Raw genomic sequence first — 70,497 nt, forward strand, 5'->3', positions numbered from 1 at the left:
AATATCAACTGGATTTGCAAAGATTCAAGAATTGAAGAATTATCACTGCAAAAGCTGTCTATTGGATTCGAAAACGCTACAAAGGATTAGTGGAATTTTGCAACGGTCATTTCAAAGGTGTTTGAAGGCATGTGCTTGCAATTTGGACGAAAGCGTTGACATTTGTACGAATTGTACAACCACGTTCTCCACTACTTTGTTTTGTGTCCACGCTACAAGACAAGAAAACAGCTCCAGAATACGGCTTCGCCTGCATAGATGTTCCTTTGGATAAGGAATGGATTTCAAATTAGTTCTTCATAGGACAACAACCAAATCAAGCAAAAGATCAAAGGTGAAAGATCAAGCTTCAGCAACGACTCTTTGGGTGCTGGCAATTTCACAACGTCTCTTTCACACCTCTATATAAAGGAGTGAAGACCTAGAGATTTTGCAATGCTGAACAACAGACTCTCAATACTTTTACAAGTGCAAAATCTCTGCTGAAATTGTTCTGCATTCACTTAGAATTTCTGTGTCTCAAAGTCATATCTTAGAAATTCTTAAGTCCATTGAGTCTGTATCTGATTTGTATTGTGAGCACCTCTGATTGTATATCAAGTGTTCAACCTTAAACAATTTTCTGTGTAATTTTGTTTAGTTAGGAAGTCTCTTGCAGTTGTGCTTGAGCAGGAAGTCTCTTGATTGTGTTCTTGAGCAAAGGAAGTCTCTAACTTGTGTGCTTGAGCAAAGGAAGTCTCTTGCTTGTGTGCTTGAGCAATTGTAATCAGATATTACTCTTAGTGAAATCTCCTTGGAAGTGCAAGGGGGACTGGACTACTTCCGGATTGTGGAAGGAACCAGTATAATTGCTTTGTGTCGTTCTTCTTCTCTCTCTCTGTTTTATTCCGCTGCATTTAGATTCTGATTATCACTTCAGAAGCTGTCTCACTTAGCTTCTGATCAGTGTGTTCAGTTTTTAGGAGAAACGAAGAATTTTTCAAAACACAATTCAACCCCCCTTCTTGTGTTTTTCTCACCTTCAGACTTTGCAGGACTTTTGTAACATGTTAGGTTATCAAGTCAACCATGCAAAATCGTCAACATTTTTTTTCCTATAATGCGGATATGGGTTGTAGAAGGAGATTGGTTGAGAGGTCTAGTTTTAACGAAGCCACGTTTTTTTGTAAATATTGTGGGGTGGCTATCTTGGAAAGAACACTAAGACATGATTTTCAATATTGAACTGATTAGACAAAAATAGTCTTACTATTTATAAAACTCAACAATTTTCCATTGTCGGAATAATAACACTGGCAATGATTGTATGATTGGTTATAGTACATTTACTTAATGTACTATTTTTGTCTAAGGCATGATTTATAAAATTCATGAGCTTGTATGATTGGTTATAGTACATTTACTATGCCTAAGGAACTCGAAGGTTTAAGTTTGAAAATGTTGAATGATGCATGCTTAATGAAGATGGGTTGGTCTCTAAAGGCAAGGGAGCAAAGCATTTGTAGTGAAGTTTTGTTGGGAAAGTATGGATGAGATTGAGGTGTTTATGGAGATATCACTGCATGTTTGAGTGATTCGCCCCTTTGTAAGGATTTAGTTTGTTTGTGGCCACAAAGACTAAAAAGTTCAAAGTTTGATACATTGGTGATAAAATCAAAATTAATTTATGGGAAGACAAATGGATTCAAAACAACTCGATACTTCGTGACATAATAGTTAACATTCCCAATGATGTTAATAGTTGAGAATTGCAGGATGGTTAATGAAACAGGTGAATGAAATACGAGTCTCGTGTAGAATGTAGCGCCAAGAAGGATTATTAATAAATTGTATGCTATAGTCCCTCGTAATCATGAGGATGTGTTGATACTCAATTGTGAACCAATAATAGGTAATCTTTCAGCTAGCAGTGCTTACTTTCTTCTAATAGGGTTTGATTTGATTGGATAAGAGTCGATGTGGCATCAAATCCGGAGCATTAAAGCTATGAAACAAGTTTGCGTCTTCATGTGGCAAGTTACTCATGGAAGATTACTAACAAATTTCATAATGTCCAAATGGAACTTGAGCCAACTGAATTGCGTGCATCATGGTCAATTTGAAGAGACAATTTTGAATGTCCTTAAAGATTGTCCATTAGTTAGCATCCGGCATCTAGAATCATACGCTAGAAGTTAAATACAAAGGCATAATTTTTTTTAATATTTATGATTGATTGGATTAATCTCAATCTTCATGAGCATATTGGTCAAAGTAAAGCACTCCAATGAGATGTCATGTGGAAAATATTCCGCTATTAAAATTACTTATCACAACTGTGAGGTGAATAAATGTGCAAACGTTCTTGCTAATATGTCATTCAAATTTTTCAATAAAGATATTTTTCAATGAAATTCAAGTCAAACTATTTCTATAAAAGATTTTTTTCTACGTATAAATATAAAGCAATAAAGTATAATTATTTAATATATTCATAATTGTTTTCTGTAATAATTTCAAATGGATTTTATTTAGAAATATAAAAGCTTCACAATTTTTTTCGCTTCTAAGTTTTTTTTTTTTGCATTATTTTATTTGGTTAACTGTTAATTTTTTTCCCAACATTTCGTTTATTCAAATTTTAAGCTCCAAATCCTGCTTAAAATGATACTCCCTCTAAAAAATATACTATTGTATGCATTTGTTTTTTTCTAAAATCAGGTTCAATTGCAAACTTATTACTCCCTCCGTTCCTTTTTAAGTGTCACTTTTAGAAGAAAAAAAATTTGTTCCTATTTAAGTGTCACTTTACATAGTTCAATGCAACATTAAATGTTATTTTACTAATATTACCCTTATTTATTATTGTGGAGAGAGAAATTTATGTAATGAGATATTAAATAAATAAGGTTATTATAGTAAATATAGAAATTATTGTATCAAAAGTAGCAACATTTATTGATTATCTTGGTTTGTGTAAAATGTCAAAATGTGACAATTAAAAATGAACGGAGGTAGTAGTATTTTATAATTTAACATTTTTATATCATTATTAATTGAATACAACATATACATGTTTCCTCTCTCCGCCTCTCTCATTTGTGAGCCGTCGGCTGAAACCCTAATTTCTCCTCCTTCATCCACCAAAGAGGGCTGATTTATGGTTAATTTTTGACCCCAAATCACCTCTCTAAATCGTTTTTCTCCTTCCCTTCTATTTAAATAAGTGATTTTCACATCGAATTAGGTTTTCCTTTTGTGATTTCGTCATCTTAGTGCGACGCTGTTTTGTTTGTCGTCTTTGTGCGATGTTGTTTGTCTTTTCCCTTGTTCAGGTGTTTGTTCGATTCAGATTGTCAGATCAGTTTCGATCCAGTGCAGATCCAACCAATGACTTTGGCATCATCAACGTTGCAGATCCGAAGGCATGGCTATTCCGGAGATTTTAATATAGTCATATTTGTAGGCTTATGTACTTGGCCGTTTTATGCTATTATGCTATTAACATGGATGTCGTGAGTTTGTTCACATATTCATCCTTTTTGTTTTTAGCGAATTTGTATTGCATCGATATACTTTGTCAATTTGAATGAATGAATGTCATTTGTTTTGTGTCAAAAAAACATATACATGTTTAAACAATTGACATAATTCAAGTAAAAAAAAATGGACATATTCATTGATACTTTACAAATATGGTTACCAAGAAATAAAATGAATATGCATTTAATTATATAGAACTCGTATAATGATTTGATTTTAAAAAATATGCATGAAATTATAGAATATTTTTTTTGAAGAGGATGAAATTATAGAATATTAAAAAACTGAGTAATACTTATATTTTAATACCAAGTTTGCTCCTTCATAAGAATTTTGATTTGATCCAGTGCATTATAAAATATATTTTCAATAACATAGTTTGTCCAAATAATTGATTTGTCAATTACATTTATTACTTTTACATATAAAAAAATTAGATTTAATAATTAGTAGATGTAAAACTAATTTCTTTTGACAAAGAATACAATTGTACTCAGAAGCCAAACCATATGAATGCTACAACATATTTAGTTTTTGAAAGAGAATCTTAATTTTATTTTTTTGAAAGGGAGAATCTTAAAATAAAATATTTAAAAGGCTTAAATGCTCTTTTGGTCCCTTAACTATTTATTTGGTATCGCTTTGGTCCCTTAACCAAAAAAAAGATTGTTTTGGTATTTTATCTTTATCTTCGTTATCTGTTTTGGTCCCTTCCGTTAAATAAATTCAAAAAAACGTTAGGGTTCTTGATCTTCATCATCAACAACACACCAACCCAGATTTTGGGACCAAAACAATATCAAATAAATACTCAAGGGACCAAAAGAACATTTAAGTTTTTTTTTATCATCTTCTTCATCTTCATCAAAACTTAAATGTTCTTTTGGTCCCTTAAGTATTTATTTGGTATCGTTTTGGTCCCAAAATCTGGGTTTGTGTGTTGTTGATGATGAAGATCATGAACCCTTAACGTTTTTTTTAACGGAAGGGACCAAAACAGGTAACAGAGATAAAGATAAAATACCAAAACAATCTTTTTTTAGTTAATGGACCAAAACGATACCAAATAAATAGTTAAGGGACCAAAAGAGCATTTAAGCCTATTTAAAAAATAAAGAACCGAAAACATTGAAGAGAAAAACATAAGATAAAAAATTTAGGATGCAGACATTGGTCGAAAATCGGAAATTGATGTCATCATAGCATAAATAAATAAATAAAACGTAAACAAACGAATGAATGAATATTTACCACTACTCTTACTCTATTCTAAAACCCCTTATTCTCAATCTCACATAAATTTCCGATCTAACATCTTTTTCTTCTCTCAATCAACCAATTTCACTGCCATCCATCGATCCATCGATCTATCTCGTTTCAGGTTTTTCCAATTTCCTTTCTCTTTTTCGCAATTCTCTCTTTGATCATCATCTTATTATTATTTTCATCGATCCTTTTTCAATTTACTCATTGATCTTTGATTTCGTTTTTCTTTTTGTAGATTTGGATCGTGTTTTTCATTAAGCATTACTTTGATTTCGTATTCTCTTGAATTGAAGCAGAACCAGGTTAATTAGAGGTTAATTTGATTAATTATGGCTGCTCCTGTGCCTCCAGGGGCACCTAGACCCGGTAGTCAACCACCTCCACCTAACTATGTACCTAATTACAGACCTAATTCTGATGGATTAGCTGATAATTTCAACAATTTGAACCTTAATCGTCCTCCAATGACCTCTAATCCTGTTGCTAGACCTCCCCCTTTTGCCCAACAACCACCTTTTCCGTCATCCGGTCCAGGGATCCATGCTTCCCAGCCGCCCTTTTCACGTCCCGGTCCACCTCCAGGTGCATTGGTGAGGCCAGGTGGGGGTCCTCCTTCTGGAGGACCACCAAATGCTGGTCCTCCTGGAAGGCCTACTGGACCACCTCCTGGTCAACCTTCACCATTTGGGTCAAGACCTACTGGACCTCCTGGTTCTTTTGCAGCGCCGGTTTCTGGCGGTGTTGGTGTTCCTCCACCTGGCGGTTCTCCACCTCTTCGTCCATCTGGGCCTCCTCCGCAGAATTTTGGTGCTCGTCCGAGTCCAAGTCCTTTTAATGCGCCACCGAGTCAAAGTCCTTTTAATGCGCCACCGAGTCAAAGTCCTTTTAATGCCCCGCCAACGAGTGCTCCACCTGGCATGCCACCTACCAGTGTGCCACCCAGTAGCTTGTTGAGTAACGGGCCACCAGCATTTTCTGGTGGGGCTATGCCAGGTCCTCCACGCTTTCCGGGTGGTGGTGTGCAACAACCACCACTTGGACCTCCAACAATGAGAACTCCTCCAGCTCCGTCTGCTCAGTCTCCGTTTAACATGGCACCACCTGCTCAGTCTCCGTTTAACATGGCACCACCTCAGGGAATAATGCAGCCTCCTAGTTCACCTTTTGGAGCACCTTCTTGGCAGACTCAACAACAACAACAGGTACCTACTCTGTTACATACTAGTATGCATGATTAGACTTTTGTCAGCATGTTTAAAAGAAAAAATATTTGGTGGCTGTAATATCTTAGCATAACTGGAGGTACGTTTGGTTAGACGAATGAAAGGTTGAGCTGTATTTGTTACTCTTATACGAAAAGCAGAAGATTAGTTTATGCATTTATATACAAGGGTGCCATGTGTACGTGTCAGCATTACTCAGTAAGGCTGTAGCCTTGTAGGTACTAAAGCAATGATGGTGCCTATTAATTTGACTGCAAGTGGCTACAGGCATAATACGGTATGTTGCCCTTGCGGCTGTGTGATGTGATGATGTAGCTTTTTAATTTATGCTTCAGGCTGAGGTTTGGTATAAAAAACAGTCTGTAAAATGTAAGCCTTAGCCTGAAAAATACGAGAAACTATGGTTAAGCTGTTATCTAAATTTTCAAAACTCATCTGTTCCCCGTCTACTGTGTATCACAGGTGCACCAATTAGCATATCATTACGTAATTAACAGACTATCATAGTGTGAGAGTTTGTGTGTTCTTAGCATGTAATACAAATAAATGGGTATTTGGCAACAGTAAAAATTCACATGCATAGTTGTGGGCATTAGTATTTATTTGTGTGTTGTACCCACATGCATTTATTCATCTTCTGAAAACCAGTCAATGAACATTTGTAATTCTGCAGTTAGTTCCACCTCCTACAGTTCCTGGTTCTGCACAGCCTCCCAGGATGTTTGGAATGCCACCACCACTGCCAAATCAATCTATGACTACAACTATATCACCTGCTGTTGGTCAAACTGGAGCCCCCATGGCAGGGCCTTCCAAAATTGATCCCAATCAAATTCCAAGGCCCACTCCAGGGACCTCAGTGATCTTGCACGAGACTCGTCAAGGCAATCAAGCAACCATCCCTCCGGTATTCATCTGAAACTTCTGGATAAATGATTTTCTCTTTTTAAATATAAAACAGATAGAGAATTGGCTTTATGTTGAAACTGAGGCTTGCTAAGCGTGTTTGCATATTCTTGGTTTTTGTATTATTTATCAGTTATTCATTTCCTTCTCTATTATTACATTTTTCCTTTTACATTATTTTATTTCAAATTTTTTTTTCAATATGTAGTTTCATAGCCGCTGCAATGTCTATGTTTTGGGGAAAGTCCTATATACCACTACTGCTGTTTGATCCTATGATTTTTATTTTTTGTCCAGCCTGCTACAAGTGATTACATTGTTAGAGATACTGGCAATTGCAGTCCACGTTACATGAAGTGCACAGTCAATCAGGTAATGTTTAATATCTTCAAAATATTTTTAGCTATGAATAAGGTCATGAGAAATGCCAAGGTTTCTTGCCTGTGTCACTTATGTAGAGTTCTATTTGTGGCTTCTATGTTGTGGTTACTTAAAGGTTGCTTTTGTGGGTTGGTGATCACATATACAGAGGGGTTGAAGGGTTTTATTCTTTGATATATTTTTTATGCTTTGGATTCCGAAGAGGTTTTTTATTTTTATCATTTTTGCATAAGAAGACGCGTTATTCTCTTTCCCCGTATTTTTTTTCTTTCTAAAGATTAAATTCTGTTGTTCTAAGTGAATTTTGGTGTTAATTTTCTGAGATTAGTTATTTCAATATTGAAAATTTTGATATTTCTGTCATTTCATATTAATTTTTTTTTTCATTGCTTTGTTCCTTTTGTTGATCGAAACAGATTCCTTTCACTGCTGAACTTTTGACAACATCAGGAATGCAGTTGGCTATGTTAGTCCAACCTTTGGCACTTCCACACCCATCTGAGGAGCCCATTCAAGTAACAATGATTATTCCTTTGTAGTTTTTGCATCTGTTTTTTATCCTTACAAAAATTAATTGATGTGTTAGCTGTAGAAGTTTCTATACAACAACCAAGCCTTACCCTACTAAGTGGGGTCGGCTACATGGATACTGTTCTATCACAAATCATAGCTGTAGAAGTTTTTATAGCCGTGTTTAATTTTTGTTGAAGTGCTATTGTTCGCTATTTTTTTGAAGTTATGGAGGATTCATTTAGTAGGGTGACTTACGTACATTTCACTTTCACGTGCTATGAACTTAATTATGCAAATAAAAAATTCAGATTTTTCTTTATCTGTCAAATGTTTGATGGCATGCTAGCTATTTGCAGCATTACTGCTTTTGGAAATCAAACATACATGCCATTTTAAGGATTCATGAAATGACATCTTTTGGGATTCTTTGTTTATGTTATAACTTGCTGTGGCTTTCTTATATTTGCTTGTATTTCCTCAGAGAATGCTAAAAATATACATCTTTCAAGTTTTGTTGTCTGTTTATGTTTGAACCAATAAGATTGGTGGTTGGTGTTGAGCCCATAAATACTGTATTCAAATAATTTATTGTATAGCTGTAGTAGTAGATATAAATTATTGTATGAAGTTTGTGAATTTCCCGCTCTGCTATTTCTAACATGTTTGTATAGGTTGTTGTAATAACTTCTAAATATATCTTTTGTCCAAATATCCAATGTTTATGTAGGTTGTTGATTTTGGAGAGAGTGGTCCTGTCCGTTGCTCACGCTGCAAGGCTTACGTAAATCCTTTTATGAAATTTATTGATCAGGGAAGACGCTTTATCTGCAATTTGTGTGGTAAGTATTATTACAATTGCACATCCTACTATTGTTTGTTGGTACTTGGTATATGCTATGGTAGGCTGTTTGGAGATGAATTTTACGTCAACATTTCCCTAGAATGAAGAGGGAAGAAATAGAAAGCTTTATTTTGTCATTTACTGGCAAAGTCAATCAATAGTTGTTGGTTGAGGACAATCAATCATATTACAAGTTTATGCGTATCTTGCAACTTATTCATTGCTCACTTTTAAATGTGATTATTGCTGCTAATTTTACTTTTTTTCTTTCTATTTTGATAAAAGAAATTCATTAAGACAGAAGTATGCACAAGAGATTGGAGGATAAGGGGTTTTCTTTTTGGTGTAAACGAAAAATAAAGCAACAAAGATAAATAGAAAATATTCATCAGATGGGTAGGTGTGACAGGATGACAGACATATTTCATTGCAGGGAGTCTTAACCAGTATCAATGTGATAATCAGAGGGCAAGGATAATTCCATAGAATTCTCTCTCCTCCTATCTCTGAGGCTATTTTTGTTGTGTGAAAAAAATTACTAGAGTGTGTGGAAGAGACAAAGGAGTGAGAGATTGAGTGGATTTGATTTATTGTTTGGTATATAAGAGAAAAAGGAGAGAAATATAAGAGGATGGGTCTATTCAATATTTTGCCTTTTGCGACATCGGTAACTATTTAACGGTGGATGTACATCTGTTTTACAGGATTTAGTGACGAAACTCCACGGGACTACCACTGCAATTTGGGTCCAGATGGTCGACGTAGAGATGCTGATGAGAAGCCTGAGCTATGTAGAGGAACGGTTGAGTTTGTTGCTACTAAAGAATTCATGGTTAGTTTATTTATAAAAAATACTTGTAGACTAAAATTATGAATTTATTAGTTAGCTCTTTACCAAGCCTAATAATTCTTGGGTAAATTTGTTTTCGTAATATACACTAAATCAAGTGTTGAGGCAATTTACCTTCAAGCCTATCCATCTTGATGTAATTGACGGCTGTTATAAATGGCTGTTTGTTCATAGAGTCATGTTTATTTGGTCTTTTTGTATACTGGATTGATAAAGTATAGTTAATTATACGATGGCCTAAATTTACGTTACGGTTCTAAGATGATATGCAAAGTAAGCAGTTTAGGCTTTTGTATGGAATACATAGTTTCCTTCTCTTTTCTTTGTTTTTTTTTTAATTTTATTTCTGTCATCCTTAAGTGTCCAATGATGAATGGTGTCCAATTCACTGTTTTGTGTAGGTCCGTGAGCCAATGCCTGCTGTGTACTTCTTTCTAATTGATGTATCAATGAATGCTGTTCAAACTGGTGCAACAGCCGCAGCTTGCAGTGCCATAAGTCAAGTTATTACAGACCTTCCTGTGAGTTCTAACTGTCGACAACTTACCATTCATTTATTCATGATAATCTTTGTGAAGCTTAATGTTTTTCAATTTTTCTTTTGTTTGATTGTTTGAAACTTATTCCATTTATATTGGTGCTTTACTATCACAAGACAAAACCTTTAAGATTCTTCCTCCTCTCTGCTCCTGCATCCAAAACAAAAACAAAATAAACTGAACAAATTGTTTAAATTGAACAGGGTGATATGAAAAATCAGATTCCCACCAAGTTGGTCCCTTACACTATATAATAGCTTGACTATCATTTTTGTAATTTATTGACTATGCATTGTCTTGTGCGAGATTTTCGGTCTTTTGGTCCTATATTACGTTAATTTGTGAGGCACATCTTTGATTAAGATGTCACAAAACACCATCAATGCTAAGCTTGTGTGACCATTTACAAATCTGTTTAAAATTCTAGTCAGTTAAACTCCAAAGAGCACAATTGGCCATATTTTCCACAATGAATTATAACAACTTTCTTGCCTGCATTCAATGGATTGAGGATTCCAATGTTTGATATGAGTAGGACATGAGAACGGCGTGATTCAATATTTATAGGTACGATCACATTCATCATATGCTAAACATTTTCCACAATGTAGACTATAGATATTAAAATTAAATTCTTATTGTTAGGGCCAAACTCAGTGAAATAGTGGGGAGACTAGAAAAGGGAGAAGTGTATGCACATACATGAAATTACTCATTGGATGAAAACAGTAATGGCTTATAAGCCTGACCAATTACCCCAAAGGAAAACCAAGTTAACTGCTATCATATAATTTGGAGAGCCAAAACATTGAAACTTAAGTAATTTTTTTATATTCGACGGAATATTTATAGTCTGTTATTGTTATTTTTTCACTCCATTTGCCAGTCCTCTCTTTATTTTTTGTGGTTACTTATCTAACTCAATTTCTACCAGAACTCTTTTATTTATTTGAAATTTGAGTGGTGCGACCACAGATTCTGACAAATATCTTATTTTGTTTGACATTGAGTTCATGACTTGGTTTTTTCTTCTTATTACTACAGGAAGGCCCTAATACAAAGGTGGGAGTTGCAACGTTTGACTCGACAATTCATTTCTACAACTTGAAACGTGCATTGCAGCAGGTAGCACATAAGTACCCAACTAAACATACTGAGTTTACCAATTTTTTTTTTTTTTTTTTGTTATGGCATATTTACTGTTAAACCCATATTTTAATTCAGTTTAAATTAGTTGCAAAATTAAGGATATATAATATTTAGGTGAATTTGAAGGTGGAAAAATATTAGCTACAAGGGCCGAATATTGCCGCAGGCATTAGTTTCAATGTTTCTTCTTGTAGAGGGTGAATGAAATTTAGGATTTGTATACTATATATTTAATTGGTGTCCAGCAAACTGACCGGTCATATTGCCATTGTTTGAGTCTGTTTTTCCTGTCTCTCAGCAGTGAAAACAGCGGTTTTCTGTTATTATTTGTTTTCTTTGCTGTTTTTAACTTGAGACTGTATTGTGAAATTTAGAACACAATATTCCTTTGCGACTTGTCAAACACGGTGCCAATTAACTAATAGTTTAGAACTAGCCCTTTGCCCTTTGCAGTTTACAGTTTTAGGTAAACAAGCCTCATGCTGATCTTGAAATTTAAAATTTGTAGCCACTGATGCTCATTGTTCCTGATGTCCAAGATGTTTATACTCCTTTGCAAACTGATGTAATTGTTGGACTATCCGAGGTTAGTTTCAAATATTTTCGTGCTTGCAGAAGGTTACTAGATAAATTGATTACTTCGTTTTCTTTTCTTATTTTCGGTTTAGCCAATATGGTTAATTGGTTTGCTTCTTTTATGCTTAGTGCCGTCAACATTTAGAATTACTTCTCGAAAGCATTCCTACCATGTTCCAAAGTAATAGAACTTCTGAATCGGCCTTTGGTGCAGCAATCAAGGTATTGCGTTTTGCTTTAATGTTATAATAGTTGTCTGACTTTGCAATGTTTTTTATGCTGTTTGCTGAGATGGAATCAACTTTTTTTTTTTTTTTTTTTTTTTATGAACGTTCATATAGTTTCTCGCTATAACTCCACTCTATAATTTCTTCATTTTCTTCTTTGCTTCCTTTCTGCATTTCTGAGATTTATTTTTCACGCAAGATTTTACTTTTTGTATGTAGAGTGTCTCTGTGATGTGTACTACTTACGTTTCATAGGGTGTCTTTTTAGTGTGTGCAGTTTTTTTTTTTTTTTTTTTTAAATTTAAATGATTTATGTTTTGGGTCAATGTGGATGCCTCATTGCTAGGAACCTACATTAGAAACAGAGGGAAAAAATAAATAAAAAATGATTTTATTGTTGGACAGTAAATAAATATATTAGGAAACAGAAATTTCCCAAGATTTTCCCGTCCGGAAAGGTTTCCCATTTTACAATTGAACACTTGCTTGGTTCTCTCGAAAGACATTGCCAAATGATCTCCCTACATACTTCCCTCTATCTAATAGGTTAGAGAGAAAAATGTTGATACTTTCTCCTCCCACAACTCATTAACCAACTAACTGCCTCCCTCTACCTTATCTGCCACTATTTGTGGCAGTCTAACTGAGCCACTGTAACAGCTTACATAGAAACATGGGCTGGCCCGCTTAATTTCTTGGACCCGTCCTTGTTTCTCCTGTCATTGCTTTGTTCTTTATTCCTCTACTGGTATTTATAATTCTTTCTGTTTGGGATTTCTATCTCGCAATTTTTGGCATTTGTTGTTACTTACCGTCTTCTCACTGAGGTTGACAAAAAAAGTATACATTTTGCCATTTAATAGATATAGTTTTTGACACCCATTCCTCTAACCAGCAACAATATTGATGCTGATACCTTTGTTTTCTTCTTTTAGGCGGCTTTCCTTGCAATGAAAGACACTGGAGGGAAGCTGTTGGTTTTCCAGTCAGGTGTGGTTCTCAACTTCTATATTTTGTATTAATTGTTATTTATATTACACAAATGTAGCTATCAGCATCCCAACTGGGACATCATGAATGGAACATAAAAATCATGTTATGCATGCATCTGCACATTTGTTACTCAACCAATTCTTTTCTAGATTTATTTGTCTTGAGTAAAAATGAGCATCTAAATATAATGGAGGTTGCTAGTATTCAGGAAGCCACACATTCATACTATAGTGCAATACTGCAATTTAAATTTAAGATAAAATAAAATAAAATAATACATTTTCTTAATGATAAAAACGAGTAATATTCATTGTTGATACTAGACAAAATAAGTATACAGTAAACACTATTGACTTCATCCAAAAGCTTGTGTTGTCTTAAAAGCCCGTTCTCATCTTTCAAAAGTAATAACTCCTGACAATAATTGTTCATCCAACTAAATTTTTTAACAAACAGTAATATTATATAGTTTTGTTGGCATTATTTGTGTTTAGACTTGGTCGCTGGATCACCGTTTTATGTTTGGTTGGTCTTTACTTTAATTCTTGTTCAACTTCTTGTCATCATTTTGCTTTTATCTTTGCCGATTTTTTTCTCGATTCTTTTTTCTGCAATTTTCTCTTTGGTGTTTCTCATTTTTTCGGATGTCTTCAGTCTTGCCATCTATTGGCATTGGTGCCCTTTCTGCACGCGAAGCCGAAGGTAGAACAAACATCTCTGCAGGGGAAAAGGTATTCATCTCAAGTCGGTTGTTTACATCGTTGGACTCTTTTATTTTTTATGTTTTAAAACTATCATGGCATTTCCTTGTCATATTATAAGCATGAGCTTGTAAGATGGTGACATGGTATTAGTTCCATGTATTTGTAAATCCTGTTGTAATTGGCTGTAGAATTGAAACACAGATCAAATTTAATAATATAATATTAGACATTTGATTTACATTATCAAAACATCCATCTGCATATTACATAAATTTATACATGATTCAACTGATACTTTGCATTTTTATCTGTTCTACCTCCTAAATAGTCCCGTGAAGATTGATTTTGCATACTCTTTTATCTGTTCTACCTCCTAAATAGTCCAGTGAAGATTGTTTTTGCATACTCTTCAACAAATTTTGTTATTGAATTTCAGGAAGCACATAAATTACTTCAACCTGCAGATAAAACATTGAAAGAACTTGCAGTTGAACTTGCTGAGTATCAGGTCTATCTTGCGTTCTTTTGGTTTTGATTTAGGCTTTACTTTTTTGTCCAATTGAAGTTGTGAGTTGATTTTTTTTTTGTGAGCTTGATGAACAGCCTATTATGGATGGGTTAAGTATAATAGTTTTGTAATGCTGCAGGTTTGTGTTGATCTATTTGTGACTACTCAGACTTATGCTGACATTGCTTCCATATCGACCATCCCAAGAACTACAGGTGGACAGGTATACATCAATGCTTAATATTTCTGTTGTTTAAGTAAACAGTAACATTGTTGGCTTTCATTGCATTTTATGCTAGAAGGGTGAATATCTGATTGCTATTTTCTTTTTAGTGTTTATCGGACCTTAACAGTATTGATGAAAAAATAAATGTTCCTTATCTTTTCTACTTATGCCAATCAGTCTTTCTGAAAATGCTGGGCATGCTCGATCACATGCCTGAAAGTTTTAATGGAAAGGAAACAGAGGAAAGAGAAATGTTAGCAATACACTATTTATCGTCCAGTGAAATTCATATAGGTCTGGTGGGTCTCACCAATAAACAAGGGGCCTAGATGATTTGGTCTGACTGATATGTGTTTCACCCAATGATAGTGTGTTAGAAAAGAGTGAAATAATTGAATAGCATATCATAAACTCGCAAAGACTGGTAGTTATTTTATCTGAAGAACTAGGCAACAATGGTTTCAGAAACTTCTATGATTTTTCATCAGCCAAAAGTTGATACCAGAACGAAATATGTATGATTTTTTGTTAAAGTAAACATATTTATTTCTGAATTTAAAATGTGTCTTTTAATCTGCCACAGCTATTACATTTGTACTATTTTTCTCACATGTAGTATTTTACACTAAAAAAGGTAGTTATATGCTATGCAAATGAGTATATGTGTTGCATACATCGGAAAATTAAATGTTAAACTTCTCATTTTTTTTCAGGTTTATTATTATTTCCCATTCTCAGCTCTTTCTGATCCTGCAAAGCTTTACAACGATCTTAGATGGAATGTCACTAGGCCACAAGGTTTTGAGGCTGTAATGCGTGTGAGGTGCAGTCAGGTAGTCTGCTTGATTCACTTTCTCTCATACCTTATCATGCAACATATCAACTCTACAACTTTTTTTTTTTTTTGTCAGGGCATCCAAGTACAAGAATATTATGGCAACTTTTGTAAAAGCATCCCAACAGATGTTGACTTACCTGGGGTCAGTATTATTTTCTAGATGTTGGATATAGTTATGTTCATGTGTATATATGCAATCTTAAACACGTGTTTATCTCTGAGTAAATGCATGAGCAGAGCATATTGATGGTTGGGTGATTTTGACTTGAGGATTGGCAGTCTAGAGTGTACCTTGAAAGTTAATTTATGATGATAAACTGTATTTGTGATATAAAGTGCTATTTAAACTCGTAAGTGTTATTTACTTGGATCATCATCAACAAAAAATATCCAGCTAATCTCTCTCTCCACTTGTTCACTTACACTCACAATTCTCTACCATTGCAATTTGCCTACTGCTATTGATAACTGGAGTCGGCTTCTTTCATTGCTACCTCCCTAAGTAACTGCACGAAACATTCCCCAGATTCATCGCTATTCCTAATAATTACACCTATCTCCCATCTTCTCTGCTATAACTTGCAAGGTTGTACAAAATTGAGGGAAAGTTAAGAGAGCTAACTTGATAATTAATTTGAAAAGTTTTTTTTTTTTGAACCCTGGACCTTGAACTCCTCAACTCCTTCAATTCCTTAGCTAAAAACCAGTTGAGCTACCCAACCCCTGATCAATTTGAAAAGTTGTTAAGTTGTAAAATTATTGTCATTAATGAATCTGTTTCAGCTAATCACATGCTTTGTATAATTAGTCACGTATAAAATATGCCTTGGGTATTAGTTGCTAATGGGACTGGAATTAGCAATCACGTTAACTTGTATTTATTGTAAATACAGCTTTTTGTAGGTTCATTATATACTCGTGTCAATTCTGTAAACATGGTATGGTATGTTCAACCTCTGGGCTAATTTTTACCTTTTTGCAGATTGACTGTGACAAAACTTTCATGGTAACTTTGAAACATGACGATAAGTTGCAGGATGGATCAGAATGTGCTTTTCAGGTATTAGAGAAGTTTGCTACTCCTTTATCCTGAGTAATTTATGATCTTCAGATCACTGATGTTACTCTTGTAAACTTTTTAGTCACTGTGGATATCATTTTGTTTCTAATTATATGTTCTTTTTTGATTTAGTGTGCTCTTCTATACACAACTGTGTATGGGCAAAGAAGAATACGTGTCATAACTTTATCTCTGCCTGTTACGAGTATGCTTAGTAATCTGTTCCGTGCTGCTGACTTGGATACTCAATTTTGCTGTTTCTTGAAGCAAGGTATCTCATTTATAGTTAATGTGCATTGCTTCTGTGATTATTCTGTTTTTGATTGTTGTTGGTTGCGGCCATATATTGAAAGTTAACAACTCTATTTCCCCTTTTGTTCTCTTTATAAATTATACCTGTTTCCATGGTATAGTCATCCTGTTCATATTTTAGAGCATGTCTGTAAGTATAATAATTTTGGATAAAAAAGAATTCCAACACTTTCTTTTTTTCCTTTTTTGTAGCTGCTAATGAGATTCCTTCAAAGCCACTTCCTCTTGTTCGGGAACAAGTGACAAACCTTTGCATCAATGCACTATTTTCATATCGTAAATTTTGTGCTACCGTTTCTTCATCATCCGGACAACTTATTCTTCCGGAGGCCCTAAAGCTTTTGCCTCTGTACACACTTGGTATGTTGTGATTTATAATGTTGTGTAAATAAAGGTTTTATTTGTTATAGTTTATTTATGGGTTACATTCTTCCTTGCATTCAAACATACTGTCTTCAATCAATTTTATTTGTTTGTTTTTACTTCATAATTTCTGCATTTATATGCTTGTAACATGTGATAGAAATTCACCTTTTGAGTGTTGATGATATTTTCCGACATTTTATTGGGGTTATACTGGGGATATGTTTTTTAAAATATTCATTGACTTTGGATTAGTTCCTTATTCCAGTTCTTCTGTTTTGAAGCAAAGTCTTGTTTTAGCTGTGATTTGAGGACGACTGACAAAGCTGATATACATTTGCGTATTTTGTCAATGATCAATTGATATATTGTTGAAATTCAGCATGTTTCAATGTGTGGGGGCAATGTTCTTCTTCAGAAGGCCAGTTACAAGTGGGTTCTAATTATACTTTTCATTTCTTTTTCAGCGTTGACCAAGAGTACAGGGTTAAGAACAGAGGGAAAGATCGATGAACGGTCATTTTGGATAAATTATGTAACTTCTCTCTCTGCTCCATTGGCAATACCGCTTGTGTATCCTAGGATGGTGGCTATTCATGATCTTGACTCAAAGGTGTATATTAATCAATCAACGCTTAAAGATATGTATAATTATGAATAATTCCGATGTTCCATATGTTACGATATTTAATTTAATTGCATTTTAACAAGTGCTTATTCAGATATCAGAACTTGATGATGTATATTTGAAGATGATAACGAGTTTTTATTTTTTAATATATGATTGATTTTTTGTGACAAGATCGCATGTTTCACACTAGTTTCTATTAAACCCAATCTCATATTTATCATACTTCTCGAGACACTAATATCATTTTGTAAATTGCAGGAAGATGAAGAATCTGTTATTCCGTCCTTCCTACCTCTTTCTAGTGAACATGTTAACGATGATGGAATCTATCTTCTTGAGAATGGTCATGATTGTTTAATATATGTTGGAGACTCTGTGAGTCCGGATATTGTGCGGAAAATATTCGGTGTTTCTACAGTTGATGAAATTCCTCATCTGGTAATTTCTATGTTAATTTCTCTTTCCCTCTCTCCAACCCCCTGTTGCCTTGCCATTATCTGAAGATGCAAAATCTGTCAAACTTCACTATTTGCTGTGGTTGTTTTCAAGGGAATTTCTATCATTCTTAAATCATAAGCCTGATATGTTTTAGATTACTTCACATCGATTTTTTCTTCAGAACTGGCAATGCAAAGTTGACAATTATGACCGGGTTTGGATTAATTTGAAGTCATAGGGAAATTTTCCCTTTTAATCAGTTCATGGTTCTGTTCTTACGAAAAAGTATTTGTAAGCATAGAAGTGTTAAAATGTTATTAAAAGAGCTTTTTGAAAAATTGAGATGCGGAAGCTAATTGAGTTAATACAAGATGCTATTGTTTAAAAAAAAAACAGTTATTGCAAGATTCTTCCTATATTATTTTTCATCAGTTCTTTTCGAAAAGTTTATCTAAAGCGTCTCTGTTGTTTGACCAGTTTGTATTGCAACAACATGACAATCCACTTTCGAAGAAGTTAAATGATGTGGTGAATGAGATTCGGCGGCAAAGATTTTGCTACCTCCGGTAAGCTAATTTTGACAATTAAAGTATATCTTGAACCTGTTGAATATCTTCCATGTCATTTGCTAATTAAACAAAGTGTAAATTTTTTATAATATCTGGCAGGTTTAAGCTCTGCAGGAAAGGTGATCCATCAGGTCAGTGCATTAGAATTATTGCTTATAATACAGGATGATTATTTTTTTTTATAGCGTAAACATTAAAATTAATTTAGATCATGGAACCGCATGACATTATTCCCCAATCTTATCGGCAAAGTTGTGGTTTAGCTTTAACCCCACATTCTAAAATAATTGAATTTTTTGAGGCTCCATATATGTTGCTTTTTCTTTGATAGTATTTGCTACTTGAACTAGTGCTCTATGTTTTCTGAAAAGGATTCTACTTGGTACTTAGCTGGTGTTTGACATGCGGTTATTCTTTTCTGTTCTGTTTGATTCCACTATTATATGAAACCAAAATCACTTTTCTTATCATCTGTCCTATTACGCTTTTAATATCCTTCAACCATTTTCTTTTTTACAATTGGAAATTTTCGGCTACCAGTTCAAGAACAATATGGTTAATGCATCAATCATGTTTTGACTTTTTACTCATGTTTCGAAATAAACTACCTCATGCTGTGCTTCTCGTCTGTTGGCTGATTTGCTAGACTTGTTTAGAATATGAAGGTTTTTAATCGATGAAAGAAATCTGTAGATAATTATTATGTCTACCTTGTTCTGTTATTTTCAACTTAACCTATCCTACTTGCCATCCACCAGGAATGTCATTCTTCTCGTATATGGTAGAAGACAAGAGCGCAGGTGGCTTCTCCTATGTAGAGTTTCTTGTCCATGTTCATAGGCAAATCCAGAATAAAATGGCATCGTAATGAGTATATATGCCAGCTTCATTTTTGCAAGCTTTTAGACCTAAATGATAGAGCAAACCCCAAGTACCCAATGATGGGTGAGAAATTCTGCATATTAATCCACATTCTTCGTTTGCTTGAGTTTGTCCGAAAAATGAGACAACTTAAGATTTTGTTAATTATTGTACATGTATAAGTAAATTGCTGTTGGTGATAGTTGGATCTTACTATTTCTTTTACGTTGACAGTTTTAACATTATGAGCAATTGTGTTTTTATGCGGAATATTATATAATATCTGTCATTTTAATAAATTTTATGAAAAAATAGAGGCAAAATGAAAGGAACAGTTTATACTTTTTAGTATAAAATATTTGATTGATATGCATTTCAATCACCCACTCGTCTGATTGTAGATTTATGGAGCTCTCAGCATATTTATGTAGAGCATACACCAAAACACACATGTCAGTGGAGGACTGATTTTAACGAGCGTAAAAACATTCCAACTCCATTAGATTTAGGCACTAAAGATTACACAAGCAATAACGTTTTCCACTACTAAAACAAATTAATTGGGTTGTCATGATATTAATGTTTTTTATTTTGCTCCCTGTATCCTTTAAAAAATAGACATTTTTCAAAAAAGGAGGGTCCTGAACTCAAAAGAAGGAACCACAAAGCAATGTAATGACGAGTATTATCGCTTTGTCATGGTAAGAGAAGTCAGACATTAGTTTCCTGTAAATATTGTTCCCTCTAACTTTCTATGACAAACCTACCCTTAAGTTAATTTTGTCGACCACACTTCTACTCGTCAAACTATCATGATAAACACATTCTCTACAATTCCAATAAGAAAAACGCTACAAGGACTCTCTGCACCCAGTTCTCCTTTGGCTTCTCCCATCCATCAGGTTAGAGCTATTCTTGCTTATCGTTGAGTCTAAAAATATTTAGGTTAGAGCCTTCTAAGGTCTCATAGGTCTAGTAAAAGAAGCATCATGCAGCTTCTTATTTCTGTATTTCCAAAGAGCATCTACCCAAATGACATCCCAACCTCGAGGGAATGAAATTATCCTTTGTTTTCATCCGCAATATCTTAGAAAAAAGGGACCTCCGGACTAATTAATTTGTGTTGGACATGAAAATGTTTTCTTCTTAACAATATTGTGGAGTGTGGACATCGAGTGGAATGAAATTATCTTTTTCACCATTCGTATTGTCCAAGAGACCTCTTTATTTTCATCAGCATTATTGAAAAAAGTTATCTCTAGACTAATTTGTGTAAGGCATTGAAAATGTTTACTTTGCAAATGTGGGTTGTGGACATTAAGTGAGTATTGTTCATGAATTTCACAATCTCTGAGAGGGCATAAAATTGCTTAGCCGACTACCAATATCATTCTGCCGCTAAGAAAATTAGAGATGGTCATTCAAATAAACCAGTCAGGAGTATTATATGAACCTAGCACAAATATTTTTAGAGGACAGCAACATAAATTTAATGATCATTCTTAACAAAAACTCCAAACCATTAACTATTCTAGTTATTAAAAATAATATATTTCCATATCATGTATCCCAATTAAACAATGCATGGTTAACAATGTACTAATGTTCATTGACAATATTCTCTGAAAGACTACGGAGAAAACGAGTGAGGGCCTTCTTAGCCCTAATCTCTGCTTTCTCGACTTTTTTCTCCTCTTCTTCATCCGTAGCCTTCGTTTCTTGAGCAAAGTGCACTTTACGTACCAGCTTTCTCAACTCCTGCAAAAGATGAAGATATTTTATGTCAATAAACGTAAACAACAATCTGAGCAGCGAACTTGTTTGTGGTTCTGCCTCTAAATATATATGATTTTTTGTACAAAGTAAGAATAGAAAATGTATGTCAAGAAATACTAACAATACACTTTTTTTCATACAATCTAGAAACATCCTTCATAATGAGAAAGAAATTTATGTGAATCTCACTAAAAACGTAGGCTTATTCTCCATTTGATAGGAATCACATAAAATTCACCAGTTAATATAAACTTGGTTGAAAATTTGTACAATCTAGAAACATTCTTCATTATGAGAAAGAAATTTATGTGAAACTCACTAAAAACGTAGGCTTACTCTCTACTTTGTAGGAATACATAAAATTCACAAGTAATATAAACTTGGTTGAAAATATTAGATTATATTGTATGGTTCACCAGTAATTAGTCTTGTTCAGAAAGCACAAGCAGGTGCAAATATGCAGCTACTCGATCACGCATAGTGCAAAATATTACCTGGCGATCATACTCGACACCTTGAACTGAATAAACTTCATTGGTGATTTGAATGTCCTTGTTTATCAAACCATCAAACCACCTTGTTACTTGACTATCATCATAAGGCTTAGATTCCTGATAAAATGCTCAAAAGATAAGATACATCATAAGGACAAAATACATTGTAACTAAGTCATATCAAAGAAAGCAAAAAGAAAAAGAAAATTACACCCCCTAATATGACAGGAGATAAAGGTATTTATGCGGGCTCATGTCTAGTCAATAGGAAATTTAGTGCATATTTGGATTCACTTTTGAAAGAGACAAAAGTGATTCTGAAGAATTGAAGTTGATTTTGGTATGTTCAGAGTTCCTGACAAAAATTGATTTAGCCTCTATAACTGATTCTAACTTGAAGTCAGATTTTGTAGTTTTTGCCTCCAAAGGTAACTTTTATACTCAAATTTATTGTTCAACTCATTTTAACGTGAATGTATCCAACCATAAATCATTTTGCCTTTAACTCACCTTTAACTATACAATCAAACACACGTTTAGACATGAACTCATATGTTAGGAACATTTCTTTTGGTATAAGAAAGAGTTCTCAAAACTGTGCAGAATTGAATAAACAAAGGAACAATTTTATTGAAATATTGGGAAAGGATAAAAGAGAACAGGAGAGAAACTCTCCTCAAGGGTTTCCCCTTCACAACAGAGTGTACTCTATTCACAATTACAATATTCAAAGCTACTCTCTAACATTTGTGTTTTCTTATTTATACACATACTCTCTAACTAATCCAAATAACTAACTAACTTCCCTAACAACTCATAACAACAACCCAAATAACAAACAAACTAACTTCTCTAACTACTTTTCCCCTAATATTTATTATTGTGTTAAATATGTTTTAGGTCCCTATAAATATACCAACTTTTCATTTTACTCTCTAAAATTTTCCTTCGACTTTTAGTCCCTATAAAATTTTTAACCATCACTTTTGGTCCCTATTTTTAAGTCAATTCATGTGTAGCATTTGTATTTTTTAATGAAATTGTGTAGAATATTGTAAAAATTTCTCCCAAAAAAGATTAGAAGACCAATAGATTATGTAGTAAGGAGAGTAGATCACTAGAGACAGAGGAAGACTTTGAAAAACTATCAGAGAAAGATTTGGAAATTAATAAGTTAAACCAAAATAAAGTTTATAATAAAACATTATGGCATATAATTTGATCCATGTAGCGGACACCACTTAGTGGGAAAAGGCTTGGTTGTTGTTGTTGAATCCTAACATCATACCTCATCATCCTTCTCGTCTTCAGTTTCTATCAAGTTCTCATCATCATCCTCAGGATCATCAGGCCCCAAGCCAGTTAAAGCTTGCAGCTCCTTATGGTCAGAATCCTTTGTTGCTTTTATTAATCCGTCCATTAATTCCGGTTCCACATTCCGTAACAACTTTCCTGAGACAACAATTTATGTATGAAGAACATGATTCTGCATTGCACTGCTGAATGTACTTAATACCACAATAATTCTAATCAACTTACCACATCTATTGAATGACTATCAACAAAAATGGTACTATAAGCTAAGGTATACATACCAACTCATAATTAATGCAACACAAATTGGAAAGATGATTAAATGAATGAGTGTTTAAAGCAGTATCGCCAATTGCATAAAATAGTTGTTTGTTTAAATTTCACTATGCTTTAGTGTGAGAACATTGCATTGCTATAGCTTTATTTGATAACAGTATGTACTAAATATCGTCTTGTGGAGCAACAACAAATTGTTGAAATTATGCTACGCTATGCTATAGCCGCTGTTTGACAACACTGATTTAAATCTAATCGTAAAGTTGAACTAATCCTCATGTATGCATGTTGCATTACTGCTCAATCTTTTCACCTCCGCTTTACTGATTTAAATGTGTTGTTTGTATTGTGTAACATGTTCAAATTGATTAAAAAATTCTAACAAATTATTGATTATTTACCTATATAATTGAACTGACGCCGCCTCCCTTCACGAACATCCGGCCCCATTCTCTGTGGCAAAACAACAAACACCTTCTCTTCATTAAACTTTCACTAGTAAAAAAAACATAATTTCCACAAGCACAAATAGAACAATTAAAATTTCAAGATGAAAAAGAAAAGGCAAGAACCTTAACCAACATAAGAGCTTCAAAGACAATTTGGTCCAAAGAAACCACCCTGCAACCCAAAAACAAAATTTAGCAAAAAGTTGAAACTTTTCAAAATGGGCATTGAGAAATGCATAATGAACGAAGAAAAAACAACTTAAGTATGCGTTTGATTTGGGGAGGAGAGAAGGAAGACAAATCCATTCCCCATTTAACAGCACGTTTTGCTTCACGCTTCAATTGGTTGCGGCTTTTAATGGCAGCATCTTCTTCTTCTTCTTCCTCGGGAGCGGTGGGTAATGAAGAATCAGCTCTTCGAAGTTTTCCGCGAGATGCAGATAAAGAGAAACGACGTATCTTTGTGGATTGTTCTGGTGATGATGTTGGAAGAAGAAGAAGATGATGATATAGTGCAGAAAATTTAGCAGTGGAAGAAGTAGGGTGGTGGTGGTGGTGAAAGCGCAACAGCCATGGCCAATGTCTTAGAGGCCGTAATACTACTTGTTGGCTCATATCATATGTGAATGAATGAATGAGAAACACTCAAAACTCAATTATCTCGGTCTCTAATCTCTATCTCTATCTCTTGTTACATTTCACTTATTATTTTATTTTATTTTTTTAAAAACTCAGAAATATTTCATTAGTTTATTTATTTATTTTTTACAAACTCAGAAACATTTTAATGCAAGAAGGATTGAAAAAATAGGGAAAATAGAGGTTTCTGCCTCTTCTAATTGTATGCACAGATTGTGCATGAGTTAACGCGCTATTTAAGTTGCGCAGTGTTGGTTAACTAGCGCATACGTTTACACTTGCGTGAGTTAACTAGCGCAAGGGTAAATTTGGAACGGCTGCAGGGCCCGAGCAAAATGTGCTGGGTGAAGAGCAGAATTCTTTTTTTCTTCCTTTCTTTTTTTATGATCTACTCCCTCCACCTAATATAATCTTATTAGATGTGTGACACACTAACAACATCTTTAGATCGGTTTATTTGAAATTATCTACCGGTTTAAATTTTGTAAAATTGCTTGAGAGAACTTACGACAATTTTCTTAAACTTTTTTCAACTTATTTTTATAAGTTCTCACATAAATCTTATAAAAACAACTTATAACACATGCCAAATAATTTAACATTAATTTATCTTTTGGTAACTTATCAAAACTTATACAGAAGTGTTTATCATGATAAATACGTGTTATAAGCTACAAATGGAAGTCACTTTTTTCTAAACCTAAATGGTTTTTTTTTTTTTTAAAGGTAAACCTAAATGGTTGTGCCGAGTCTATTCTAAGACCTTTTTTTTTATTATTATTATTTTAGTTTGTCCCTCTTGGAAGTGATTCATCAACATTTTTTTAGGTTTTTTTTTAAAATTCAACATTTTTTAGGTGAATATTTTTCTAAAGGTAAAAAAGTAAATATATTAAAACAGACAATGAAAGCATAAGGAATGTCAAGATCAAAACGTTGCAAAAGACAAATATTACAAAAACAAAACACCAAAACAACGGTTCCACCAAACCAAAATAAAATTATGATCAATTTTCATGTCAAGTCACCCTTAAACATTTCAGTAGTTGAATACTCCATTAATAGTAATAATAATAAAAATAAAATAAAAAACCTTTAACTTTGAATTGAATTTGATCCATGACCATCTATTCTTGATATTATCATCATGGACCCACTGTTAAGTTGAGGTGTCTAGAAGAAAGGTGAAGAAAATTTTGTCTTCCATTAGAAGCACCTGAATTGGTTTTGCTATAGTAACAGGTAGAGTCAAGAAGCGAGATTTTTACTACATTGTGAACAAGCTGAATGCTAGATTAGTTTCTTGGAAGAATAAACTCAATAATAAGTTTTGGTATGTTGGCATTGGCCTCGTCGTTCTAACAAACCTTGTTGGTTGGCCATTACATTACTCAAGCTAAAAAAGATGGTGGCCTTGGCGTGATAGTTGCTAGAGATACAAAATCTCTGAAATGCCTCAAACCACACATCAACTTTTTCTTTTCTTTTTATTTTACCATCTTATAGATACAAAATTTCAAATTTCCACTGTAGAACACCAGTGGGGTACACAGAGGGTTTTCCACTCCCAATTTTTTTTTTCTTACGCAAGAGCCATGGAACAAAGTCATGACCACTTGTTTAAGGGACTCGAATCCGTTGCCATTTAGAACCAATTCATTGTCGGTAGTAAATTTTTCTTTCCAACAATCCACGGTGTGAAGTGACAGATTAATTTGAGGTGCAAAAACCATTAAGGAATATCTAAATACAATTTTACCATAAAAGCCTATTTAAGATTTAACTATTGTGCTGGACAGTTCATCTGATCATAGATTGATCAAAACAATTTAAATGAAGTTCAAAAAACAAGTATGTTCCATGTCAAAAACAGGATGCGATCAAAACAAAATTTAAAAGCAGGTAATTAACCCAAGAACTAACAATATTCACAGATTCATTTTGGCTCTTTTAGTGTGTTCTGAGTTATCCGCAAAGTTTGAAGTGTAAAGGTCACCTCCCCGTACAAAATAAAGTAAGCCTCAAGATTCCATTTTGATCACACAAGATGATTTGGACAATATCTGCATGAAGCCATTTAAACAATTAGGACATATAAGTATAACCACACAGCAGATAAACCCTTCACTAGAGTCCAGCGTTAAATAGAGGGGGAAACTTTGGAACTAGAAGCATAATGTGCTAAACAGCAAGTATTGCCTCAAGGCATAAATAACCGCAGCAGAAGACCTTGCAGAAAAAATCAAAGCCTTGAGAAAAGTACCTTGTGTTGAAGAAGACCAGGTAATGTAGCTCGCAAGAGATCATCTCCCACAACTGACCTCAACTTTTTCAAAAAATCATCACGAGTCATCTTTTTTGCCTGGTGATTAACATAAAACAATGACAATTTGTATTAGAGATATCAATTAAGACCGAGAGGGACATCCAGCAAAGCTAGTTTACATTACATACCCTGAAGTGCAGATGGTACATATGGATAAGTTTCATATCCTCTGCAGGAACCTTGTTTATGATAGCAGCAAAAAGCGTAGAAAAAGGCAACCGAGGGGATGTTGAAGCTTCAGGCGAACCAGTTGGAATTCCCTGAGGTATCCCATAATTCAAAAACTGATTGGACATTTTTCTTTGTCGACAACAAATCTTAATAGAATATTTCAAACCAAAACACCAGATAAAAAAACAGTAAAAAAAAATGAAAAAAGTAAAAATATAGTTATAAAAAAATTGAAAAAGTAAAAATATAGTTAGATGTAGAAATACACTGCCTTTCACAAAGGAAATTTGGTATTGGAACTTGGGAGTAATGCTCAAAATACCAAAGAACTTACAGTGCCTACTCTCGAAGACTCTGAACGTGGCAAGATTTTAGGACCATGGCTAGCTGAATTAACCCCAAAAATATTATTCTTCCACTCACATCCCAAAAGAAGGCCTGTAAAAAAACGCATGATATATTAGTGATCAAGAAAGAAACAAGTTTCCAAAAGGAACGGCACTCACAAAGCTTAGCATCAGAAACAGAATGCTATGTCATTGAGCAGACATGCAGTGATAGCTCAAGTGCCCAACCAGAAGATGAAACCATCCATCCAAATGGAGTGAACCGAATCATATATCAACTAGTTAGCCTCTGATCAACCCATTAAGTACCATATACCAATATTATAATAAGAAAAAAATGGATAGAATAGGATCCTTTTTTTGTTAAGAAAATGTAAAGAAATAGAAAACATGAAAGAACTAAAAGAACAATGTTTCACCTTCAGCATCAGAAGAGACCTTGAAACTAATAACAAATTCTGGATAGATGTGGGTGTTCATATTCATATTCCATACTAAAAAGTTTCTTGGATTGTGGATGTCATCCACCCCACTATCATAGTCACTACTACTGGGACGGTACTGTCTAGTGCCAGGATGGAGAAGCTCCATATTCCCCATTATTACACGGCAAAAGACGATGTGTCGAACCCCATTTTCGTCAACATCGCAATAACTAGCACTGTAAATAAGGCAAACTTGAATCCTTTTCTACCCATTACAACGAATAATCTAGAACAAAAGTATATAAATGCTAAAATAATAAAGTACTAAAGTAGAATGTAAAGAAGACACCGATGTATAAATAAATAAGGGGAAAAAGGTTCTGGCCATGCAACACAACTATCAAATTTTTAATATTATAGAACATTTCAAGGAAAAAATATATTGACAGCTGACAGTAATAATAGTGATTTAAAAAACAATACCATGCAGAGAGATATATTAGTAGAACTCCATTCTTAAATAAAATAATTGGTCTAGAAATCAAAGGAAGGAAGCTTCTACATTTCTATTCATCTTGCTTTAACACGACAAATTCAAGCCTAGGATAACTTCAACAATATTATTAGCATATAAAAAAAGATTTTATTGTTCAAATTTGATGATTAGAAATTCAACCTGGCAAAAGGACAGGTAGCAGCTGCAAGATGAACACCAATGCCATGCATGCATTTAGATGCAGATGGTACACAATGACCAAGCCCACAATTCATCATAGTAGGTAACTCTCCTTTGGAAGAAGCAAGCCAAGCATATCGAACATTAGCATCCCCCCGACAATTTTTCGTAATTTCAGCTTGCTTCTCGAACAACTCCAATCGCGACTGCACCGATGTACTTGAGAAGGGGTAAATCTCAACTATGTCAGCACTACCAAAACTACCAGTTCCCTTAAGAAACATCTTTTGCACAGTATCCAAATCCAACTTTCCATATACAATTTCATTATATGCATTAAAACCTATACTTTTATTTTGCTCAACGGCTTCGCCAACACTTCCATTTCCCATGTTATTACTGCTATCTTCAATTTCAAAATCATTATGATTGCAGGCTTGTTTAGCATCAATTTGAACATGCTTAAAGGTGACATTGGACTCCCCAATACACTCCCCCAACTTGGATGCACCTACTCCATTTATTTCAACTCCTAAATGTAATTTAATTTCATTAGGACCTTGGAACAAAGATTCATGACCTTTTCTGCTGTCCTGATTGCAGAGATCATAAGGCCCTTCATCGGAAGCAGCATAAATTTCAGGGAAAAAGCAGCACCCTGTCTCATCAATCCAAGCAATAGGTTGTTGCAAACCAGATTTCAAATTCATCTGATACATGTGCAAAAAGTCCAGCACAAGATGATGGCCATTTAACTCTACCTCCACAGCTGCTTTCTTTACATCAAAATCTTTCCTAACCAAATCAACAGCATCCTGTGGAAAGTCCTTCCATCCACCATTTTGATAGACCATCAAACGTTCTGGGCTTCCGCTCTTCTTATAATTCATATAATACCTAACCAACGATTGTCCAATATGACTCTCTGATTTCATTGGCTTGCTTTTGTACCCTTTCAATCTCATATGTTTGACAACCTTGTTTCTTGGTGTTATTAGTGATGTACATTGAGGTAATACTGGTCGCAGAGTTTCATTTGAACATGTAACATGTCGAGAAGCATGTTTCCGCTTCAGATTAAGCACATTCCTGTTAGACGCCTTTCCGTTGTTTGCTTCCATGTTTATCTACTGGAACAATATCTTTGAACACGTTCAAATATAAAAGCTCAGAATGCAGCAACCAAACAGAATTCTGGTCCTTTAGAAGTTTCAAATAAACTGTACCAGTGAGGGTGTGGACCATGACATCAAGAATGTTTGGAACACCCTGAATATATAAAAAAATTGAGAATAGGTAACTAATATATAGGATCGTGTACACATCATTATAAAGTTAACATGATAAATAATAAGTTAATCAATAGAAGTAATCCATGCGTGATAAAACAATCAATCTAAAATAGTTTGGCTTTCGGGTGAAATTTGCAAAAGTACTGTCTCCAAGAAGATAAGAAAAATATTTATGCCAGAAAAACATTCCGGCTTTCAGGTGAAACATGCTACTAACAACTGATTCCTAACATTAGCAGTTTAAAGAAAAAAGCGGTCAAATCTTAAAAGAGTAAAGCATAACAACCAAACTAAAAATCAAGAAATGCATATATCAATCAAAATTAAGAAATAAAATATCACAAAATCAACTAAAAGCATAATAAAAAACAAAAATATGCATACCAAGCACTTCTGTTAACGTCCATGTTGTACATTCTCTTCTCTGAAACACCTATAATCACGATCATAGAATCAAAAGCAAAAATACCAATCAGAAAAAAACTAAAACAGAAGTTGCAAAATTAAAATCACATTACCATATATACCAACAGATCAATACAGTCAAATAAGTTGGGGTAAAATCGAAAAATCGGGATTAAAAAAATCGAGTTACCTCTTCCTCTCAAAAACAATTTATTATCGTTTTATTTTTTTAATCTATTTGAAAATTCCAGAAGTTAAGTTATGAGAATAAGAACGAACGAGAAACACAAACCCTAGTTAGAAGAGGCGGTGGAGACAAAGAGGACGACTGAAGGACAAAGCAGTCAAAATACTCCTCCAATATATAAGCAAAGCCAGTGTTTTAATTACTCTCCGATGTTATAAACAACAATTAATCTTCTTAGATTCATTTAATAGTTGGTATATACTCCCTCCGTTTCAAAATGAGTGTCATGTTTACACGAAATTCAATGATTAAAATAAAGAGAATGATTATTTTACCAAATTATCCTTATTAACTATTGGTTAGTTTTAAAGGTAATACTTTGGAAGTAGTGTGCAAAATATCAATTGGAAGGTATAATTGAAAAGAAAAAGTTATTATTGCATTGAAAACTGAAAGCGACATTCATTTTGAAACATTTTTTTTTGTTAAAACGACACTCATTTTGAAACGGAGGGAGTATTATTGATCAAGTACATAATTTATTTTTGTAAAAAAAAAAGTACATAATTTATTCAATAAATCTAAAAAAAATAATTATTCTTTATAACAGTGATCAGATGGAATATATATGATCTACAATACATATTAGATACATCAATTATATTTTGAAAAGTAAATTTTTTCTTATAATAAAGACGAATTTGACTATATAAACATACGTGTCACTATTGAGAAAATTATAGAGTGAAACTCATTTTACATTTTGAAAAAAGTTGTAAAAAACCATCTTAGTTTAAGAGACAAATAAAGAATAATAAACAAAAAAAGTTTAATTCATCATAACTTCTTTACATCATTTTGTCAAAAAAAAAAAAAAAACTTCTTTACATCATTTTTGATTGATGAATTAAACATAAAGAAAAAAAATGGAAGCGAAAACAAAATTAATAAACCATAGAGCCTTAAAATTTATAGGATTAATGGTGTTTACCACTTGCATCGTTTAGGGTTTTTGTTTATCAACAAAAATAAAACTTTGAATTACAACCTTGTAATTTGAAAGAAAAAAAAATTAAACATTAATGAAATTTTACCGTACAAAATAGATGATTTGGCAAGGGATAAAAAAAAATTCATTCAAATTACAAAGGACAAAAGTATCTTAAATCTTGAAATTTGATGTCAACGAAAGTCTAATATCAAATATAATCTTCAAATTACAAGATTGAAATCCAAATATTTATGTTATAAAGATAAACCAAAACTCGCTCAAATTGATAGAGGGCAAACATCATTTAACCTAAAATATATTATTATGTAATTATTTGGTTTGGGAAAAAAGATATGTGTATTTATTATTATTTTTTGTTTAAAGTATGTGTATTTATAAAATGACATAAATGTTTTTAGTAAAAAAAATAATATAATAAAAAGAATTTAAAAAACAATTTATGAAATTCAACAAAAATAACACAATAAAGAAAATAATAATATAAAATATATTTCATAAGAATAAAATAAATTATTAAATTAGTAATATTATTTTATTAATAAAAAATAAAGAAAATGCTGAATTTTCTAGGGAAAAGAAAATGTTGAATTTTTTTTTTTGAATAACGAAAGAAAATGTTGAATTATTTGTATGTATTTACCCACTTGATATACTATTTTATTTACGATTTAATCGCACTCGATTTAATTACTAAAAAAAACCACTCTCTATTTGAATAATTTTTTTAGATTGTATTTATGCTTTTATTATAAGGATAATAAATTTTGGTGTAACATTTTCTTTTTCAATTTTACCACTGATATCAAGTTTTTATACAATTTATCCTTCATTATCTGTGAAGCCCCGATACTTCAAAATGGATGACGTATCGTATCCCCTGCGTATCCTGCACCGATATCTGCTCGATACTTCCCGATACGTATCCGGAGAGTATCCAAATATTAAATTTTATTTTTTTTAAAAATAATTATCCGATACTTTCCGATACGTCCCGATACTCACGGATACTTGTGTTTTTTATATTATTTTGATTTCTGTTTTTTTATTTAAAAAAAATAAGAATAAAAATATTATATTGTACAAGTTAGTTACATATTAGTGTTAACCTATGAAGCCCGGATACTTCAAAATGGTGCCGTACCCGTGTCGGATACGTATCGGATACCGATACTCCGCGGATACTCCCGGATACGTATCCCAGAAGTATCCAAATGATTTAATTTAATTTTTATTTAAAAATATATTGGATACCTTAAGGATACGTTAAGGATACTCTCGGATACGTATCCCAGAAGTATCCGAATGATTTAATTTAATTTTTATTTAAAATTTTTATTTGTATTTTGATCACAAGTATTAATTTTTGTAAATTGGGATCATTATATTGGCCATTACTTGAAAAGGGTGACTATCTTCATACTACCTTGGTATCATCATAGTGCAGGTTGTTTATATGGTATGTTTTGGTTTAAAGGATATCTTAGTTGGTGAATGGTCCATTGTATTTTGACTTGATGTAATTAGTTTTAAGATTTCACGCTATTTATTTTTTGTGCGTTTATGTCTAATATATATATATATATATATATATATATATATATAAATTGTAAACGTATCCAAGCCGTATCGTATCCTAAATTTGAAATTTTTGACGTATTCGCGTACCCGTATCGTATCGTACCCGTATCCGTATCCGTATCGGGGCTTCATAGGTGTTAACTCTTAGTATTGATGTGTTCTTTTTTGGATATAGTGCTTCTTTTTTGGATCGATATATATAGTATAACACTAACAATGTTCCTTTTGGATATAGTGTAGCATTGATGTATAACACTGATGGTGCTCTTTTTGGTATATATTGCATATGTAATTGACTAATGACCACTCTCTTAATCGTCAATATTATTTATATTTATGTTAATGTGCTACGAGCCTGATTTCTTGTGTTTGTTAATATATTTGCATATTTAAAAAATGGTTATAATTATATTGTACATTTAATTATATAATTTTTTTTATTAACGTATCCCAGCCGTATCGTATCTTGATTTTTGAAATTTTCCCGTATCGACGTATCGGTGCAGTATCGTATCCGTATCGTATCTCGTATCCGGGCTTCATAGTTCATTATCAATCCTTTATATTGTAAACAAATAAGCTTAGAACTTGTATTACTTTTTATGAATGAAATAGTAAAAAAAATATTAGATTTATTCACCTAGAAAATGATAGGTTGGGCAATGTTGTCCGACCAATTCAAAGAAGCCTAAAGCCATTCTGTGGGACCGTAGCTCCTTCACCTAGCGAGCGACCTCGCAGATTTGGATTCCAATCAATTCTCTTCCAAAATTCAACGTCGCCGATTCTTCTCTATCTGTCTACCCAGTTTTACTTCCAGGTACCTCTCTCTCTCTCTCTCTCTCTGTACTTCTTCCCATTAATTTATTTTCTCCATCTTCAATCACATGTTTCGATCTAATAACATATTGCTCTAATCAATTCATGTTTTTTTCATTCATCCTTATCTTTATCCCCTTTAAACATTATTCAATTGTGTCTGTTTGATTCGATAATGGGTATGTATGTATGCTTATTTATGTCATGTATGTCTCCTTTGCACTATATACACAGAAATCATTGTGTCTGATTTGATACAACGAATTGTATCTTAGATACTTTGGGCATGTAGTATTTATTTATGGAACCATCTGGGTTTTCCTTAACTTCATAAACGCTTTTGCACCTTATGGGAATTCTGTTAGATGATAAGGTCTGGGTAGCATTTTTCATCAAGGTTGGAAATAATTTTATGTTAACAACGTTTGCCACTTTCCTCTACGTCTGCGTCCTACTGAGCCTGAAGTTCTTGCTATCACTGACACAAGTCTTTAAGAAGCCATTAAAAAATTGTGACCGTAAATATGACCCCCACACCTCTACTCCCCTTTACAGATCATTTCAAATGTCAATGATTTAATGTATATTCAGAATGTATATTCAGATGGTATCAGAGCTTGTCGAATTCAAGGGCTGCCTAAACCTATTCACGCACCAAGCCCAAAGAGTGCTGGGCGTGAGGGGGTGTATTGGGAAAAACCCAAGTCCCTAGATAAGACTCTTGATGAGAGTTTATAAAGAGGAGACAATCCTCACCTCACAAGCCGGTTTTGTAAGGATGAGTTAGGCCCCAAATTTTAACAACTATCACTAAAAATTTACCAAGTGTTAGTCTGTTTGCTAGAGATAACCATGTTTCCTTTGAATTTCATTGTTGTGAGCCAGGGAACAACTTGTCATTTCCAGGTCAAGTATTGCAGTCTTGCCTTGGCTATCTCTCAGCTGCTCTGGCTTTAGTCTTTATTTACCGAATAAATTCTCCCACTATCCACCGTGCAACATGACCACTATAGCTTTAGCTCATAATCCAATCTTGCTTGTACTTACAAACTACAAACACATTTGTCCGTGAAAAGGTTCTTCAGAAACAACTCCAGGTGGTTCACATTCATAGTCACCAATAGCGTGCAAATGTAATGATTAGAGTTCTCTCTCCCACCAAGTTTGAAAAGTTTAGATCCAAGCTTACTGTGCATGAATCGTGATTCCTCATCCCATCTAGTTAAACATGCGGGGGAATGTGATTCCTCATCTCACCTAGTTAACCTTGCGGGGGAGTACTAAAGGATAGATTTCAACTAGCCTTCAGTTAGTTGAAACGTTCCTAGTTATTTTAGTAACTAACCTTAGTTAGTGTATCTTTGTAACTAACCTAGTTAGACCCGCCTGAGTTTTCAACCAGCTTAGTTAGTTAGCCTTGTTGAGTCGTTACCAGCATAGCTTAGGCCTATACAAGACATCTTATTCTCTCTCTTGTAAGAAAAAATCATAATTAATCAAAGCAATTAGGTTTAGTCAAAATTGAGAACTGCAGAATTCTAACAATGACCAACAAGAGATTGAGAAGACTTGTTTTTTGGACTATGTAAGACTTTAACTCCACAGGTGTGTGCTTGCTGGGAAATGTTTTTCTTTCATCTGTGATGACTGGATGACTGGAATAGCAGATTTTCTTTTTCCGAGAACATATTTGCTTTGTAGCGGTGCAGTCTTAATATTTTGGTTTTAAAATATAATAATAATATTTGCATTTACATACCTGTGGTATGCTATTTAGTAATCTTACAATTTCATGTAGAAGTGATATCTTATGGCTGCCTTCAAAGCATTTTGGAATAGCCCAGTTGGTCCTAAAACAACTCACTTTTGGGGACCTGTTGCTAACTGGGGATTTGTCGCAGCTGTGAGTTTCACCCTATGATCATCTATTTATTATTATTATTATTAACAAAGTCGTGCATTTATTTACTTTATTAGTGTTAAAAAATGGTCTTAACCTTTGGTTTTAAACTAATATGCCAATTTTATTTTATTTTATATGGAAAGGGGCTGGCTGACATCAATAAACCTCCAGAAATGATCTCTGGCAACATGACAGGAGGTTTGGCACCTCTGCTTTCATGAAAAGTTGACATTCTTCTTGGCGTATGGTCTGTGGATTAATCATTTTATCTCATTTTTATTGCTGCAGCAATGTGTATATATTCAGCATTGTTCATGAGATTTGCATGGATGGTACAGCCACGTAACTATCTACTTCTTGCATGTCATGCTTCAAATGAGACTGTTCAGCTCTATCAACATACCAGATGGGCAAGGGCAGAAGGGTAAGTGGCTAACATGCAAGCAAAACAAAACATTTTTTCAACCTGTTCTATTTGCTGCTACTTTACGAGACAACAATGTTTCATGTTTTATAAATGCTATTTTAACTTGTAACATGTTTATAATATCAATTGCAATATACTTTTAACTTGACCACCACTAGTACTCTCTCTGTTCTGGATCTGGTGTTGGTGTGGGAAAAGTTTTCTTCAAGTTACAATAAACAACAATACTTTGTGTATTCTCGTTTATTCAAATTGTACATATATCGTTGTCATGGTGGCGTGCACTTGTCCTTAAATGTAATGTTAGTATTTTTTTTTTTTGTCAAGTAGCCTAGTGGCTAGAATTCACCTTTTAAGGTGAATAAGTGGGGTGTTCGGGGTTCGAACCCCCCTACATATATCAATGCATTGTCCATGCCAACTGAGTTATGCTCACGGGGACTGTTAGTATTTTATTTTGACTGAATGGTGCTATATATGTCGGATTACTAATAAAGGTTTGTATCTTTGCAATTTCTTTTGTAGGTATCTCTCGGGGAAGAAGGAGAAAGAAGCTTCATCAGAGTGAAAGCAGTGATTTGAACAGATTGTGTTTGAACTTTACAATGTATGAATAATAATTGAATTGTTAGAATCGATTCTAATTTACAAGGGTTCGTGGAAATTGTGAAAGATTCAGAATTTGCATAGTACTATTTGTTTTCGTGAGGATTAAAAGAAGTCAACACAATTAAAAGCTTGATGGTTTTTAAACTGCCCCATTAGCCTTTAAACTTATGTTTGTTTTATGGGACACAAATATGTTTGTCCTTCATCCAACAACGTATTCTATTCTATTAGCATGGAACAAACATTGGTTATGGATTAGCTGAGTTAGCAACGGATTAACGTGTAAACATGCATTTGCGAATTATTGGCTGTTGTGCGCATTGTTGGAACAAACATGAATTTGGTGCACACTATTTAGATGTCAACTCTCTTCAATTGTTTCAAACCTTCTTCATCCTCTCTAATAGAGATCATTTCTACTTCAGTTACATGATTCCCTCCAATATTGTCAACGAATAATTGAAACAGGGTTGTTTTGTATTGTTTCTTAACATCTATCCATGTGGGATGAAGTTAACACCCTTCCATCAGATTATACGAGGGTGAATGCAAGATGAGTGATGTGCTGATGGAATGAATTAAGTTTGTTTTCCTAAAAAAAATAATATGATTGAAAATCTATACAAATTTTAGGTAGAAGGTAGTATTTTATTCTACTTGTGGACTCAACTCGCATAAGTGTTTATATATGTTTTAGTATGGGTCGACGCCTAAGCTCACATATGTTCTAAAGGGCTTCTCGCAAGGAGTGTGTGAGGCCGTGGCATAGGTTGTGCATGGAGCAGACACGAATAGCTAACTTTGTATGTGACATCAATCTTCTATCGGACCAGGTATTCACAAGTTTCCAACACAAGATGTGACCGTCCTTCAAGAACAATTGTCCAGGTAAAGGTGTGAGGGTAAAAACCCTTGAACCTACACTATAAACACTAGATCATGGACATGTGATCATGTACGTTCACTCTTACAGACTAGAGTGTAGAGTGTGTGCAAGTACACCACTTCATTCACTCGAAGAAGAAGGTCGTTGTTGACAGAAGTGCCCTGCTCAAAGGTCATTCAACGCCATCACTCACGGATCTCACATCCAAGGTCGATATAAAAAAAAAAAAAAAAACATTTGTAATCCTTTTTATAAAAAATAAAAATAAACATTTGTAATCAAATTATGGCTAAAATATATTAATTTTATAGCTCAACTGATAGAAAAAAACATTGAAATCTAGACAAGACCAAAAAAATAAAAAAGCTAGTATATGAAGTGAATAAGAGGATCGAAGTTGATACCAGAAAAGAGGTTTCGGAAAGAATAAAAATGGACGGCGCAGGCGCAACCAGCGGCGAAGAAGAAGAAATGAAGCCATGGGAGCAGCATTCGAGCGTAATCAGACTTCCTCGGTTTGACTACAATGCTCCGTCTTCTCTTCTCACTCATTCTCATTCCGCTTTTCTCATCACTTGTACCATCAGTAAGTTTCCTTCATTCTTTAAATTCAATGGATTATTATTAATTGACCTAGCTATCTACTTGGTTCCTGAACTGAAATTAATTAACTTTTCAGAGCGTGAAAAAAGTGCTACAAAAGAAGCTATTAACCTACTTCATAAGTTCCTTAATGATGACTCTTCCAACAACGATAACGATGATGATGATGATGATGATACTATTTCCAAGAGAAGGAGGTTAGACAACAAAGATGGAGGAGGAGGAGAAGTGACAACTGATCTTTCTTTGGTTAAACTCATTAGGAATGGTTTGGTACTTTTTACATTTCCTGAAGACACCTTCCATGACACTGTTCCTATTGTCTCTAATATCATTCAAGCTTTGGAATCTGGAAAGATAACCTTGCCTCTGTATGGATATCATCTCATGCTCCTACTTCTTTTATTATTTAGTTTATTATTGTTTTATATCTTGTTTAGTATGCCAATCATGCTACCCTAGTAATTAAGAAATGGCGATTATTAATCTATGAAACACGAACGTAGACAGACATGAGACACATAGACACCGACAATCATTTTAAAATAGACAAGTGATCGAGTCTGACCACAATTCTCGGTGTCATTTGTCAAACACTGGAGACGCCTTCAATCGGAAGTGTTGGTGCTACATAGACAATTGTTAAAAAGAGTAGCTAAGACAACCCAATATGTTGGTACAAGAGGGAATTGATTAATAGTAAGTGGTTAACAGTTATGTCAACTGATTTGCTTCTTGTCGTTCCTCCATTCCCTTTTGCTCCAACATTTTGGCGTTGCTTCACTTTTTGTTAAGGGAACTCTCCCAATAATGATTTCCTTCTTTTAAGTTTTCTACTTTTTCTTTATACATTAAGAGATAAAGGACAATTGAGACAAAGGAAAAGGAACGTTGATATATCAAGCTTCAGTTCAACCTTCCTATACAACTTTCTTGTTTTGAGTTTTAACTTCTGGCATTCTTGAAACTTTGCCTAGAATGTTTCTGTTTTTTGTGCATTCTTTGATTGTGTGTCCTTTTATTCATTTGTACCTGTTCACACTATTGATTTATGAAAATCAAGTGTTGCCTCTGTATCTAAATATAAGCCTCATTTTAGTAAAAAAAATAAGCCTTTTCCAAATTACTTAATTAAAGGGTGATTTAGGAACATCTATACATAAAATGGACGCATTAAATACTCTACTTAGTTTTCTTAATACAAGTTAAAATGACAAAAGGTGCTTATAATAAGGGAAGGCAGTCGCTTGTAATTTGTGTTTGTGTTAAGTAGTCGCTTGTTTTGAGTATGTTTCATCATAGCACTGGTGCAATACCTTTCACCTTTAGCCTGTGTAGCACCAACCTTTCAGGTTGAATGCGTGTTCGACACATCTCGGTGTCCAACACGACACTGACAATGTGATTATATCCAATTATTACCGTTGTCTGTGTGTCACGCCAGTGTCCGTGTATGTGTCAGTGCCTCAAAGCCAGTAACAAGCTCCTAAGCTGAGTTATAATATTCTTGTATTGCTTGTTCCATTCAAGTACCTACAGTGTCATTGTCCAATTTCTATACTTTGGTTCTTTTTTCTTCCCCGCTGACAGTGGCAGAGTTAAAACACAAATTGGAGAGGGTGTGATTTTTATATAAATATTTAGTAAATACTAATTCTGGTTAGATTAGAGTAATAACCTCAACTTAAAGAACACTGCGATATTTTCACTCTTGTTAAATGGCGGAATGGCACGATGGATTTTTTTACAATAGCCAATTTGTGAAGCGATGTCTGCCATGGAGATGCCATAAACTGGTGACGCCATAGAATGTAATGGCATGTCTGTATGGTTGATTCTTGGTCTTCCGCTATATTCCCTTATCTGCCGTCAACAAATACATTTTCACTTTGTTTTTTACATGCGTTCTTCTGAAGTCCGTGTTTCTTTCTGTTTTTTCTACCATAAAGTCCTATCATGATCATTCTTGAGTACCTCGCATCAGAGCATACGCTTTTAGAATGATTGATTTTGACTGATAAAATAATGGATATGCAAATTCTATTTGAGTTGTTTTTGTTGGGTGGATATGTCATATATGTAGGTTGACGGACATATACTACAAATGCCCCCTTTCTTTTTTGGTACTAATAATGTATAACTTTCTGCTGCAGTTGGTGCCACCGCATTTTGCCTATCCAAGCTACCTGTAGGTTGAACGAAAAAGAACTGCAAGAAGTAGTATCAGTGCTTGTTAAAAAATTTGTGGATGCTAACCAGGATAAACTGGGACGACCTTTAAAGGTTCAACTCGGTACCTTTTTTTAGTCGCAAATGAGTCATTTTTTTCATAAGCTAAAGAAAGTATCTTGCACTTTTTGGCATTTCTCATCACTCAAGATAGAGGAGTATACTATCCCCATCGCCAAAGAAGAGATTATATTTTTATTCAAATTACAATATTTAATGAAGCTGATATCAGATTGCCAGATTAGTACTAAGGGTTTCACAACATCTTTAGTCGTTTCAACGTTCAAAATGTATGATGTCTAGTGAAGTCAGAACTGAGATTTTGTCTTGTGCATTATTTGGAACTTTCTCAACTTTTTGCTTGAAAATATTTCTTTTTGAAATTAAATGATTTAGTGATTATGATACATATATTTCTTAGACGAATGTAGTTCCGAATTAGTTTCAGATGATAATTGATTTATACATGATAATGTTCCTGCTATCAGAATTGAATATTACAATATGTTGGAAAATATTGTATTTCTTAGACGAATGTAGTTCCAAATAAGTTTCTGATGATAATTGATTTATACATAATATGTTTCTGATATCAGAGTTGAGTATTACAGTATGTTGGAAAATATTGTATGCCTGATGTGTGTGTGCATTGACTCTGTAGTTTGCTGTCGGGTTTAACCGAAGAGGAATAGAAGAGACAAAATCTGCGAAAGAAAATTTAAATGGTTCTAATAGTTTGCTGGACCGCAATAAATGCTTTGAAATAGTGGGTACCGCTGTCAATAGTGTTGTGAAAGATTCAGTAGTGGATCTAAGGTCTCCAGAGGTAAAAAAAAATTGTTGTATTGCCTTAAACAAATTATAACTTATGGTATTCACACACATTTATGCATGCTTTGATTAATTTCATATAATTGTTTTGCAGCTATCTGTTTTTGTTGAGGTTCTGCCCCTTTCTGGAGTACCTAATGGGTCCATAGTGGTTGCTGTTTCTGTTCTTCCCAGCAACCTTGTTAGTACTAAACCTCGACTCTCTGTTAAGGCCCTTAATTCTAATACTAAGGAAGGGTCTGTGGCTCAATGAGAAGGACTGGTTCTATTACACTGTTTCACTTCAACATTTTTTTTATTAGTAGGTACCTCAGAGGTATACAATACTCACACACACTAAGCACCAACCACTTGCACTGTTTTACTTCAGCATGCTTTAGGTGGTAGTGGACGCTGTTGCATTGTCAATGTCAGGTTGTATATCCTTGAAATATCTGGTGGATTTCGTATGACCCTGCAAATGGTAATTTAAAGAACCAACAGTGTAATGTATCCCTTATAAACCTGATAAAACTCACATGACATGTAATATTATTCTCACACTTAGTAACAAGTAAAAGCTGTAGCCAATTTTACTTTACTCCAGCTATTAATGATGCAGCTAACCTGTTATTGATTGTGATTTACTCCAGCTATTCATGATGCAGCTAACCTGTTATTAATTGTGATTTATTACCCTCAAGAAGAATATGTATGTCCATGGCGCTATCAACTGAGCTGCACTTACATGACATACACGTTATATGCAGGTTGCTTAAAAGCACGACATATATTTTTAAAGAATGAAAATAGTATGTCATTTTTTCCCCTTCCAATAGGTATCCTTTGGAAAGGGTATTACAGTGCCCACACCCGCCTTTATAATCAAATGTTAAGGGTTCCCGTGAATCTTGAAGGAGCGGTAACGTTTGATAAGTATGCATCTTAAAGCTTGGCAGATTCTCTTTAAATTCTTTTAGGAAATGAAGATTCCATTTTCATCTTTTAGATTATCTCGCTTGATAGAAGAAGAAAAAAACAGACTATCTAGAAGCGGGGGAAATTATGAATAATGCCCCAAGTCTATCATTTCAAAAGTCTTCACAACGTCTTCTTCAAACTTTTTAATCACCTTCTCATTGTCTACAAGCCCAAACAAAAACTATAAGCCAACAATTAAGCCAAATCAACTCTAGGGGAAGTGTTAGAGAATAAGAAGTCTCCTATTGATTAAAAAACAAAACTAGAATGGAAAGGAAGTTGCATAAGTTAGTCTATTGATTAAAAGACGGAATTGCTGCCCTCAGGTTTTTCAAAGCTTATGAATCTTCCTAGGCTACATTTGGTAAAAATAGCGGATAGCTGATAAGCTAGCTGATAGCTTTTAGCTGATAAGCTAGCTGATGACTGATGACTGATAAGCTAGTTGAAGTGTTTGGTAAAATTAGCGGTTTAAGTAGCTGATAAATGTAAAATGACATAAAAGGGTATTATTAATTCAAAATATAAAGTTTATATAACTTGATATTTAAATATTCATGAATTCTTAATTCAATTTTGTTTTTTAAAAAGTAAATAGACATTTTTACAAAAGACTTAAAACAATTTTATATGGTTTAGAACCTAATAATTGACGGTTACAATGAATTTTTTTTTTGAGAGGACCTTCTTGAAATTTATTTTACTGAATTATTAAATACATTATCAATCAATAAGGGATAAATAGACATTTTTACAAAAGACTTAAAACAATTTTATATAGTTTAGAACAAGGGAAAAAAACAAGTGAGGTATATTATCATTTAAAAAAAATAACACACAGGGGAGGTATATATATATACACACACACGTCCATCATTATATTAGAGTTGTTGAACTGCAATATTAATGTGCTAAACAAAAGCATTGTACGCCGTCCAGTAGCATTTTTTTTTAAAGTATAATATATTATAAAGGGTAAATATGGGTTTTAATTAAAATAATAAGGGTAAAAATGGAACAAAAGATGATAAGCTATAAGCTATAAGCTCAAACGCTACTTGGAATAGCGTCTGAAAAATAGCTTATAAGCTCGTGGAAATTCGTGAAATAAGCTATAAGCTCATTGTAAAAAAAGTTACCAAACAGAGCTATATTTTGTCAAACGGACTTATAAGCTATCCGCTATAAGCTATAAGCTCTTTTTATGGTCTTACCAAACAGAGCCCTAGTCTTCAATTTCCCACCCAAGATATTTATCTTGACAATGATGAAAATGTCATAAAACATTTTGTGCATTAAAATGGAACCCATAAAGGGGATATAAAGCTTGGAAAATGCGAGCCGGAGAGAACACTAACTAGGGTGTGTGTATATAAGACATTTAAAATTAAAAAAATACTAACTTATGTCCTTTAGACACAAGTTAAAAAAACTAAAGATAGAAGTATTTTCTTGAAACTTGTATATTCAATGTTGTATATTTTCAAGGGGGGTAAATCAAAACAATTTTTTTTTACAGGGGGTAAATCAAAAAAAAAAAATTACAGGGAGAAAACCGGAAATGACCTATATTACAGGGGGTAAAGACCTATTAACCATATTTTCAATATAAAATTTAATTATTGTTTTCTTTTTTAGTTCCTTAGCTTGTGTTCTTAGGGCACAAAAGAGATGGTTTCAGTGAAATAAACATACTCGAATAGTCTACTTTCAAAATATTTAATAGAACAAGTCAAAATTGCATATGCTTAGAGTATGCTAATCCGAACCTTAATTTGTTGTATTTCAGCAGTGAGTCAAGGAATATAATAGTAAATACCTTTAGCAACCAATCAGGTTATATATTTTTTTTTTCCGATAATAACTTTTCTTTGTTACTATTCCGAATTAATAGATAATACTTAGCAGTGTCTTTTTCTCATGTTAGCCTCTCAGCACCCATTTTAGAAAATCTAGATAAAACCATAAAAATATTGAAAGTAAAATTAGAAGTCTGATTGAAAAGGCATGCATGCACCCGAGTGAGTGAGTAGGAACAAGAAAAGTAGCAAAATTGTAAAAGAAAGAGAATAAAGAAAGAGGTACAGTGAAATTATGCCTAAAGTAAAAGATGTTACACAGTGAAATAGCATCAAATCAATTGCCACAAATGGCTAAAGATAGGTCTAAATTAATCCTTTCATTCACAGTAGATGATATTCTAGAGCAGTCCTTGTAGCTGCTAAACCCATCAGGACCAGGGTTAGGGGGAGGACAGCATGAAATTGCCTCACTGATTTCACTGGCCGAATAAGAAGCATTACTTGTCTGAGGTGAAGGATTTTGCAATGTTAACGACAATGACAACTCATGTCCTCCTACTCCTTCAACTTCTACATGTGCTCTGTCAGTTTTCACAAGTCCATTAATTGACCATGAAGGGCTCTTTCTGTCATTTACATTACTAGCCTGTACAAGGGACAAACACACTTAACAAATGGCCACACATGTAAATAAATTTGTCTACAAAACATATTCACATGAGTATTATCCATAATAATTGTTGTTGCCAGTAAAAATATTATCCATTATAAGTTCCTATAGTGGTGAGTCAAATACAAAAAAGATTGTTTACTTGGATGGTATTGTTCGTATAACTTTGTACCATGTACATGTTACTACTAAAAATTGAATGGAAACAGAAAATGCTTTGTAATTAAATTCTTTCAGCAATAGAGTAACACCACATGCACATTCAAAAGAAGTATTGACCATATAAATTGCACAAAAGGACAAATGTAAATTTCCAAATGAAAAAGTCGTATTCCAATAATTAGGCAAGGAGCAGGAGCAGGAGCAGTGAATGTCAAATAAAGGAGGTAGTACTAGTAAGAGATTAAGTTAGAAGTCACAATATGAGCCTTTCGGTCACAATGCAAACAAACCATGATAAATTTTGGACAATGAAAGAAAAGAAAAGAAAAACACTCTAATTCCTAACCATTATACTCTATATAGGTCGTACAAGGGACCAAAAAAATCTAACCACTTCTTAGGCCCCGATTAAATGTTTGCATTAGAATATCAATATTTATGTTGACAACTTTACACTTAAATTAATTTTAGCGTGTTCATTCTGCGTTTCAAACGTGGTTTTCAAAAAACCAACTCCGTGGAGAATAATGGAACAAACAATAATAATACTAGTAATACACAAAATTAAATTATACTAGTAGCTGCATAATGTAATGTAAACATATCTTTTCACAACAGTAGAAGCAAGGTACCCCACAGTCTTGACTTACCAAAAGATGGTTAACTAAAAAACAATATTTTATTGAAAACATTCTAAAAAGTATAGTCTTGAAATGAAAAGGAAAAGAGAATGCATTGCACGGGCATCTGAGAAACCAACGGTTTGGTATTAACGTGGATCCCAAAATGAAAGGTTTAAATATTGAACAGGCAAAACGTAAGATCTTACTGAACAAAAGTGAAAGTGTTAGGAAAATATATACTCCTACTACTATACCTACAGCCATAGCCTAGGTTCTTAAGCAGCTATATCCTATAGCATTGACAGAGAAATTAAACCCAAAACCAATACCACACTCCACCACCTAAAAATTAAAACAGCTACCATGGTGTAGAAGTTGAAATGCTCTATGTTTAGCATTTTCCTTTTACTAATACTAACTTCTTTTATATTTTTTTTTTAAAAAATCTTTTGTTTTATTTCTCCAAATAGATTCCTTCAATAAAAGTAAGAGATAAAGAAAGTTGGTTTAAATAAAATAAAATAAATAAAAAAAGTATCTTACTAACTCACCTGAGAGAAATCAGATTCTTGGTTTAGAGATTTGAAAGAAGTGAGGTTTATGCCAAAATCTGGTAGCAAAGTTGAATTGGGTGGTTGAATTTGCCTCTGCCATGCACAAAACTGTTGTTCATCCTTTATTCCTTTCTTGTTCTGCAGCTGCTGCAGATCACCCATGGTATTGGCATTGGCATTGAGCTGTACATAGTCATAAAAGCTGTACGGTTTTGTTACTGCATCATCACATATTCTTCTTCTTTCACTGCTGCATTGCAGACTAGTTGTAGAACTTCTTCTCTCGATTCTAGCTCTGATCAGTATAATCCAAATCAAACCATAATTTCAAAAAATAAGTTAAAGTAATGGTAGCTCAGAAAAGTAAAAGATCAACCAAATACCAATAACTTTTTTTTTTTAATGTTTGAAAAGTTTGAAATTATTATTTCAAGAGTAAAATAAAATAAAGTTATGTTTACCTTTTTGAGAAGTTGTTACTGTGACCAATGAAAGAAGAATCAGATTCTCTCCTCATCAAAGAATGCTCAACATTAACATCATTCACTTCATCAACACATCCATCATCATGCTCTTCAAGACATTGGTTTCTATGTTGGGAGCTTGTCCTACCTGAGAAAACACATTCATTAGAAAATATTGTATAAAAGGTATAATGGTACAATGCATTAACAGTGACTATATATGTTGTGCATGTAGCAAACATAATAGTAGTGGTTTTTATCAAATCAAAATGTATATACCATTAGAAGAAATCTACAAGGACATGAGTTTTTTTAGTCTTCCTACACTGTTTTGGCATCAACTAAATGCAAAAGGGCTAATAAATGAGCATTGTAGTCTTAGATTTCCTTGTTATGCATAAAGAAAATCCACAAGGGAATTATTTTGGAACTTTAAATAAATACCAAGAGAAGAAAAAAATACTAGACTGAAGAAATGTCTTGCATTCAATGCACAAAGCATGCAAAATTTTCACTCATGACAAGACATGAAAAGAAAGAAAAAATTACTTGTTGAGTAAAGAAAGAATGTTTAGTACCTTGTCTTCCTAATTCACCTCTCATGCTTCTATACATCTGGTTATCATAAAGAAGGAAAACAAATAAGATGCATAATCAAGAAGAAGAAAAAGAGAGAAGAAAAATAAAATGAAAATGAACCTGAAGATGGCTCTTGACGTGTGAAATAGTGAGCCCTTTGATATCCATCAACTGAAGAACAAGTTTAGGAGTAGCCTCTGTCAAAAATACAAAGTAAAAAAAAAAAAAATCAGAACACTTTGACAAGAAACAAATAAACATGTATAGAGAGTAAAGAAAGAAACTTACTATGATGACCTCCAAGGGTTTGAATAGCATGAACAAAGCAACGATGAAGTTCAGGAGTCCATCTCAAACGAGGGACTTTTGATCTTATATACTGCCTCACTGCTCCTCCTGATCCTCCTCCTTCTCTTCCACAACTACTACTCATTTTCTATCTCTTCTTTCAAACAAATATTCCAACCCTCTTGGAAAAACAAATTAAGAAAGAGATCTTCACTATCTTCTTTTGTTTCTCTCTTAAATATATGTGTATATGTGTAAGTGTGTTATATTTATATTTATATAAAGAAGAGGGTAAATTAAGAGTATGGTACTATTTGCACCCTATGGAAAACAGAATCCAGCTGGGAGAGAGAGAGGGGAATAAGTATAAGGAGAGAAAATGAAAAGACGAAGGAATATGAATGAGAGCTCTGAAAATTCCTTTAGGACATTGGTGTCACTGGTAATATCTGATCCTTCTGATGGTAGTTGCTGTACCTCTCTTTTCTTTGTCTTGCCAATCACAAAATAAATACACACGCCAAAACTATATATAAAATAGGGTTAATTAAATTTTTAGTCCATATAAAATAAAATCACATTTTTTAGTCCTCGTGACATTTTTCTTAAGCATTTTAGGGACTAAAAATGCTGATGGAAAAATTTTATAGGGACTAAAAATGTTGTTGGAAAATTTTATAGAGATTAAAAATGTTGATGGAAAATTTTATAGGGACTAAAAAGTGTGATTTTATTTTGTAAGTGTGATTTTATTTTGTAAGGACTAAAAACAAAATTCTAAATATTTATAGAGACCATTTACTTAATTAACCCTATAAAATATTGTATCACAGTCCAAGTGTGAATAAATACAGAGAAAAATTTTAGACATTCGTTTTATATTATAGTTTGTATATATGTCAATCAATGATAATATAACTCAATAAATCATTAAATTCGTCTCTCATTTTTTGCGGAGTTTTTTAAATAGTTTTTTGAAATTATGGATATTTTACAGGGGTTTTTAACTCTTTCAAAATTTTATTTATATTAGTCATTCTGAAATATATTAGAATTAAATTGACAATAAGTGATTAAATATAAGAACTAAATGTCTTCGTGAGACTCATGATGATATCTCATTTGGTAGAAATCATGCATTCATCAAATACTTTATTTGTTCATCTTAAAAGTGAATTTTAACCATAAAACTATTGGAAAGAAAAGGAGTCAATTTGCTCGTAAATTATTAAAATATAATAATCTACTCCCTCCGGTTCTATTTATAAGAGAAAGTTGGGCCAACAAAAGCTGATGTATCTGGACTGGATTTTTAACCAGGTACATCAACTTTTGTTGATCCAACTTTCTTTTATAAATAGGACCGGAGAGAGTAATTGATAATAAGTGGTTGTATATACTAACATTAAATTTTTTAAGTACACGTGTTCAAATTTTACAATGAAGTCAATTTTAATCAATCGACTAACATCATAAAGGGGTAGCACTTGGATGACATTGTGGTTGGTGATATTGGTCAACCGTAAATGTCACAAATGTGTACAAAAAAATAAAAATAAAAACTTATAAAAGAGAGAAAAAAAAGAATCACTTGTGACATTGTGGTTAACCAAGGTCAACAACTACAACGTCGTCTAAGTGTTATATCCCATCATAAGACACCACTCAAAGACTAAATTAACCAACTAAAGATTCATATTATAAATAAATTAACATACACATTTTTTTTTGGTAGAAATTAACACACACATTTAAGAAAATGACTAGTTATACATTTCAAAGAAAATGACTTGAAGAAAAAAAAACATAAAAGTCGTCCTTAAAAATTAAATAACGTCAAATGTATACAGTACATTTTATTATATTGAAATTGGTGTATTCAAATTAATTTATAAAAATAAAAAAATATTGTTATTTTGAACACAAACTTGTATTTTTGCATCCCTCGTTAAGAAAGCATAAAGTAAAAATAGAGAATGAAAAATAAAAAAGAAAAACTTTAGTAGTACTCAATGAGTTGAAAATCCCAAAAAGCAGAAAAGAGAGCAGTATTTTTCAGAATAAAAATCACGAGGAGGGTTTTGTTGGTACAGAGAGAGCTTCGACCAAAAATGATTACAGCTAGGCCAATATAATAATGAATGGGGTTAGTACGAGTACATATTACTACTACAAATTACTCAACTGCCTCACTTTGACCTTACTTTCTCTCTCTCTCTCTCTCTCTAGGAATGTATTATGTGTATGACTTCTGCTACATACGCCAACATCGTCATCATCACTATCATCAGAGATAAATTACTTTTCTGATTTTCTTCTGTTATTATTTTTTTTTTTTTTGAGAGAAGATTTTCTTCTGTTATTATTATTACTAGTGTACTAGTACCTATGTGTGTGAATAATGTGTGAATATAAATGGAGTACAATAATGTTTTTCTATATGACGGTTTTGCCCTTCTATGTGTAACGTTGAAAGACGTTGCTATACCCTTTTTCCGTAAGACCCACACTGTTGTTACCTGTGTGTCAAGTAATATACTGTTTGTGGTGCCATTTGGACGTGCATGGGAAGTTGTACACACTCCTTTTTCCTTTATCTGTTCTTCTACTTGTTGGTCCAACTCGAACATATTAACAAAAATTCTCTCCTTTCGATCTCAAATAAAATTACTAGTGCTTCAATATACACCCTCCGGTCACAAATATAAGCAAAAATCCACTTTTCAGGTTTATTCAATGAATGATGTATGTAGACCATTAAATAGACTATATACATCATTTATTGAATGAACCTAAAAAATAAATGTTTGCTTATATTTGTGACCGGAGGGTGTATTAAGCTATCTTTGTATTAGTGCTAAAAAGACCCCTCCCTCTAGTCATTATTATAAAGGTCATGTTAACCAATGTTTCCGGGACATTAGTTAAGGAAGTAAAAAATAGAAATTTTTACTTGAAAACAACAAAGTTTTGACTTTTAAAAAGTTAAACATACCACTTTTTAACAATTTCCAATGCAAAATTTCTACATTAGTGTCCTTAACTAGTGCTCCGAGGCACTAGTTAACATTACCCTTATTATAAAAAAAACAATTGATTTTTAGTTTCATTGTGTAAGGAATGTATCTAGTCTATGTTTATAACGAGATGTATTAATTATTCAATGAATCTAAAAAGTCAATTGTTTCATATAACAAGGACAAGATGGGGTATTATTTTTATTATCTTGTTAACGAATGTCTCTGGCACTCTTTAAGGATTCAAAAAAAGAAATTATTTTTTAAAAAGTCAAATATTTCAATTTCTGATGTATTGATAAGTTACTCTTTAAAGGTCTTAACTAGTGCCTCAGAAGCACTGGTTAACATTTCCCTTATTTTTAACACTCTGATACTTATTATCTTTTTAGTGACTTAATTTAAAGTGAATAACACACTTTAGAAATGAGTTTTATTTAAAGGGTTTTGCTAGAAGACACATTTTATGAAGGTGTCTTTTAACTATAAGGTGTCTTTTAGCAAGTTATTCTATAAACTAAAAGACACCAACTAATTTTTATGAATGTTTTTTTTAACAAAGTTATAACTAAAAAATGGAAATCACACCTTGAGGTGTGGATTGCTAAAGGACACCTTCATAGGTGGCTTCTAGCAAAACCCTTATTTAAAATAATAGGAGATACATTGATTGTATCCAATTAAAATGTGAGTGTTAGAAAAATATTTAAAATAGGTATCCCTAACTTTTCTTTTTATATTGAACAAGGCCCTGACTTTTCTCTTGTATTAGATCTAATTTATTTCTACAAAAACAAACTAGAGTAATTTCTTTTCCAATTAATATGTTCTAGGTAATTGATGATTATTAGAGGTGGAAATAGGCTAAGCTGAGCTAGGCTTTGCTAGGTCTCAGTCTGGCCTGCCAATTTTTTGAATGCCTAAGTCTGGTATGCGGCCTGTCACAGACTTACTTTTTAGGCTTGAGCATGACCTTCTGAAAGTCTGATTCGTCCTGATTGCCTATTTAAAAGCCTACTTTATACAAACATCTTTAAATAAACAATGTGATCTAAGTTTAAATAGATCAGCGAACTAATATATCAATTAGATTAAAGTCTCTTTTGATAAACAACATGAGTTTTTATTGACTGTATATTGTATCATATTTCAATTCTAGTTTATAATAATACGTTTTCCTTAAAAAAAATACATTTAAATATGCAAAAAATTAGTGTATATTAATAAGATTAAATTATTGATAAGTGTATATTAAATTATTGAAAGAGTTAACATATTTTTATTTTAATTCAAAGTACAAAATATAATATAATAATAAATAATATTATTCATATTTAATTAAATAGGTCGGCCTAATAGGCCTCAGATGTTTTTTAAATAACATGTGGCCTCACCTTTTAAGATAAATAAGCTTTTAAAAAAGTCTAGGCCTTCTTAATTTAAGAAAAAACCTGGTCTGCCCTGGCCTGTTGTAGACTAGGCCATAAGTCACTGTTGGTCGGTTTAGCCTATTCTCATCCCTAATGATGATCATACAACATAAATACTTTACCTATTAAAGATGTTTAAATTTTTTACCACTTCAACCAATCTATGGTTGGTAAAATCAATTGTATTTTGTATACCGTTCTTAGTCTTTATCTCGTTTTTCAATGTCAAATTTGGGCTTTTCTGGTTTGATTTTTTTTTTTAGGGAAATGTTAACTTGCTCTTGGGGCATAAGTTAAGGAACCAAATATAGAAATTTTTTCTTAAAACTTGTGCATTCAATGCTTTGAAAGTTTCAAAAGTTATCATTTAAATATAAAATTTATTTGTTAATTCTATTTTAACCTCCTTAACTTGTGCCCTTAGGGCACAAGTTAACATGACCCTTTTTTTTAAAAGGTCTGACTAAATGAAAATGATGTTGTTACTTGCTACGTATTTGTCATTCTCATGAGCTTAGTCTGGACCGGAGCAAATAATATTTTATATAATTTGTAAGTGTTAAAAACGTGTTATCAGATGTTTTCTCCTCAATATTTTTTGCATTATTAAATAAAAATAAGATTCATGGGATTAAATAGACCGGTTTTTCCCAAAAAAAAAAAAAATTATATAGACCGGTTTCAAAATAAAGGGATGCACGTAATGTTTACGCTCTTCCTTCTTTCAAATAAAATAAAATAAAAATAATGTAACAAGCATATGGCAGTAGCAATATGAAATAAAGACATGAAATAGTGACGTAAAGCAACTTAAATAAATGGCAGAAGTATATATATAGTAATATAATTGGAAAGGATGTTTATGAGCTTATTTCAATTAAAATGTGAGTGAGGATCAACCAGTCCTGCAAGCCTCCACTTTTCTCACTTTCCTCATATTAGTATTGATCTTTATGACTCTCTTTGCCTGAACCCAAGTCTTGAAGAGGTCAAGTCTGCTCTTTTCTCGATGAATTCTTATAAGGCTCCTGGTCCAGATGGGTTCCAATCTATTTTCTTCAAAACTTTTTGGAATATTATTTCATCAGAAGTTCATAACTTGGTTTCCACTGCTTTTCAATCAGGTACCATCGATCCAAAATTGACTGAGACTCTTATTGTTCCTATTCCTAAAATTGATGATCCTATGTCTTCGAAAGATTTTAGGCCTATTAGCCTTTGCAATGTTATGCTTAAAATTATTTCTAAGGTGCTAGTGGGGAGGATTAGACCCCATTTAAATAGTCTTATCAGCCCTTTTCAAAGTAGTTTTATACCTAAACGAGGCACGGCTGATAATGCTATTATCGCACAGGAAATAGTTCATAGCATGAATAAAAAGAAAGGGAAAAAAGGTTATCTTTTGTTCAAAATTGATTTTGAAAAAGCTTATGATAGAGTAGATTGGAATTTCCTTCGTATAACTTTACATGATTTTGGTTTCCCTACTTCCATTATTACTCTTATTATGAATTGTATAACCTCTTCTACTTTATCTTTAAAGTGGAACAACGAAAAACTAGAGAGTTTTATTCCTCAAAGAGGCTTAAGGCAAGGGGATCCTATGTCTCCTTATCTTTTTGTCCTTTGCATGGAAAAACTTTCTATGTTAATTCAGGAGAAGGTTCAATCTAATGAATGGAAACCGATCAAAATCTCCAATAATGGTCCAGCTATCTCTCATTTATTTTTTGCAGATGATTGTCTTTTATTTACTCAAGCTAAATCCTCTCAAGCTAGAATGGTGAAAGAGGTGTTAGAGAGTTTTTGTCATGCTTCTGGGTTGAAAGTTAATATTCAGAAATCTAGATTCATGTCTTCTGCTAATATCTACAGAGGCAAAGTGAATAAATTTTCTTCTATCGTTCATTTTACTCATCATACTCAATTAGGCAAGTACCTTGGTTTCCCTATGTTATCTGGCAGGATAAAAAATGCTGATTTTGCTTATATCATGGACCGAGTCAATAGCAGATTGGATGGTTGGAAAACAAAACTCCTTAGCCGAGCAGGGAGGGTGACTTTGGCCCAATCTGTGGTCTCTGCTCTTCCTACCTACTCTATGCAGAATTTATGGATTCCTGAAAGGGTGTGTAACCAAATAGATGCTTCTATCAGACAATTTATTTGGGGAAGGAAACATAGTCATTGGGTGAATTGGAAGATGATTACACAACCTAAGTCAATAGGTGGTCTTGGAATTCGGACAGCCCGTGCTTCAAATATATCTATTCTGGGCAAACATGTTTGGGAATTGATCCATAATCCTGATAAGTTTTGGGTCAACCTTCTTTCTTCTAAATATCTTCATGGTATCTCTATTTTAGAGGCTACAGATTATCAGGGTTCCTCTTGTGTTTGGAAGGCTATTACCAAGACAGTTGAAGTTTTGAAATCTGGTTTCAAGACTAGAATTGGAAGAGGAGAGGTTTCTCTTTGGTATGACAAATGGTTGGAGGATGATTATCTTTGTAATCTTGTCCCTTATGTCCACATTAGTGAAACTAATTTGAGACTGAGAGACATTTACCATCACGGCCGCTGGAATTTCTCTCATCTCACAACTCAGATACCTCTCAATATTCAACTCCAAATTCAAAGTATCTTCATCGACGAGTCTTCCCAAGACATCAAGATTTGGACATATTCCCCAACAGGTATGTACTATGTTAAAAGTGGTTATCAGTGGTTGACTTCAAACTCTCTTTCTTTTTCAGGTCATACTCAACATGAAACATGGCAATGGATTTGGAAGCTCAACCTCCCAGAGAATATGAAGCATTTTATTTGGTTGGCTATGCATGGTAACCTTCCAACGAATGCATTTGGGGCTGGTAGACATTTAACCTCAGATTCTTCATGCAAGAGATGTGGAGCTAGTATTGAGTCACTTCTTCACACCTTTAGAGATTGCCCCCTCTCATTGGCGATCTGGGATGCCTTGCTGTTTAACAAAGATACAAATTTCAATTCTCAGGATTTCAATTGGTGGTTCAAACATTATGCCCTTGCTCCTAATGGTAATATCTTCGTTATTGCATGTTGGGTCTTATGGAAGGCTCGGAATCATAAGGTTTTCAATGGAAATGATTGGGTAAATTGGGTTTGTCTTAGCCATATTTATTCTCTTCATTCAGATGTGGTGGTGCACCTTTCTAATGATGCAATTCAGAGGCCCATTAGACATGTTAAATGGATTCCTCCTTTGAATAATATCATCAAAGTTAATGTTGACGGTAGTTCTCTTTCTAATCCTGGGAGATCGGGTTTTGGAGGTCTTATTAGAAATAATAATGGTGATTGGTTGCTGGGTTTTTCTGGATTTTGTGGTATTACTTCTTGCTTGGCGGCCGAATTATATGCCATTTTTCACGGCCTTCGTATTGCATATGATGCGGGACACAGGAACATTATTCTTGAATCAGACTCTATGATGGCTCTTGATTTAATCATGTCGGATGTCCAATCTCATCATCCTCATGCTCCTCTGATTAGTCAGATTGTCCAACTGCAACATAGAGATTGGATTGTTAATTTTCATCATACCCTCCGTCAAGGCAACGAGTGTGCGGATTGGCTTGCTAAGCATGGTGCTTCTTCTTCGGATGCTTTTAAGACTTGGATTGTTTGCCCTCCTCAACTGCATCATTCCCTTCTGGATGATGCTCTTGGTGTTGCTCGCATGAGATTGTAGTTTGTTTTTGTTTTTTATCATTTCTTCTTGATCAAAAAAAAAATATAATTGGAAAGGGAGTTAGAATGAAAAGCAATAACGTAACAATGGACAGGGAATTGAATTTCGATGAATCTATCTATCTATCTTCTATCTATCTACTAACAATATATAAAAACAAAGTGCTACCAAAGTTACTTAACTACCCATACCTAATTTTCTTCCAAATTTTTTCCTTTACAACTTTAAGGTTATTTTTCTCACCTATCTTTATTTAATAATAAAATTTTCTCTATCATCCCACTTTCTCACATTTCTTTATTTAATAATAAATTTTTCTCTTTCATCTTTCTTTATTTATAATAATAAATTTTTCTCTTTCATCTATATTTATTTAATAATAAACTTTTCTCTCACCTTTATTTTAATAAACTTTTCTCTCTCAATCTCACTCTCCTCTCTTATCTTTTTCTTACCATCTTTCTTCATTTTTCATTTTCTCTCTTCATTTTCAACTCCATTTTCTCTACTAATTTTCAATTCAGTTTTACTAACAAGTTTTTTTTAGAGGAACCTAACAAATGTTGTTGTTATAACAGAATATGATTTTGTATTTTACGATAAAACTATTATAAAATACGTTAATTATGTTTTTTCACGGGACGCATATTAATATTTTTCACACTCAAACATATTAGTAAATAAAATCTATGATTATTTTTATTTATTAGCTTTTTTCATATCGTCAATACTAAAACATGAACAATACTATAATATACTATGATAAATCATACTTCAATTTTTTCTGTTGTTTTTTTTAAATGTATCCCTAAAAAACCCGTTGGAGTGTACAATTGCAACACGATACCCATTTTAATAACTACAACGAGTGATCAGTTTTAATTAGTATTTTTTTAATATCACTAATTTAACACCACGATTGCCTAGGTTTTATTAATATATTAATAAAATATATGTGGGTGTATGGACTAAATATTAATAAAAATATATGAGTAATGTTTGTTTTATGGGAATATATTAATATATTCTTTTTTCTGAAATTTAATGGGAACTATATATTGATAAAATACAAATGAGTATATGAACTATATATTAACAAAAATATATCTCACTATATTTTTTTACGGGAATATGTTAGTATATATTTATTTATGAAATGTATTTTCATTTATTAGCTTTTTTAATATTGTCAATACTAAAACAAGAACAATATTATAATATATTATGATTAATCATACTTCAATTTTTTCCCTTTTTTTTGAAAATGTATCACTAAAAAAATCATTGGAGTGTACCATTGTAACACGGGACCCATTTTAGTAACTACAACGAGTGATCAATTTTAGTTAGTATTTTTTTAATATCTCTATTTAAACACCGCGACTGCCTAAGTTTTATTAATATATTGAAAAAAATATATGTGGGTGTATGAACTATTTATTAATAAAAATATATATGTGAGTATATATTTGTTTTACGGGAATATATTAGTATGTTCTTATTTCTGAAATCTAATGGGAACTATATATTGATAAATATATATGAGTGTATGGACTATATATTAATAAAAATATATCGCACTATATGTTTTTATACGGGAATATGTTAGTATATGTTTATTTGTGAAATGTATTTTCATTTTTTTTTTTAATATCGTCAATACTAAAACAAACAAAAAAATTATAATATACTATGATTAATCACACTTCAATTTTTTCCATTGTTTTTTTAAAAAATGTATCAATAAAAAACCCGTTGAAGTGTACAATTGTAACATGGGATCCATTTTAGTAACTATAACGAGTGATCAGTTTTAATTATTATTTTTTAATCTTTCAAAAAAATTAGTATTTTTTAATATCTCTATTTAAATACCGCGACTGCCTAAGTTTTATTAATATTAATAAAGTATATGTGGGTGTATGGACTATATATTAATAAAAATATATATGAGTATATGTTTGTTTTACGGGAATATATTAGTATATTCTTATTTCTGAAATCTAATGAGAACTATATATATTGATAAAATATATATGAGTGTATGGACTATATATTAACAAAAATATATCTCACTGTATTTTTTTACGGGAATATGTTAAAATATGTTTATTTATGAAATATATTTTAAGATAACAATATTATATAATCAATTAATTATGATTTTTCACGGGATGCTTATTAGTATTTTTCACATCAAAACATATTAGTAAATAAAAACTATGATTATTTTTATTTATTAGGTTTTTTAATATCATCAATACTAAAATCTAATATATATAATTGTTCATATTAAAATTTAATTATTTTATAATTTATTATTTTTATTTATTAGGTTTTTTAATATCATCAATACTAAAATCTAATATATATAATTGTTCATATTAAAATTTAATTATTTTATAATTTTTTATTACTAACGATCAATATATACATTATTATGCTTTAAATGCTTTACATTTTTTCACTATAGACAAAAAAAAACACTATGCCAAGTGCATCCGAGACGCGACACGCGGCGGAGCCGCGACCATACAGCGCGGCGAAGCCGCGCTACCCGTGCTGTAGCACGGGTATCTCGACTAGTAGCCACAGAAACGGAAAGCTGGCGAAAGGTATCAATGCTACATTCATAGTGCTAATTCCGAAGGTGGATAATCCTCAGCAGTTAAATGATTTTCGACCAATCTCCTTGGTGGGAAGCATGTATAAAGTTTTAGCAAAGGTGTTAGCTAACAGATTGAGGTTGGTGTTGGGTAGTGTGGTGGCGGATTCGCAGTCTGCTTTTGTTAAAAATCGACAAATTCTAGACGGTATTTTGATAGCTAACGAGGTTGTTGACGAGGCTCGCAATCTTAAGAAGGAGCTTATGTTATTTAAAGTGGACTTTGAAAAAGCCTACGATTCTGTTGACTGAGGCCATTTGGATTCGGTGATGAAAGGTATGTCTTTTCCGGTTCTGTGGCGGAAGTGGATTCGAGAATGTGTGAGTACTGCCACAGCTGCTGTTCTTGTCAATGGCAGCCCTACTGATGAGTTTCAATTACATAGAGGTTTACGTCAGGGGGATCCCCTATCCCCTTTTTTTGTTTCTGATTGCGGCTGAAGGCCTAAACGCTTTGATGAAGGCTATGGTTGAGAATAATTTATTTACAGGGTATGCGGTTGGTACGGTTAATCATGTAGTGGTTTCTCATCTTCAATTTGCTGATGACACTCTGTTATTAGGAAATAAAAGTCGGGCTAATGTGCTCGCCCTCCGAGCAGCTCTTGTTATATTTGAATCTTTGTCCGGTTTGAAAGTGAATTTTAATAAAAGCTTACTGGTGGGAATTAATATTTCTGATTCTTGGTTGTATGGGCAGCGACGGTGTTGAGTTGTAAAGTGGGAAAAATTCCTTTTATGTACCTAGGCTTGCCTATAGGTGGTAATCCGGGAAGACTAAATTTTTGGGAACCAATCGTTAATCGCATTAAATCTAGACTGTCAGGTTGGAATAGCAGATTTCTTTCTTTTGGTGGTCGATTGATTCTCCTAAAATCAGTTTTGACTTCTCTGCCTGTCTATGCTCTTTCCTTCTTCAAAGTTCCAACAGGTATAATCTCTTCCATTGAATCTTTATTGAATAATTTTTTTTGGAGTGGGAGTGAGGATTGTAGAAAAATTACTTGGATAGGTTGGAATACCTTGTGTTCTAAAAAGGAGCATGGAGGTTTGGGGGTTAGAAAGTTGAAGAAGTTTAATGTTGCTTTACTAGGTAAATGGTGTTGGAGGATGTTAATTGATAGAGAAGGGTTGTGGTATCATGTTTTCGTCACCCGTTATGGCGAAGTAGGTGGGAGGTTGGAGGTGGGGTCCGGAGTGTTTCTTCGTGGTGGCGAGACGTTGGTAGGATACGTGATGGGGTTGGTGACATTGGTGGAGGATGGTTCGGTGATAGTGTTCGACGGAGGGTGGGTGATGGTGCCGAGACCTTGTTTTGGTCGCATAGGTGGATTGGAGGTTCTCCGTTGTATGTGCGGTTTCCCCGTTTGTTTGACTTAGCTGAGAACAAAACCATTACAGTGGCTTCTTTGTTCTCCTTGGGGTTGGAGCAGGGTGGGGAGGGGTGGAGCTGGCGGCGTAGGCTGTGGGTGTGGGAGGAGGCTTTGCTAGAGGAGTGTAGGGCGTTACTATTTGATATCTCTTTGGTTCCTAATGTTTCAGATACTTTGGAGTGGCTTCCTGATACGGCAGAGGGGTACTCCGTGAGAGGTGCCTATGATTTGTTAACAAACGGTGATGATTCTCAGTTGGGATTACCTTTTGAGTTGGTGTGGCATCATCAGGTTCCTTTGAAGGTCTCGGTCTTTGCGTGGCGGCTTATTCGGGATCGACTACCAACGAAAGCTAACCTGGCTACTCGTGGTATTATTCATGCGGATGATATCTTTTATGTTTCTGGGTGCGGTCACGTGGAGACGGCCGAGCATCTATTTTTATCTTGTTCTACGTTTGCATCTTTATGGCAGCAGGTGCGCGAATGGATTGGTATTGTGGGAGTGGATTCTAATTTTATTGATGATCATCTTGTGCAGTTTACACATTTGACAGGTGGTGGTAAAGCTAAAAGTTCGTTCGTGCAGCTTATTTGGCTCTTGTGTTCTTGGGTAGTGTGGACTGAACGTAATAATCGATTGTTCAATAATATTGTTACTATAATTCCTCGCCTGTTAGATAAGGTAAAATTGTTATCTTTAGGGTGGCTGAAAGCTAAAAAGGTTGTGTTTGTCTATGGTACACAGAGGTGGTGGTCAAGTCCTTTAGAATGTCTGGGTATTGACTAACTTCTGTAATCTATGTCCTTTGTGATTCTGAACTCTTGTAATTTTTAGTGGTTTCTTAGGCACGCCTTGTGCTTAGGAACTGCTATTTGGTGTGTTATATAATTTCATTTTGATTTCTTCAAAAAAAATAATGTATATCCTCCTATCACTTTTATAAGGAAAAAATCTATATTTTAAGTTTATTGAATAAGTTATATATACCATAATTCTAGTGTTGTTTGTCCTATTTTTAATCATACATATTTTAGCCCAAAAAGGCAAAAAAAATAAAAATCAATTATCTCCTTGTGACATGGCATAACCTCAACCCCACCTGAAGATGCCACATATATAGTTAACGACGATATCATAAGATGTAACGACAAAAATAGACGAAGGAGGTAACTGACAAATGTTTGATAAAATTATGGGAGTTTTTGAAGTTTCATAAAATGGGGGTGAATTTTTAACGAAAGTTGCAATTTCAGAGGATAATCGACTATGTATGTGTTTGGTAACACCTTTTGAGGCTCCAAACGTGGGTTACTTTTGCCAAACACCGTATTGTCCATTTTCAAGTTGTTTGGATGAATGAAAAAGCAAGTCTGTGAAACGTGGTTTTTGTCTAAAACGCAGTTTTCCTGAAGCTGAGATTCGAAGCTTCTACGACATATGAAAACGTGGTTTCAAGCTTTAATTTCTCAAGTGGCAGATACTTTCCTAATTACCCCTAAATTCAAGCCTTCAATTTCTATTTAACAAATTACCCATCACTTTATCCTTCACTTCACCCAGATTTAGCACTCCAACCAACCACCACACAGATCCGAATTTCCTTATCTAAATTAAAGGCCATAACAGAGTTAAAGGGTGAAGAAATGATGAAGAAGAAGAAACGTATTGAGAGAATGGAAGGAAATTATGGAGAGATGGAGGAAAAAGAAACGTACTGAGACGCGTTCTGGAAAACCACAGTTCTGAAAGAAAAAAAAAACAGAAGAGATGCGCTAACCATTGTATTGGGTTGGGTCGTATTTCTTTTGTTGTGAAAAAAGAAAACTTAATGAATTCTTCAAAAAAAAATAACTTGATGAAAAAAGAAAGAAAATAATGTTAAAAAAGGTTTATAATTTATATCGAAGTTTTTTTTTACAAGAATTTATATTGAAGTTGAAATTCATTTTTTATGATTTTAGATAATTTGAAATAATTATCTAAAATTAGAATGGAAATTTAGTTAAATACAATTAAAAGGGTAATTTGGTCATTTAATGTTCAAAATCAATTTTGATTCAAACTATCCAATCAACATCAACTCATAAGAATCACTTTTAAATGAGTGTGCCCAAACATAACCAATTCACATCAAACTCACTTTTAACCAAAATCAATTCTCTGAAACTCAATTCTATCAAAATCAATTTTCACCACCGCCATACCAAACACACACTATCCACACTAATTTTGAGGCAGGATACACCCTCTGGACATTATCATAATCAAAAATTTACATTTTAGATTCATTCTATAAATGATGTATATGGTTTATAATGTCGACCACATACATCATTTTTTGAATGAATTTAAGATGTGAATTTTTGTTTGTAATAATGACTAAAGGGTTTAGTTTAATATTAAACTTTGGAAAATTCTAACAAGTTTAGAAGCTTAATGTGAAAATTTTATCTAAAAGTTGTAAATTCAAAACATTCAACAAAAATAATTTTTACTAGTACATAAAATTTAACAATTATTTCTATTTTTTTATACTGTCATAAACTTTTATGGGTTATTTGAAGAAAAAAACCGTAAAGCTAGGCTATGGTTTTTATTTAATTGAAAAAGATTATGAGGAATATTGTATCACATCTCTTTGTCTAAAAAGAGGCCAAATGTTCAAAATGCCTTCCGACTAGACATTTCTCCTAAAGTCCTAGGGGAACACCTTTCTTGTCACAAACGAGATAAAGAAGAAGGTTAAAAACTCAAGTCAACTATTTGGATTAGCAACATGTGGACGCAGTAAGTAACCGAGTAATTTTGATTAACATTAGCCGAAAAAGAAAATCAAAGTTACAATCAACATTAGGGTCATATTAAATTGTACTCTAAGAGCATATCTTAAGGAAGCAAAAAAAAAATAACTTTGCATTGAAAATCATAATATTGTACTCTATCCGTCTCGTTTTATCTGAGCCAGTTTGGTTTTTAACACAGATTAAGAAAAATGTATAAATAAAGGGAAAAATGGAATATATTGTATTGAGAATGATGAAAATAATATTAATTAGAGTTATATTGTATTGAGAATGATGAAAGTTGTATTGAAAATTGAAATGACTCAATTATTTTGGGACACTTTTTTTTAGAAAATGGGTCAGATATTCCGGAACGGAGGGAGTACCTTTTAAAATGTTAAATGCACAACTTTTTGATACGTATATTTCTATCATAAGTTCTTTACATGTGTCCTTGAAGACACAAGTTAATATTTGCCATATTACAATTACTAAAAAACCAGAACATAAAACTAGTGATGTTACGAAATTTCCCATCCCAAGTTGATCCTACTAATAAATCAAAATATCTGGCACCTAGAAATTACGCTCTGAAAGATCAACGGTTGAGATTGTTGGAAGTATCTTGACGTCAACGTGATGAGTTCAGTATATGGAATTTCAACTCTGAACTATTGTCAATCTACTATCATTCAATATCTGAGACGTGCCATCAATATCAATCAATCAAGTTTGCTTTCTTGTTTTCTTTATCGTATACATATTACTCCCTCCGTCCCAGAATATCTGGCCCAATTTGGTTTTTCACACATATTAAGAAGAAAAATGTATAAATAAAGGGGAAAGTGGAATATATTGTATTGGGAATGATAAAAGTAGTATTAATTAGAGTTATATTGTATTGAAAATGATGAAAGTTGTATTGAAAATTGAAATGTGTCAGTTATTTTGCGACACTTTTTTTTAGCAAATGAGTCAGATATTCTGAGACGGAGGGAGTACTAACTATTTTTTTGACTAATTTCTTCTTCTTCTTCTTTATTTTATGAAAATGGTTTTATTGACGGACTCTTGATATATTCATTTGCGATGCTAGTGAATATTGTTAGTATTATACTATTCAGTTATTAGTTAGATATAAACACGTCATTTTTTATAGAACATATAAATTCTAAGACGTTGAGTTGGTGCTGTGGTAATAACTGGAACAAAGAGAAAATGAAAATTAGATTATAGTTACATAAATAACTGCAAACGTATGTGATTAAACAAAGACTGAAGATAAACGCAAATTCTGATAATCAAATTGTTTTACAATTAAGAGGTTGGTTTTATTGAGAAAAACATAATTATGTAGACAAGACTCTTGATAAGAATTTATAAAGAGAAGATATTTCTTATCTTGCAAGAAGGTTTTGTAAGGATTAGTTGGTCCCCAAATTTCAATATGGTTTCACGGCTATTTTCAAGATCCATTGGACAACTTGCTATCATATTTCCGCTATCGGACCACCCACCATTTATGTCCACGAAACCATGTGCTGACTGTGATGAGGTCTGTTAAAGAATCTCATATTGGATCAAAGATTGTCTTAACATGTGTTTATAAGTGGGGACAATCATCACTTCACAAACCGGATCTGCGGGGATGTGTTAGGCTCAACCATAATTTCTAAGATGGTATAAGAGCCTATCGATCGGGCACCCACCATTTATATACATGCACCAAGCCAACAGTGCTGGGCGTGATGGGCTGTAGGGGGAAAATCCAAGTCTCATATTGGATAAATATGACTCGTGTTAAGAGTTTATAAATAGAAGACAATTGAGTTAGGCTCCAATTTTAACAGACTATGATATACATTAAATAAGAGACACTTGAGTTAGGCTCCAATTTTAACAAACTATGAAAGCGATATATTTATTGCGACATATGATGAAGCGATAAATCCTAGGGAAGGTATGTGATATAGATCCTATAGAGATTTTGTGGAAAACTCTAAAAAAAAGATGTTGGAATTCTTTATATTCGAGCTATCAAATTAAAGATATGTATGAGAGGGTTTCAACTAACTTGGAGAGCATGATTGTGTTTTAATAAAATTAATTTTATTTAAATATAAGTTAGATTTTTTTTTGAAGGAGTTAAATATAAGTTAGATATATCTGTAAAAATCAGCTGATTAATAAATTTAATTTAAGCGTAAAAACTATAGTTTAAAGTTTTTTTTTACAAGAACTATAGTTTAAAGTTTTTTTTTTTTTTTTTGAGGTAAGCTATAGTTTAAAGTTAAAAGCAATAAATTCTAGCTTTAAATTAGAATTAATTTTTCTTGTAAAAAAATAGTATTAATTTTAGAGACAAACTTATCTTTAATTAAAACAATAATTTAAACATGTCAAAATCAATTATACATTTTTAAAATTAATTTTGATACCTCCAAGAATGGGACTAAATATACAGTTGAGCACCGTGATAAACCAAGGCTTTGACGGAAATGGATTTGGTGTTGTAAAGTACAGAACAGTTTTTATTTAAACCATTGGATGGTTTGATAAAGTTATAATAGTACTATCTTAGTGAAGATCCAATGGTTATAATTGAAACTGTGTGAAACTGTGTTGTTTCACTACAGCAGCAGATCCTGGTCCGGCTTTGAAAACCATTTTCTGATGCGAAGCATAAGAAGGTCATTACGATGACACACACAAAATCAGATTCCGTCACAACAACGGCGAAGATAACATAATTTTTTTCCATGTGAGCTAATATAAAGAAAAATAAGTAAATGGATCTTATAAGTTAATTTAAGAAGCAACAAACAAAATGAAAAACATTTTTTTTTTTTTTGGAGGAAACAAAATGAAAAACTAACACTAACAATTTGGGTGTTAGATTCTACAAAATGAAAAACTAACACTAACAATTTGGGTGTTAGATTCTATGTAATGAGATTTTGATTGTAATCGTGCTAAGAGTAGTTTTGTTAATTAATATTTCACTATATATTTTACTAGAGTAATATTTTATATTCTAAATTTTGCTCATTCTTGTGAAACTCTAAGCCACATTTGTTTTTTATTCTCCATTTTTTATGATTTTTCTTTGAGCTCTCTTTGTTCATATATTGATCCTTTCTCTTTGCTTGTTTGGTCTAGAGTTGATTCTTTCTCGGTTGATTTATGTTTGATTAGGTTTGTTTGATTCATCTCTTTGGTTGCTTATTTTTTAGTTTATTGATTCTTTGTGTCGATTCTTATGTTTGTTTGATTGACCATCTCTTTATTAGTTTCTTTAAGTTTGATTGCTCATCTCCCTATTGATTTCTTATGTTTGATTGATCATCTCCCTATTTATTCTTCTATTTGATTGATTTTCTCAATATTGATTATTCTATTTAATTGTTTCTCTTGTTGTTTCATTCTTCTGATTGATTGATTCCCTCATTGTTGGTTATTTTGTTTTAGGGTTAATTAAGTTTTTGGTCCCTATAAATTTCTGCAGTTTTTTTTAGTCCCTATAAAATTAAATCACACTTTTTAGTTCTTACAAAATTTTCCGTTTGTGTTTTTAGTCCCTCCTAAATTAAAATTTGTTTAATTATGCTTAAACTTCTAAATTTTTGAAATATTTTTTACAGACATGTTCATAACATCGTAAGACACTCTTTTATAAAATCTTTTAGTTTTTTAACATGTAATGTAATGAATTAAATATGAATTTTTCTAAAAGCCAAATTTTCAAGATTATATTAATGAAAATTTGGACCTAATAATAAAATTTTGAGTTACTTTTTTGCTGAGGAACTTTGTATAATGTTCTAAAAAAATATGTTAAAAATTTAAAAGTTTAAGCACAATTAAGCAAATTTTAATTTTACAAGGACTAAAAGTATGTGTTGGTCCCTGTTAAATTAAAGTTTGTTTAATTATATTTAAACTTTTATATTTTTAAATGATTTTTAACAGACATGTTAAGAACATTATAATAATATCTTTTTATAAAAAAAAAATAAATTTTTTTAACATGTAATGAATTAAATATAATTTTTTTATTGCGGCGGAACGTTTTATAATGTTTTAAACAAGTATGTGAAAAATCATTAAAAAATTTAAAATTTTAAACATAATTAAACAAATTTTAATAACATGGACTAAGAACGCTAATGAAAAATTTTATAGGGACTAAATAGTGTGATTTGTTTTTATAGGGACTAAAAACAAAACTGTAGATATTTATAGGGACTAAAAATTTCATTAACCCTTTGTTTTATTGTTTCTCTTTATTGATATTTTTGTTTGGTCATTGTTGGTTATTTTGTTTTATTGTTTCTCTTTCGATTGTATTTTTTGTTTGTTCACTTTGATTCTTCTTTACTATTATTTCTCTTTGGCTGCTTCTCATGTCTCGATTGGTTCTACAATTGGAGTATTTAACAAGGATTAAGTAAAAGGGTTGAGATCTGATTAGTTGAAATACTTGGATTATTCTTTGAAATGCTTAAGTTGCTTAGTAATGTTTTGTGGTTATAATTTATAAATCGTGCAAATTAACTATAAACTGTCATATTAGCCACTTGAAATCCACTTGTTAAACTCGTTTAATATGTATACACCACTTTAAATATAGAGCTTTGCTATTTCTAACGAAGCAATTTGTTCTGAAATTATCTAGAATAGCCTATCACCGTTGGATTGGGAACTGCCACAAAACATGGGTGGGTGGCATACAAAGTGGATTGGGCTCCACTTAATGTAACATGGTCGGGATACTGTCGTGAATTGTTTTCTCGGGAGAAATAGTTTTTTCCTTAACTGCTTCAACCACAAAAATGTCAAAATTGTTGACAAAGATATTGTAACCTGCGTTCGAACCTCAATTTTCTACTTATGTGTATGAGTTTCAATAATTTATTTATCATTTTCTAATCTATACAAAATAGAACCACTTCATATCAAATTTCACATGGTCTTAACATAAATGGTTTATCTCACAGTGAAGCAAGTAAAGTCATAAAAGAAAAATAGAGGTTTACAACCATTACAAATTGGAAATTTAAAATAGAAATAATGTGAGTTGACTCACCAAGTAGAACCACGTGAATCGTGATCATCCAATCACTTGTGCTTCTGGGGTGATCCAACACACTTCTTCGGCTCAGCTAGGTAGGTGATAGAGGAGCAACATCCAGAATCAAACTTGGGTTTGAGGGTCTCTAAGTTAACCATATATTTGTTTTGGTGATAAAAGAGGGCTAAAGCCCTCTTATTTTACATTATAAGCATCCTTTGATGCTATCCAACTCTTAATAAGACCAATTATTATGATTTAAACATATGAAGGGAGCTCGACCAAAACATCTAGTAGATTATTAGGTGAAAAATCTCCAATTAAATATTATACTGAACTTTCCATTTATTATATGTAGGATTTCTTTTAAAAAAATCTATTATATGTAGGGATGATTATAAAAAGAGAGGCTTTCTTTATTTCGTCGATGAATTTGACAGTTTTTTTTTTCTTCTTTTAACCATACTCTCATTCTTTATGACTTTATTATTTATGGCAAATGCATTTTTTTTAGTAAATTACACTCTTTTTTTAAAGATGTTTGAATTACACTTTTTTTTATATGTAAAAATATACACATTCATCCTCTCGTATTCAAAACATATTAGAAAGTGTTTCACTCACCTCCTTTAAAATAAGCTTGAATTACATTTCACTCTTATCTTACGTTAAAATCTACATTTTGCACTTCAGGATCCTCTAATCTTCATCTTAGGACAAGAAAAGAGGATTATGTCCCTACAAAAGACACACCAAGAGTATAAGCTAACAAGACTGAGGATAAATTAACAAGAGGCTCCTAAAGCACAATTAAAGGATGCGAGTTAGTAGTTTCCATTTTCGCTAGAACATCAACGCAAACATTCCCTTCACAAAATATATGGAGTGATATGATTAAATCTTTCTACATACGATATCTAATTATCTCTAGCACATTAGCATATGATCTTTCTGAATTCAGGCTGCCAACGCAATCTAATGCTCGCCAAAAGCGCTTGGATTTTTGCGTGCAGACTACCATAATACCCAAATTGGAACGTTCAATCATGACTCACACTAGGCCGTCATACCCACCTTCCCTTGGTTAGTAAGAGCACTACCAGCCGCATTTAGAACCATGGAATCCACATACCCTCTATTACAACAAGCATTTTTTATTTTTGGTGTCAAAGATTGTTACTTCGTTTTCAAATCAATAAGAGCAGAAAACAATGATATATATATATATATATATATATATATATATATATATATATATTAATTTCCAAAGACAGGTGAGATGTTTATATGACATCAAAATTGATGGCATGCATGAAAATGCGTTATTAAGTGAGAACTCACCTAGGTGTTTTTTTTTTTTTTTTTTTAAAGAACTCACCTAGATAATGTTGAACATCAAATTTAGTTGTTTTTATGATATAAATGTACTGTAAATTTTGATGGAATGCACACAAAGTACTTTCACCATTTCTTTTTAAGTGTCTTTTTAGAAAATTAATATTAAATTAGTGATGTGCATTTTTGCACATTTTCTTTCTATTATACCATTATTTTAATCCATCAATTAATTCATATTTTTTTACACACGCTTAATTTTTCTAATAAATTTAATATGTTATATTCTATCCTAACAAACAATTGTCAGTTATTATCTTTTTCTCCAACAAATTCCTATTTTTTTACGCACTCTCTCATAACAAACAATTGTCAATGTTTTAAATATTGTGTGCGTCTTTTTAATTATTTTAAGTCAACATTAGTCAAAAGCTAAGAAAAAATTAACTTTCTTCCAACTCCTTTAATCAAAGTTAAGGTTTCAACTATGGCTTCTCTCAAATTTGTTCTTTTACTTTGCACTTGAAATTTTTAACAATTGCTACTTATCTTATTTATAGAATTTTAACTCTTATTAGAACCATTGTTTGTAACAAAATTTTGTTTAAATTTGAAGATATCAAGAAACAAACTTTGTTTAAAAAAACAAATAAATTTTGTTAAAAAAAAACTTAAGTTTTCTAAGTAGATAGTATTAATTAGTTTTATTGAAAAAGATAAGAGTAATTGACAATTAAATAGAAACGAAAAATTCACCCTAAAAAGACACTTAAAAAGGAACGGAGAGAGTTGTTTTTATGTAAGAATTCACATAGACATTTTACTTGTCACCTCTTAAAATTCAATCACAAAATGTATAGACGGGAAATGTACTTTCTCTCAAATCAGTGACTCGTTTGTAAAAAATATTCAAATTTGAATGACTTATTTCAATTTTAAATTAATTTTAATTAGTATTTTTTCAAGTGTATCATCTAATTAATACTACAATGACACCGAGAGAGAATCAAACATGAAACTTTGTACTCCAATAACTCAAAACAACATCAACAAACTGACCCAAGTGGATTATCACCTGCAACTAAGTGTATGATTATCAATTAAATGAGTATATTTTAGTGTATTTATAGTAATGATGTATCCGGTCCCATTTATAAGAAACATTTTACTTTTTTGATTCATTGCATAAATGATGTATTTGGTCTATATTCTATACCAAGTACATTAATTACTCAATGAATCTAAAAAGTCAATTTTTTCTTATAAATAGGGCCGGAGGGAGTATACACCAATACTTAATAAAAATACCTTAGTAAAAATATTATTACCCTTTTTAATTTATACACATTTCTTAATCAATGTAAAATAATTAAATTGGATCTCTCGTTATGAGACAGAGTGAGTAATTGTTTTAAAAATAGAGAGACTAGATCGCGGGTGTAGAATGAAGGAATCAAAATTGTGAATGTGACAAAATATAATGATCAAAATTGCATTTAAGTCGATATTGTTTTAAATAAAATAATTTTTCATTACATTCAAACTTTAACTAAGTCTTACATAAACGCGCATGATATTTTATTCTACGATGACCGGGTATATTTTATGCCTATTACAAAGTCAAAAGCAAAAAGAGGATAGTAAATATTTTCAATACCATTGACAAAATATTAACCAAGCCTCAAAATTTTGAATTGAAACATGTAAAAACAGGAATAAGAACAGCATTCCTAGTCCTATTCAAATCGCTGTTATATATAAATGGATAAATTTGAAGAACAAAAAACAGTGTTGAAAAAGAATAAGGAACAGTGG

The 70,497-nt window shown here is 32.7% G+C and overlaps 6 protein-coding genes, 1 long non-coding RNA gene and 1 pseudogene across 10 annotated transcripts in view; 4 read left to right on the plus strand and 4 right to left on the minus strand.

The window, feature by feature from the left end:
- The first annotated feature begins 4,771 nt into the window (after nt 1–4,771).
- On the plus strand, nt 4,772–19,819 carry LOC146959166 (protein transport protein SEC24 C-like). Its single transcript, XM_085740708.1, has 25 exons — nt 4,772–4,903; nt 5,024–5,990; nt 6,685–6,918; nt 7,215–7,289; nt 7,715–7,813; nt 8,539–8,650; nt 9,357–9,484; nt 9,904–10,023; nt 11,086–11,166; nt 11,699–11,776; nt 11,896–11,988; nt 12,929–12,983; nt 13,641–13,717; nt 14,127–14,198; nt 14,338–14,421; nt 15,138–15,257; nt 15,336–15,404; nt 16,245–16,322; nt 16,455–16,593; nt 16,827–16,994; nt 17,465–17,610; nt 17,887–18,066; nt 18,544–18,632; nt 18,735–18,766; nt 19,394–19,819. The coding sequence occupies exons 2-25, from the start codon at nt 5,118–5,120 to the stop codon at nt 19,501–19,503; spliced, it is 3,312 nt and encodes a 1,103-aa protein (XP_085596834.1). The 5' UTR covers nt 4,772–4,903; nt 5,024–5,117; the 3' UTR covers nt 19,504–19,819.
- A 1,212-nt stretch (nt 19,820–21,031) lies between these two features.
- Nucleotides 21,032–24,433, minus strand: LOC146959167 (kinesin-like protein). 2 transcript variants are annotated; one of them, XM_085740712.1, is made up of 6 exons: nt 24,065–24,433; nt 23,929–23,977; nt 23,758–23,809; nt 23,055–23,218; nt 21,767–21,883; nt 21,032–21,254 (listed from the first exon to the last, which is right to left on the minus strand). In XM_085740712.1, the coding sequence occupies exons 1-6, from the start codon at nt 24,418–24,420 to the stop codon at nt 21,096–21,098; spliced, it is 897 nt and encodes a 298-aa protein (XP_085596838.1). In that variant the 5' UTR covers nt 24,421–24,433; the 3' UTR covers nt 21,032–21,095. The 2 variants fall into 2 exon arrangements, with proteins under 2 accessions (XP_085596838.1, XP_085596837.1); XM_085740711.1 differs by having other exon boundaries at nt 23,758–23,830.
- Nucleotides 24,434–26,197: 1,764 nt separating this feature from the next.
- On the minus strand, nt 26,198–30,423 carry LOC146959168 (inactive poly [ADP-ribose] polymerase RCD1-like). 2 transcript variants are annotated; one of them, XM_085740709.1, is made up of 9 exons: nt 30,379–30,423; nt 30,066–30,114; nt 29,616–29,658; nt 28,390–29,531; nt 27,708–27,949; nt 27,276–27,379; nt 26,899–27,030; nt 26,708–26,806; nt 26,198–26,507 (listed from the first exon to the last, which is right to left on the minus strand). In XM_085740709.1, exons 4-9 carry the CDS (start codon nt 29,508–29,510, stop codon nt 26,466–26,468), a joined length of 1,740 nt encoding a protein of 579 aa, XP_085596835.1. In that variant the 5' UTR covers nt 29,511–29,531; nt 29,616–29,658; nt 30,066–30,114; nt 30,379–30,423; the 3' UTR covers nt 26,198–26,465. The 2 variants fall into 2 exon arrangements, with proteins under 2 accessions (XP_085596835.1, XP_085596836.1); XM_085740710.1 differs by having other exon boundaries at nt 30,277–30,423.
- Nucleotides 30,424–33,615: 3,192 nt separating this feature from the next.
- Nucleotides 33,616–36,765, plus strand: LOC146959169 (mitochondrial pyruvate carrier 1). 2 transcript variants are annotated; one of them, XM_085740715.1, is made up of 5 exons: nt 33,616–33,683; nt 35,481–35,585; nt 35,729–35,783; nt 35,874–36,009; nt 36,538–36,765. In XM_085740715.1, exons 2-5 carry the CDS (start codon nt 35,493–35,495, stop codon nt 36,578–36,580), a joined length of 327 nt encoding a protein of 108 aa, XP_085596841.1. In that variant the 5' UTR covers nt 33,616–33,683; nt 35,481–35,492; the 3' UTR covers nt 36,581–36,765. The 2 variants fall into 2 exon arrangements, with proteins under 2 accessions (XP_085596841.1, XP_085596843.1); XM_085740717.1 differs by having other exon boundaries at nt 35,484–35,585.
- A 1,144-nt stretch (nt 36,766–37,909) lies between these two features.
- LOC146959170 (uncharacterized) lies at nt 37,910–41,750 on the plus strand. Its single transcript, XM_085740714.1, has 5 exons — nt 37,910–38,093; nt 38,187–38,481; nt 40,264–40,393; nt 41,001–41,165; nt 41,265–41,750. Exons 1-5 carry the CDS (start codon nt 37,940–37,942, stop codon nt 41,421–41,423), a joined length of 903 nt encoding a protein of 300 aa, XP_085596840.1. The 5' UTR covers nt 37,910–37,939; the 3' UTR covers nt 41,424–41,750.
- Nucleotides 41,751–44,103: 2,353 nt separating this feature from the next.
- LOC146959171 (uncharacterized) lies at nt 44,104–47,776 on the minus strand. The gene is made up of 6 exons (XM_085740713.1): nt 47,273–47,776; nt 47,105–47,181; nt 46,984–47,020; nt 46,403–46,553; nt 45,939–46,236; nt 44,104–44,578 (listed from the first exon to the last, which is right to left on the minus strand). Exons 1-6 carry the CDS (start codon nt 47,415–47,417, stop codon nt 44,267–44,269), a joined length of 1,020 nt encoding a protein of 339 aa, XP_085596839.1. The 5' UTR covers nt 47,418–47,776; the 3' UTR covers nt 44,104–44,266.
- Nucleotides 47,777–57,940: 10,164 nt separating this feature from the next.
- On the plus strand, nt 57,941–60,279 carry LOC146959172 (uncharacterized; annotated as a pseudogene).
- A 10,194-nt stretch (nt 60,280–70,473) lies between these two features.
- LOC146959173 (uncharacterized) overlaps nt 70,474–70,497 on the minus strand; it is a 1,764-nt gene continuing 1,740 nt past the window's right edge. The window contains exon 2 of the long non-coding RNA XR_015022507.1: nt 70,474–70,497. This exon is cut by the window's right edge and continues 330 nt beyond it. This is a non-coding gene — a long non-coding RNA (uncharacterized LOC146959173).

The sequence above is a fragment of the Medicago sativa genome, chromosome 1 (assembly GCF_051527215.1).
Source record: "Medicago sativa cultivar Bolivia chromosome 1, Bolivia_mono, whole genome shotgun sequence".
Classification (NCBI taxonomy): Eukaryota; Viridiplantae; Streptophyta; class Magnoliopsida; order Fabales; family Fabaceae; genus Medicago; species Medicago sativa.

What these genes read in the sequence shown, in the direction of transcription:
- LOC146959168 (XM_085740709.1), bottom strand. Translation starts at nt 29,510, where the DNA reads ATGGAAGCAAACAACGGAAAGGCGTCTAACAGGAATGTGCTTAATCTG. An exon ending in GCTACCTGTCCTTTTGCCAG is followed by an intron (nt 27,950 to 28,389) that starts GTTGAATTTCTA and finishes CCTTATTTACAG; the next exon opens with TGCTAGTTATTGCGATGTTG. An exon ending in AGTCTTCGAGAGTAGGCACT is followed by an intron (nt 27,031 to 27,275) that starts GTAAGTTCTTTG and finishes GGGATACCTCAG; the next exon opens with GGAATTCCAACTGGTTCGCC.
- LOC146959171 (XM_085740713.1), bottom strand. Translation starts at nt 47,417, where the DNA reads ATGAGTAGTAGTTGTGGAAGAGAAGGAGGAGGATCAGGAGGAGCAGTG. An exon ending in ACGTCAAGAGCCATCTTCAG is followed by an intron (nt 47,021 to 47,104) that starts GTTCATTTTCAT and finishes TATGATAACCAG; the next exon opens with ATGTATAGAAGCATGAGAGG. An exon ending in AGGTGAATTAGGAAGACAAG is followed by an intron (nt 46,554 to 46,983) that starts GTACTAAACATT and finishes GTGTTTTCTCAG; the next exon opens with GTAGGACAAGCTCCCAACAT.
- LOC146959167 (XM_085740711.1), bottom strand. Translation starts at nt 24,420, where the DNA reads ATGAGCCAACAAGTAGTATTACGGCCTCTAAGACATTGGCCATGGCTG. An exon ending in AAGACGAGAAGGATGATGAG is followed by an intron (nt 21,884 to 23,054) that starts GTATGATGTTAG and finishes GCATTTTATCAG; the next exon opens with GAATCTAAGCCTTATGATGA. An exon ending in GTGTCGAGTATGATCGCCAG is followed by an intron (nt 21,255 to 21,766) that starts GTAATATTTTGC and finishes CATCTTTTGCAG; the next exon opens with GAGTTGAGAAAGCTGGTACG.
- LOC146959166 (XM_085740708.1), top strand. Translation starts at nt 5,118, where the DNA reads ATGGCTGCTCCTGTGCCTCCAGGGGCACCTAGACCCGGTAGTCAACCA. An exon ending in CTTTATCTGCAATTTGTGTG is followed by an intron (nt 8,651 to 9,356) that starts GTAAGTATTATT and finishes TCTGTTTTACAG; the next exon opens with GATTTAGTGACGAAACTCCA. An exon ending in TTGATGAAATTCCTCATCTG is followed by an intron (nt 18,067 to 18,543) that starts GTAATTTCTATG and finishes TTGTTTGACCAG; the next exon opens with TTTGTATTGCAACAACATGA.
- LOC146959170 (XM_085740714.1), top strand. Translation starts at nt 37,940, where the DNA reads ATGGACGGCGCAGGCGCAACCAGCGGCGAAGAAGAAGAAATGAAGCCA. An exon ending in TCTCATCACTTGTACCATCA is followed by an intron (nt 38,094 to 38,186) that starts GTAAGTTTCCTT and finishes TTAACTTTTCAG; the next exon opens with AGCGTGAAAAAAGTGCTACA. An exon ending in TGGATCTAAGGTCTCCAGAG is followed by an intron (nt 41,166 to 41,264) that starts GTAAAAAAAAAT and finishes ATTGTTTTGCAG; the next exon opens with CTATCTGTTTTTGTTGAGGT.
- LOC146959169 (XM_085740715.1), top strand. Translation starts at nt 35,493, where the DNA reads ATGGCTGCCTTCAAAGCATTTTGGAATAGCCCAGTTGGTCCTAAAACA. An exon ending in ACTGGGGATTTGTCGCAGCT is followed by an intron (nt 35,586 to 35,728) that starts GTGAGTTTCACC and finishes TTATATGGAAAG; the next exon opens with GGGCTGGCTGACATCAATAA. An exon ending in AGATGGGCAAGGGCAGAAGG is followed by an intron (nt 36,010 to 36,537) that starts GTAAGTGGCTAA and finishes TTTCTTTTGTAG; the next exon opens with GTATCTCTCGGGGAAGAAGG.